Consider the following 71,832-nt stretch of genomic DNA (forward strand, 5'->3'; position numbering starts at 1 on the left):
GGTGTCAAAACCTGCCGATCTCGGGTAGGGGTCCCCGAACTATGCGCCTGAGTGTCGAAGGTAACGGGAGGCAGGGGACACGATGTTTTCCCGGGTTTGGGCCCTCTTAATGGAGGCAATACCCTACTTCCTGCTTGATTGACTTTGATGAGTATAGGGGTTACAAGAGTTGATCTACCTCGAGATCGTAATGGCTAAACCCTAGATGGCTAGCCTGTATGATTTGTGACAGCCTCTACGGACTAAACCCTCTGGTTTATATAGACACCGGAGGGGCCTAGGGTTCGTACAGAGTCGGTTTACAGAGAAAGGAAACTTCATATCCGATCGCCAAGATTGCCATCCACGCAAAGGAGAGTCCCATCCGGACACGGGGGAAGGCCTTCTATCTTGTATCTTCACGGCCCATCAGTCTGGCCCATGTCACATAGCCCGGACGCCCGGGGACCCCCTTATCTAGGACTCCCTCAGTAGCGTGTGAACCAGGCTTCAATGGCGATGTGTCCGGCACGCAGATTGTCTTCGGCATTGCAAGGCAGGTTCCTCCTTCTAATACTCCAAAGCAGTTGAACAAAAGAATTATATCTGGCTCTGTATAACAGTGACAACCCTGAGCCACAAGAGCAAAATACTTGAACAAAATAAGTCATGTGCACTGACAGCCTTTTCGGCGAGATGTTACGTTTGGCTTTATTTGGAACTGTTTTGTGGCCTCCCGCTTCGCGTTTCGAGGCGCAGCCTCTATTGACACGTCTTGTCAAAGCAGAGATCGTGTCCCCTCATCGCAGGATTCTCATCAATACAGGTTTGGGTAATCCAACCGTGCCATTCGCACGACCTCTTGGGAATAGGCGAGTTTTAAGGCTTGAGGGGGGCGCTTGATATTCACTGCCTTTATATAAGAGGATAAGGACCCATCTTTTTACCCCACGCCTTCTTCTTCCTCAGCCTTCCCATCCTCGAGCTCCAGTGCCCAAGTTCCAATCTTTCGCACCACCACCAACTTCTCTGGCCATGGCCGGACCCGGCTCGCAGGGCAAGTGGATGGCCTCCTCCGTCACGGAGAGGAATGTCAAGGAACTCCGGGAAGCGGGATACTTGGTCGCGAACATCGCGCATCGGCTCCCTGCTAAAAAGCATATCATCCCTACTCCGGAGCCCAACGAGAGGGTGGTGTTTATCCCCCACTTTCTCCGCGGACTAGGGTTTCCCCTCCATCCTTTCGTCTACGGCCTCATGTTCTATTATGGGCTAGATTTCCACGATCTAGCTCCAAACTCCTTTCTCCATATTTCGGCGTTCATCGTCGTGTGCGAGGTGCTCCTCCGCATTCCCCCCCCCCCCACTTCGGCCTATGGATTAAGGTCTTCAATGTGAAGCCGAAAGTGGTCGACGGGCAGCACGCGGACTGCGGCGGCGCCATGGTGAGCAAGCTCCCCAACGTCACCTGGCCAAAGGGGGCTTTTGTGGATACCGTGATGGGATGGCAACAGGAGTGGTTCTACATCACGGAACCCCGCGACACCACATGGGCCGCCACTGTTGTGTTTAAATCCGGACCTCCAATGCGGCTTGCATCGAGGATTAACAAATGCCTGGATTGGTCATCGTCCGACGAAGTGATGATGCTGCAGAAGCGCATCAAGAATATGATGGAGAAGAACACGAGTCTTGCTGATGTGATCCAGGTGATGCTTTTTCGCCGGATTCTCCCCAGCCAGCGCTGGCCTCTCCCCATGTGGGAGTTTGATCTGGCTGCCCCTCGGACCCTGCAGAGATTCTTCGGCACGACGCACAAAGATATCTAGAAACTGCTTTTCAAGGCCCAGAAGTCGTGGTCGAAGACGACTGAAGATACTGGCCTCGACTGTGCTCATCCGGCCACTCCAGTAGGTTTTATGATTTCCGAACATAACTTCAATCTGTAAACCCAAGGGGTATGCTGAGTTTTCCGTTCTTCTCTCAGGGCTGGACATAGAAGGCAGAGCAGATCCGATGTCCTGTGATATGTCTCCAACGTACCTATAAATTTTTATTGTTCCATGCTATTATATTATCTGTTTTGGATATTTACTGGGCTTTAATATCTTCTTTTATATAAATTTTGGGACTAACCTATTAACCGGAGTTCCAGTGCCAGTTTCTTTTTTTTGCCAATTTTAGAGTTTCGCGGAAAAGGAATACCAAACAGACTCCAAACGAAATGAAACCTTCGCGGTGATCTTTCTTGGACCGAAAGCAATCCAGAAGACTTGGAGTCAAAGTATGGAACTCCAGGAGGCGGCCACGAGGCAGGAGGGCGCGCCCAGAAGGGTAGGCGCGCCCCCACCCTCGTGGGCCCCTCGTAGCTCCACCGATGTACTTCTTTCGCCTATATATACTCTTATACCCTAGATCGAACAAGGAGAGCCACGAAACCACTTTTCCACCACCGCAACCTTCTGTACCCGTGATATCCCATCTTGGGGCCTTTTCCGACGATCTGCCGGAGGGGGAATCGATCTCGGAGGGCTTCTACATCAACACCATTGCCTCTCCGATGAACTGTGAGTAGTTTACCACAGACCTTCGGGTCCATATTTATTAGCTAGATGGCTTCTTCTCTCTCTTTGATTCTCAACAAAAAGTTCTCCTCGATGTTCTTGGAGATCTATTCGATGTAATACTCTTTTGCGGTGTGTTTGCCGAGATCCGATGAATTGTGGATTTATGAAAAAGATTATCTATGAATATTATTTGGTTCTTCTCTGAAATCTTATATGCATGATTTGATATCTTTGCAAGTCTCTTCGAATTATCGGTTTAGTTTGGCCTACTAGATTGATCTTTCTTGCAATGGGAGAAGTGCTTAGCTTTGGGTTCAATCTTGCGGTGTCCTTTCCCAGTGACAGTAGGGGCAGCAAGGCACGTATTGTATTGTTGCCATCGAGGATAAAAAGATGGGGTTTATATCATATTGCTTGAGTTTATCCCTCTACATCATGTCATCTTGCTTAATGCGTTACTCTGTTCTTATGAACTTAATACTCTAGATGCATGCTGGATAGCGGTCGATGTGTGGAGTAATAGTAGTAGATGCAGAATCGTTTCGATCTACTTGACAGGACGTGATGCCTATATTCATGATCATTGCCTTAGATATCTTCATAACTATGCGCTTTTCTATCAATTGCTCGGCAGTAATTTGTTCACCCACCGTAATACATGCTATCTTGAGAGAAGCCACTAGTGAAACCTATGGCCCCCGGGTCTCTTTCTTATTATATTGCATCTCTTTTATTTACATCGCATCTCGTTTACTATTTTGCAATCTTTACTTTCCAATCTATACAACAAAAATACCAAAAATATTTACTTTACTATCTTTATTAGATCTCACTTTTGCGAGTGACCGTGAAGGGATTGACAACCCCTTTATCGCGTTGGTTGCAAGGTTCTTGATTGTTTGTGCAGGTACTAGGTGACTTGTGCGTTGTCTCCTACTGGATTGATACCTTGGTTCTCAAAACTGAGGGAAATACTTACGCTGCTTTGCTGCATCACCCTTTCCTCTTCAAGGGAAAACCAACGCATGCTCAAGAGGTAGCAAGAAGGATTTCTGGCACCGTTGCCGGGGAGATCTACGCCAAGTCAAGACATACCAAGTACCCATCATAAACTCTTCTCCCTCGCATTACATTATTTGCCATTCGCCTCTCGTTTTCCTCTCCCCCACTTCTAAAACAATTTTCGAAAACCTTTGCCTTTTCTTCGCCCTTCTTCCGTTCGGTCTTGTGTTACCATGTGCTTTCTTTTTGCTTGCATATTCGCTTGCTAAAAGTTTATGGATCCTCATCCACTTGCTAATCTTTTTAAGATATCCATTTATGATGAACCAATTCCTAGTGAGTTTTGTGCACTAGATTATCTTTATGAAGTTTTGCTTGAAATTCGTGAATCTGAAAATTGTGATGAAGAAATTTATGAAGTGATTCACGATAGCACCTTGAATAAAAATCATGATTGCAACGGTTTTACTATAAATTATATTGATGTCAATTATGTTAATGATATGCAAAACCCTAAGCTTGGGGATGCTAATTTTGCTATGTCTACTACTTGTTGCAATGATCATGATTGGGGTGATTCTTCGGATGATCTTGAAAATTTATTTAAGCCCCATGATGAATATGAGATTGATAATAATGTCTACAATAATATTGAAAGTGGATTTGGAAGAATGTCGACTTTAGATCCCACATATTTGGATAATGTTCAATCTTTATGAAGTTTTTGATAAAAGTGGGTTCGGAGAGGTCATGACTTTATTTTATGATAACCCCACTATTTCGGAAGAGTGTCAACTTTGCATGCATGTGGATCATGAAGAGAAAATTTTATGTGATAGTTATATTTTTGAATTTGATTATGATCCTTCATGTAATTATTATGAGAGGGGAAAATATGGTTTTATAAATTTTCATGTTACAAAATTACCTCTCGTTATATTGAGATTGTTGTTGTTTCTTTCCTCTTCCTTGCATATGCTAGTTTTTGCTTGCTATGATAATTTGTTTTCCTATAAGATGCCTATGCATAGGAAGTATGTTATACTTAGATGTGTTTTTCACATGCTATATGATGCTCTCTTTGTGCTTCAATTCTTGTCTTTCATGTGAGCATCATCGAAATTATCAATGCCTAGCTAGGGGCGTTAAATGACAGCGCTTGTTGGGAGGCAACCCAATTTTATTTTTGTTCTTTGCTTTTTGTTCCCGTAGTAATAAATAATTCATCTAGCTTCTGTTATGATTGTATTTTTTGTGTTTTAATTAGTGTTTGTGCCAAGTAGAACCAATAGGATCTTCTTGGGTGATGGTTGTTTGATCTTGCTGAAAAAGACAGAAACTTTGTGCTCAGGAAAATAATTCTTAAAATTCACCAGAACGAGATAAAATACCAATTCTTTTTGCATAAGATTAATATACAAATTATTCAGGTTGTCCTAGTTTTTCATAATTTTCTAAGTTCCATAAGTATTCAAACAAATCAGATTGCTACACTGTTTTGTTTTTGACAGACTGTGTTTTTCGTGTGTGGTTTGCTTATTTTGATGAATCTATGAGTAGTATTGGGGGGTATGAACCATAGGGAAGTTGGAATACAGTACGTTTAACACCAATATAAATAAATAATGAGTTCATTACAGTACCATAAAGTGGTGGTTTATTTTCTTATACTAACGGAGCTCATGAGATTTTCTGTTGAAGTTTTGTGTTGTGAAGTTTTCAAGCTTTTGGGTAAAGATTTGATGGATTTTGAAATAAGGAGTGGCAAGAGCCTAAGCTTGGGGATGCCCAAGGCGCCCCAAGGTAAAATTCAGGGACAACCGAAACCTAAGCTTGGGGATGCCCCGGAAGACATCCCCTCTTTCGTCTTCGTCTATCGGTAACTTTACTTGAGGCTATATTTTTATTCACCACATGATATGTGTTTTGCTTGGAGCATCTTGTATGATTTGAGTCTTTAATTTTAAGTTTACCACAATCATCCTTGCTGTACACACCTTTTGGGAGAGACACGCGTGCATCGGAATTTATTAGAATACTCTATGTGCTTCACTTATATCTTTTGAGCTAGATAATTTTGCTCTAGTGCTTCACTTATATCTTTTTAGAGCACGATGGTGGTTTTATTTTATAGAAATTATTGATCTCTCATGCTTCACTTATATTATTTTGAGAGTCTTTTATAACAGCATGGTAATTTGCTTTGGCTATAAAACTAGTCCTAATATGATGGGCATCCAAGATGGGTATAATAAAAAAATTCATATAAAGTGCGTTGAATACTATGAGAAGTTTGATGCTTGATGATTGTTTTGAGACATGAGGATGGTGATATTAGAGTCATGCTAGTAGATAATTGTGAATTTGAGAAATACTTGCGTTGAGGTTTGCAAGTCTCGTAGCATGCACGTATGGTAACCGTTGTGTAACAAATTTGAAGCATGAGGTGTTTCTTTGATTGTCTTCCTTATGAGTGGCAGTCGGGGACGAGCGATGGTCTTTTCCTACCAATCTATCCCCCTAGGAGCATGCGTCTAGTGCTTGGTTTTGATGACTTGTAGATTTTTGCAATAAGTATGTGATTCTTTATGACTAATGTTGAGGCCATGGATTGTACGCACTCTCACCCTTCCACCGTTGCTAGCCTCTCTAGTACCGCGCAACTTTCGCCGGTACCATAAACCCACCATTTACCTTCCTCAAAATAGACACCATACCTACCTATTATGGCATTTCCATAGCCATTCCGAGATATATTGCTAGGCAACTTTCCACCGTTCCGTTTATTATGACACACTCCATCATTGTCATATTGCCTTGCATGATCATGTAGTTGACATCGTATTTGTGGCAAAGCCACCATTCATAATTTTTTTACCTGTCACTCTTGATTCATTGCACATCCTGGTACACCACCGGAGGCACTCATATAGAGTCATATTTTGTTCTAAGTATCGAGTGGTAATCCTTGAGTTGTAAATAAATAGAAGTGTGATGATCATCATTATTAGAGCATTGTCCTGTGTGAGGAAAAAGAAAGAGAGGCCAAAGAAGCCAATGAAAAAAAAGAGGCCAAAGAAGCCAAACAAAAAAAGAGAGAAAAAGAGAGAAGGGACAATGCTACTATCATTTTTCCACACTTGTGCTTCAAAGTAGCACCATGATCTTCATGATAGAGAGTCTCCTATTTTGTCACTTTCATATACTAGTGGGAATTTTTGTTATAGAACTTGGCTTGTATATTCCAATAATGGGCTTCCGCAAAATGCCCTAGGTCTTCGTGAGCAAGCAAGTTGGATGTACACCCACTTAGTTTCTTTTCTTGAGCTTTCCTACATTTATAGCTCTAGTGCATCCGTTGCATGGCAATCCCTACTCACTCACATTGATATCTATTGATGGGCATCTACATAGCCCATTAATACGCCTAGTTGATGTGAGACCATCTTCCACCTTTTTGTATTCTCCACAACCACCATTCTTTTCCACCTATAGTGCTATGTCCATGGCTCACGCTCATGTATTGCGTGAAAGTTGAAAAAGTTTGAGAATACTAAAGTATGAAACAATTGCTTGGCTTGTTATTGGGGTTGTGCATGATCTGAATATTTTGTGTGACGAAGATGGAGCATAGCCAAACTATATGATTTTGTAGGGATGAACTTTCTTTGCCCATGTTATTTTGAGAAGACATGATTACTTTGTTACTATGCTTGAAGTATTATTATGTCAATATTAAACTTTTGTCTTGAATCTTTCGGATCTGAACATTCATGTCACAATAAAGAAAAGTACATTGATAATTATGTTAGGTAGCATTCCACATCAAAAAATTTGTTTTTATCATTTACCTACTCGAGGACAAGCAGGAATTAAGCTTGGGGATGCTTGATACGTCTCCAACGTATCTATAATTTTTGATTGTTCCATGCTATTATATTATCTGTTTTGGATGTTTAATGGGCTTTAATATGCTCTTTTATATTATTTTTGGGACTAACCTATTAACCGAAGGCCCAGTGCAAGTTTCTATATTTTTGCCTATTTTAGAGTTCCGCAAAAAAGGAATACCAAACGAAGTCCAAACAGAATGAAACCTTCGCGATGATCTTTCTTGGACCGAAAGCAATCCAGAAGACTTGGAGTCGAAGTCTGGAACTCCACGAGGCGGCCACGAGGCAGGAGGGCGCGCCCAGGGGGGTAGGCACGCCCCCACCCTCGTGGGCCCCTCGTAGCTCCACCGACGTACTACTTTCGCCTATATATACTCTTATACCCTAGATCGATCAAGGAGAGCCACGAAACCACTTTTCCACCGCCGCAACCTTCTGTACCCGTGATATCCCATCTTGGGGCCTTTTCCGGCGATCTTCCGGAGGGGGAATCGATCACGAAGGGCTTCTACATCAACACCATTGCCTCTCTGATGAAGCGTGAGTAGTTTACCACAAACCTTGGGGTCCATAGTATTTAGCTAGATGGCTTCTTCTCTCTCTTTGATTCTCAATACAAAGTTCTCCTCGGTGTTCTTGGAGATCTATGCGATGTAATACTCTTTTGCGGTGTGTTTGCCGAGATCCGATGAATTGTGGATTTATGAACAAGATTATCTATGAATATTATTTGGTTCTTCTCTGAATTCTTATATGCATGATTTGATATCTTTGCAAGTCTCTTCGAATTATCGGTTTAGTTTGGCCTACTAGATTGATCTTTCTTGCAATGGGAGAAGTGCTTAGCTTTGGGTTCAATCTTGCGGTGTCCTTTCCCAGTGACAGTAGGGGCAGCAAGGCACGTATTGTATTGTTGCCATTGAGGATAAAAAGATGGGGTTTATATCATATTGCTTGAGTTTATCCCTCTACATCATGTCATCTTGCTTAATGCGTTACTCTGTTCTTATGAACTTAATACTCTAGATGCATGCTGGATAGCGGTCGATGTGTGGAGTAATAGTAGTAGATGCAGAATCGTTTCGATCTACTTGACACGGACGTGATGCCTATATTCATGATCATTGCCTTAGATATCTTCATAACTATGCGCTTTTCTATCAATTGCTCGGCAGTAATTTGTTCACCCACCATAATACATGCTATCTTGAGAGAAGCCACTAGTGAAACCTATGGCCCCCGGGTCTCTTTCTTATTATATTGCATCTCTTTTATTTACATCGCATCTCGTTTACTATTTTTGCAATCTTTACTTTCCAATCTATACAACAAAAATACCAAAAATATTTACTTTACTATCTTTATTAGATCTCACTTTTGCGAGTGACCGTGAAGCGATTGACAACCCCTTTATCACGTTGGTTGCAAGGTTCTCGATTGTTTGTGTAGGTACTAGGTGGCTTGTGCGTTGTCTCCTACTGGATTGATACCTTGGTTCTCAAAACTGAGGGAAATACTTACGCTACTTTGTTGCATCACCCTTTCCTCTTCAAGGGAAAACCAACGCATGCTCAAGAGGTAGCATCCTGCTCCGCTACCCGAAGACCCAGCCATTCCTCTGCTAACGAGGATGCTGGTCCCAGCGCCGTACGAGGCACCGGAGAAGAAGGCCAAGAAGAAGGGCAAGGAGGCAAAAAGTGGCCTCCGCCGTAAAGGTACTTCGGACGCGATGTCCGGACATACCAAAGCTCCCTCCTCCCACGAGGGAGATGAAGGCAAAGAGGAGGAGGAGGAAGAAGAGAGCAACTCTCCCCTCAAGGAGGAGAAAAAGAAGAGGGCGGCCTCCGCCGATCTAGAGGCGGAGGTGTCCGAAAGGGGGAAAATATCCCTCTCGGATGGCTCGGACTCGGATGTCGAAGCCAACCCCCTGTGGCGCCCCAGGGCGAAGCCCCAGGCCGAATCGTAACTTTTCAAAGATATTATGCGTATGTCCAGCCTTTTACAAATTGTAGGATAACACACATAGCACACATAGCTCATGTGCTGCTATGTGTATGATTGTAGGCAATGCGACCGAGGTCGAAGCCCTTGAGAGTGCCCTTGCCGAAGCCAAGGAGGAGGCGGAGGCGAGAAAAGCGGCCGCAGACAAAGCGGCTGCGGATTTAAAGGCCGAACAGGTTGCCCGCCGCCAGTATGAGGAGAAGGTGACCGAGGTGGAGCGAGAGCTCAAGGACACCGCCGACAAGTGCGATTTCTTAGAGGAGCAGAATAAGGCCCAGGCAACCGAACTTGCCAAGGCTCTACAGGAGGCCAAAGAGGCGCGGATCAAGTCCCGGGTGGCTCGCGAGGAGATCAAGCAAGCTGAACAAATATCGCTGGTAAGCCTTTTCTTTTACAGAGTATATTTGGCGGTCGAAGATATGCTTTGCTAAATCGACTGTGGAGTGCTCCAGACGCCTTTGCGGATCTCCCAAGGAGTGCTGCCGACGCCGCTTAGTATTTCCGGGCCCAAGACGGGAACACGACGGAGAAGCTCTTCTGGTCACAGTACCTGGCACCGGAGCAGCCAACGCTTTTGAACAACCAGATGATGCACCTGGCGAAGCTGCATAGGATGTCTGGTTTGGCCATGAAGGACATCATAGTCCGACTATGGCCAGCCGGACCCATTCCGAGCAGCTACTTCGGCCTAGTCAAGCGACTCGGCGACGCCTTGCCCCGAGTTGAGGCTATGAAGCGCTCGTCGTGCATAGAAGGTGCACGGATGGCCTTTGTCCGTGTCAAGATGCACTGGGCAAAGATGAAGGTCGCCGTCGTGGCAGTTGAGGGTCCGCTCGGAAGCAAGGACCACCGTAAGACGGAGCGCTATTTTGAAGATGTCCTAGAGGGTGCCCGTTTGATAGAGGGCCAATGCTCGAAGGATATTATGTTCGAGTGAATGTATCCAGTCGTTTGTATTATAAACCAAAGCTTTATAATGTATTTATGCTTTTTGTCTTAAAGTATTTTTCCTCCTGTGCGGCCATTTGTATCCCTGAGAGTTTGCGTGTCGTCGGCTTTAGCCCCCACGTAGATACTACGGGGGTGTTCGGAATAGCACATGACCACACTTGACCCAATGTCTTGGTCCGTAAAGGAGGTGTCGGTGCGGCGAACCAGGCAATCGGACGATGCGGCTTTATCACTCTCACTTAGCCATAGGAGTTTGACAATGGGACTGTAAGATAGCCCCTGGTGTGTATGCGGCTATCCAAACTTGGATACCTAATGTGCATGATTGGAAGAGAGCCAGTCCTTCGTGGAACACGGAAGATATCGCTAGAGATTTAGTAAGTCGCCGAATTGCTGACCAGCTCTCGCCGCATCATGACAGTCAGTTTTCGGCTTTCTCTACTGAGGTGCTTGACTGGATGAACCAGAAACACAATTGCATTAGTTCTCCCTTTATCTTAGCCGAACAAGCGGAACGTAAGCTAGCAAACACAGGAGCGGGGCAACCCAACTATTGACCAAAGACATGATTCGGAGCCGGTGCATATAATCCAGTATTCGGAACGCTGAAGTCTACTCTGAGAGTGTTCGGACTTTCTGTTTTTGAAAATACATATGGCTGAATAGAGCCCCTGGCGATTTAAGTCGTGCTGAGGTGTATATGCCAATCTGACGTAAAGGGGCAAGACAGGTTAAGAAATAAGCCAATACCGAACAAGGTTGGGCGAAACTATTTCCATTATAGTCTGATTGGTACGTCAAAACGTATTTGTAGAGAAGATGCCACAAGCATCAAGGCTATTTTACATGCCAAGGACAAGGGAAAGTTCTATACAGGTCCTAAAAAGGAAAAGATGATCTTGAAGATCCTTTGTACACTCTGCCGCACGTATGCGCCGCCTTTGACCTTGGCGTGTGATCCTTTGATAGGATCAACGATCGAGTATACATAAGGGGCCTGGAAAAGGACCCTAGGTACCATCGAAAAGTGATATGGGTTGTAAAGAACCTGAAAAATAAAAATAAGAAGCAAGAAGGGAAGAATACGAGGGTCCGGATAGGGTCAAGCCGTATCGTGGGCTTTATTTTTAGTATGCCTCCCTCCTTGCCCATGGTATCTTTAGTGCGTAGTTATGTATGCGCGGTACGTATGCCGCTATCAGGTTGGGGCTTTGACGGAGGCTGAATTGCTAATCTAGCTCTGGACGAGCCGGACTGCCATCTTGCAGGGTAGACCGGACTCGTTTGACAGTGTCCGGGGGCTTGACTGCCAATGTAGTATTCGGCTCAATGAGGCCTCCCTGTACTTCGGCTACGAGGGCCGCGGTATGCTCCTCAGTACAGAGGGAGTGCTCCGTATTTCCATTAACTGTAATAACACCGTGGGGTCTAGGCATTTTGAGCTTTAAGTAAGCATAATGTGGGACCCCATTGAAGCGGGCGAAGGCGGTTCTCCCGAGCAGTGCGTGATAACCACTGCAGAAAAGGACGACGTTGAAGATCAAGTCTTCGCTTTGGAAGTTGTCTGGTGAACCAAAGACCACTTCCAATGTTATTGAGCCCGTGCAGCGGGCATCTACACCAGGTATTACTCCTTTAAAGGTGGTTTTAGTGGGCTTGATTCTTGATGGATCGATGCCCATTTTGCGGACAGTGTCCTGATAAAGCAGGTTAAGGCTGTTGCCGCCGTCCATAAGGACTCGTGTAAGATGGCATCCGTCAATGATTGGATCGAGGACCAATGTTGCTGATCCTCCATGGCGGATACTGGTCGGATGGTCTCTACGATCAAAAGTGATCGGACAGGCTGACCATGGGTTAAATTTTGGGGCGACTGGCTCTATGGCATAGACGTCCCTTAATGCGCGCTTGTGCTCCCGCTTGGGGATATGAGTGGCATAGATCATGTTCACTATTTTCACCTCGGGGGGAATTTCTTCTCCCCCCCTGTGTTCATTGGGCGAGGTTCTTCATCGTTGTCCTCGCTGGGAGGCCCTTTCCCCTTATATTCGGTGTTTAGCTTACCAGCTTGTTTAAAGACCCAACAATTTCTGTTGGTATGATTGGCAGGCTTGTCAGGGGTGTCATGAATCTGGCAAGGCCGATCGAGTATTCTCTCCAAACTAGATGGACCATCTTTGTTTCGTTTGAATGGCTTCTTCCGCTTACTGGGTTTAGAGCCACTGAATCCGGCGTTGATCGCCGTATCTTCGGTATCTTCATTGTTGCTTCGACGCTTGTGTTTGTTGCGCCGTGGCTTGCCGTTGCCATCTCTGGCTTCGAGGTGCCAGGGTCGCTGGTGCTGTTACTTCTACGAGCTAGCCAGCTATCTTCTCCCACGCAAAAGCGGGTCATAAGTGCGTTAAGAGCTGCCATAGACTTCGGTTTTTCTTGGCCGAGGTGTCGGGCGAGCCACTCGTCGCGGACGCTGTGTTTGAAGGCCGCGAGGGCTTCGGCGTCCGGACAATCGACAATTTGGTTCTTTTTAATTAAGAATCTGGTCCAGAGTTTTCGGGCTGACTCTCCGGGTTTGCTGGACTATGTGACTAAGGTCATCGGCGTCTGGAGGCCGAACATAGGTACCTTTTTTTTGAGGAACAGTGGACAGTGAGGGCACCCCCTCACTGACTTTTATATTTATGCCAGGAACACAAAGTTACACAAGGGAGTTTACATGGGTATAGAGAAAGGGAGAGACCCTATACACAACAGGTATAGCGAGGGGTACAAGTGCATTGTAACAGCGCACTACACAGAAGGGTCGATTAGGCCGACCACTAGCTCAATAAAAGGCGATAGGGCTTCCTTCACACGATGCTTCATCATTCCAAAATCACTTCGAAATCTCTGGCACCATCCATTCCTCGTGGGGGTGATCCCTCTAAACTGCTTGTTGTTACGCTCTTTCCAGATGCTCCAAGCCGCCACAATGAAGATTTTCATGAACATGGGTTGCGTCCAGACTTCCTTCGCCGCATGTAGCAGCTGCAGCGTGTTGCCACTCGCCGGCCACGAGATCTCCAACTCCCCCCAACACAGCTTACTAAAATCACACTCGAAAAAAAGATGTTCAACCGTTTCCTCCAGGCTGGTTGAGCATAGCAAGCAAGAGTAGTCATCGTATCTGAGCTTCATGCTTTTCCTCTTCAATAAATTACGTGTGTTCAACCTGTCAGCCTGCAGGAGCCATGCAAAGACTTTCCATTTGTTTGTGCACTTGGATTTCCATATCCACTCGAAACCCTTATCCGCCACTTCATCGCGAAAGCAGTGGAGGTATATTTGCTTGACTGAAAGCCTTCAGCACCCCAAACACATCTCCAGGCGTCTCTATTGCCTGACAGTTCCACATTGGCCAGGCTGGTTTGAAGATCACGCAGTTCGCCTCTGGCCTGGATCGAAAGTGGGAGACTGAAGTTTTGTCCAAGGGCAGGCGCCGTCAGAAGTTCACGCACAGACACGTCCTCATTTATCGCAAACGAACACAAACGGGGGTGACTGTCTGATAGAATGGCATCGTGCCACAGGTCCTTCCAGAAGAGGGCCGTGCTACCATCCCCCACTTGCACCGTTGTGACACCACGGTAGATCGGCGTCAGCTGCACTATGTCGCGCCACCAGAACGAGCCACACGGGTCGCTTGCATGCGGTATGGAGTCCACATAGTATGCCGACCAAACCAGATTGACCCACGGCAAATCTACTCGATTGTAGAATTTATGTAGCATCTTTAGGAGCAGGCCCTGGTTTTGAATCTTGAGGTCGATCTCTCCTAGCCCGCCCTTTTTTTTGGGACGGCAAACCATCTCCCATGCAGCCAGGGAGACGGCCTTTGTGCCCTCATCCGAACTTTTTGCCCAGAGGCAATATCTCCGGAGTTTATCAAGATGCTCAAGAACTCTAGGCGGGATCTTGATGGAACACATGGCGTATATCATGAGAGATGTGATCACCGAATTGACCAACGTGAGCTTTGATCCAAGATCCAGCAGTGCGGCCGCCGAAGAGAGCTTACGCTCAACCGAAGCAACGAGGGGCATGAGGTCTGTCACAGTCGGGCGTGTAGTGCCCATGGGCAACCCAAGGTACGTGAACGGCATGGTTCCTATCGCACAGTCGAAGATCTGAGCAAGCCTCGAGGTTCCTTCCGTAGAAGAATTGACAGTGATCAAGGTTGATTTTTGGAAGTTGATGCTCAGGCCCACCGACGCCGCATAGTCCTGCAGGATGCCTTTGATCGCTTCTGCTTGAGAGAGGTTAGCGGGCATCACCAGGATCGTATCGTCGGCATACTGAATGATGGGGTAGTCGCTATCAGGTATAGGGATAGGGAGCTGAAGGGCTCCGGCCCGATACGCGTCGTTAATGGCCGCTTGCAAGAGATCCGCCGCCAATACGAAGATGAGCGGGGAAAGGGGATCACCTTGACGCACACCTCGCAAACAGAAGAATTGCCTACCCGGAGGCCCATTGAGGAGGATCGCAGACTTGGCCGTCGAGAATAGACATTTAATCCATCCGAGCCAACAATCATCGAATCCCATGCATTTCATAATCTCCAACATGGGGGCATGTTCGATAGTATCGAACGCCTTGGCAAAATCAAGCTTCAAAATGGCTACCTCTCTCCCCAAGGACTGACATTGGTGTATGAACTCGAACGCCCACGCCACACAATCCTGTATAGATCTCCCCTTCAGGAAGCTGTACTGGTTACGGTGTATGATCTTGAGGATGACATGCTGTAGACGATTTGCTAGTAGTTTGGTTAATATCTTAAGGCAGCAATTCAAGAGAGTTATCGGGCGATAGTCGTTCGCTGTCTCTGGTGATTGGGTTTTCGGGATGAGAGTAATGAAACCAGTGTTCAAGCTCTCGAGATCAAGGTTACCTGCATGGAAATCAGAGCACAGGCGGTAGAAATCCTCTTTGATAATATGCCAGCATGATTTTATAAAACTGCACCGTCAGGTCCGGGTGCACGGTCTGACGGCAATTCCTTGACAACTTGGTCAATCTCATTGCGTGTGAAAGGACTCGAAAAGGCGTGTAGCCCATCCACTTTCTTGATGATTCTCCGCAGGTCAAAACGCATGTCAGTCTGACTGGATCGCCCCAGTCTTTCTTCGTACGTCTGAAAGAGTACTGCGTCTTTTCCCACATGGTCATGGATAATCGAATCATCAGGCAAACGCAGCGATGCAATGCTGTTCCTTCTGAATCTCTCAGTCGCTACTTTGTGGAAGAACTTGATGTTGCCATCACCAAACTTGAAGTATCTGATGGTACATCGTTTTTTCCAGTACAGCTTCTTGCACTCCAACAGGTGAAGAAGATGCTTTTTCAAAATCCCCCTAAAGTTAGCTTCTGGGATAGACAGCCTCCTTCTCTCTTCTAGCCCATCAATCTCTAACAGGGTTTTGTTACAGTTTTCAATCAGGACGGACAATTTAGAGATCCTCCTACTCCATTGTTTCAGATCGTATCGCAAGTTTTTAAGTTTTTTGCACAGGGTCGCGGCAGCATTCGGGGCATAACAGCGTCTGTTCCACGAGCGATGGACCACATAAAAAAACCAGGCTGCCCGATCCAAAAATCCTCAAAACGAAATATCTTGGATTTTGGAATCTTGGACTGAATGCAGACATAGCAGGGTACATGATCTGATGTGGGCTTCCCAACGGTAACACAACAGTGTTCGGGTATTTAACTGCCCAATCGACCGAAGTGAAGTGCCAGTCGAGTTGTTCGAGCAGGGGGTTATTTTGCATATTACTCCACATGTACGATCGCCCTTTGATTGGTAGTTCTACCAACGGCTGCCTGCGGATGAATTCATTAAAGATCGACATGTCATTAGCGTCCCCCCCCCCCCCCCCCCGATATGATTGTCCGGTGCTCTGATGAAGTTAAAATCACCCATGAGGAGCCAGTCATCACCACGTGGTATATCAATATCGAACAGCCACGAAACAAAAAGCGCCCTATTCGGATCCGTACAAGGACCATACACATTGACCAATGTCCACGAGTCGGCGGATTGAGTAGAAGTAAGTCTGACGCCAAGAGTAAAAGATTCAGAAAACACCGGGACACCAGTGAAAACTGAGGTCATCCACACAGTGATTAAGCCCCCGGACGCACCGGAGGAAGGCACCAAAGCAAACATATCAAACTTTTTAGGGCAGAAAAGTTTAACAAACAATGCATCAAAAGAGGTACGCTTCGTTTCTTGAAGGCAAACTACAGAACAACCACTAACATCGATTGCATTACGAATCGCGAGCTGTTTCTTCTCGGAATTGATCCCTCATACGTTCCAACAAAGGATATTCCACTGTTTATTGGGTGGCATTGAAGCTAGGGGTTCTCCTTCTCCTCCCCACGAACAGGTGCCATGAGTTTCTGAGGGGTGAGCTCATCGGACGGCACTCCACACAGGACATTGCCCACATACTGCAGCTGGTGGATTGGCGTTGGCGGCGGCAAGTCATCGGTGGTGCTAGCCAGCGGGTTCAGAACGAGCTTGACACATGGAGCAGTTGCCTTAGAGGAACAGGCAATTGATGGCGCCCCCTGGGCTTGACCTTGGATTGTGTCTTCCTCACATCAGTGACTTGTGGCACTTTAAAACCATCATACCTCGTGGATCGGCTACTACGGCGCAGCCTAGCCGTGTCAATCGGAGCTTTCTCTCCCAGCAACATGTTCTTTAAGTATTCAGACCCCTTAGCACCAGCACAGAGTTCAGTGTCAGCATGTTCCAAGGACACATTAGTCTGTGATGGGTTGAGACAGTCCTCTTGCATCAGAGTGTCAGATCCAGCACTGATAATAGGGATCTGATGGGCAAACTCCACCCAGGCTTCAGCTGATATAAAGATGGGGCCAGTAAAATGGTAGAGGAGATCATTCAGGTGAAAAAAGTTGTCTCCTGTAGTACACCTTTCCTGAATGATAGCACCAGTGACAGCCAGGAGAAAAGCGCGAGGGTTGAGCGGCAGAGTCCCATGGTTCAGAATCTGGCCAGGTGTGTCAGGTGCAGTGAGGCATCGAGTGAACCTGCCAAAGGAGATCAGCCAGAGGAACTCCAGAAAAGACAGACCTTCATCTATCTGAATCTGCACTGCGTGTGGGCTGCCTGTAGCTCGAACAAACTGCATGCCAGAAGTCTGTCGACCATGGACCAGAGCGTCAGCTGCTTCTTTGATATCAGAATAAACAGTCCATTCATCTTGCGGATCATCAGTGGTATTACTCTCCCGCTCCACCCCATCCATGAGGGAGGGGCCAGTATACTGAAACAAGGCGCGAAGACTGATTCCACTGAAAGGTTGTGGTGCAGCCGGCCACACACCCCAACCGTCTGACTGCATTTGTTGCTAATGTTGAGCCTGCTGCTCCCAAGCAGCGTCGATCTGCTGCTGCATCAATTGTTGGTGCTCCAGTGTCCACTGCTGCGCAGCTGTCAGGTATGGCAGCTCAAAGGGGTGGGGGGAAGCATTCATGGGAAGTGCATCATCTTCATTACCAACAAGGCCAGGTATAGTATCTCTTCCATTAAGCACATAGACAGGACTGACCAAGATCGGCCCATGCCCGGCAAAGTGCCAATCCTCTTTACCACCAGACTATGGGGCAACTACGCAATGTTACTGATGATCACACGAACCAGCACACGCTCCTTGTTCTGCCCAGGCCTGTGCCATAGATCCAGCTTGCCAAAACAGGACACTGCTTTGTTAATGTAGTGGTCAGTCTGGTAGTCCATAGGAAAGGCTAAGAATAAGACCCAGGCCACATACTGGAACGGGCACTGGCGCATGTTTCCACCCTCGTCGTGAGGTACAAAAGAGAAAGTCATATCATCATCAACAGGATCTAACTGGTGCGGGCTTTCTTGAATGAACTGATCTCTGAGAGCAACATCCGCAAACGCCACCATCCCCACCCCAATCGGATAAACACAAGCATCGGGTACTTCAAGATGGAAATCCTCAACCATGATGCGGACAACCTCATTGAGAACTAGCTGTTTCTGATGATCAGGAACCAGGGGTGTGACGGTGACTAGAGCATACCTCTCATGGCTGAGTGGCGGGTCATCCACCACAATCATATTGCACACCAAGCGATGCTCCGGCCCGCGCTCGATCTGCGCCCCCATCGGCACAAACTGGAATGGCCTGACGGGGAAGTTAGCCATGGCAGTGGAGGGTGAGGCGTTCGTCAGAGCCGGAGGAGGCGATGGGCAAAGCAGGGGAATGGCTCTCTGCTCGTTGGCCGGTAGGGGTGGCGGAATAGGGAACTGGTGCTGAGCTTGGAGCGGAATCGCCAGGCCAATCGCGTTGGTGGGGGAGGGCCCATGGTCAGTCACTATACGTTTGGGACGCCAAACTTTTTACCCTTAAGTAGGTGGGATTTACGTCCGCGTGGCAGCGCTGTTGACTGGGGCAGGGGGTGCAGGGAATCAGTGGTGGTGATCGCCTGCCGGTCTAGCTTCTTTCTTTGCCAAAATAATCGTGCAGTATTTTTGGAATCACAGCGCTGTACGACATGACCCAGCAGCTTGCATTTGGAACACCAAAGAAGGCCAGGACACCCAATTCGTTCGTGGGCCAAACTATTGCAGATGGTGCAATTTGGCGATGCTGGGCCCTTTGGCCGGTGGATACAAAAGCAAGCCCGTTCAAAGTTATGGCATGAATCGCAAAGTTTAGCATGGCAATTAGATGACGTGTGACCCTGTGCAAAACAATGGGAACATTGACCCAAAATCTCAAAAATGATCTCCGAGGAAGGCAGATCATTTAATCCAAAGATCTGTCGGATACTGGTCTCCTCATAATTAGCCTGCCTTAAGTCCAAGATCTCCTCCAAAATGTTTGAGGGAATGTTGCACCAATTGCGTGCATTGCGATTCTTGCCAAAAGATTTTTTGGTAAGGAAATTATGATTCTCCAGAGATAGCGGAAATTCCAAGCTACCAAATTGTAAGGTTTCCTTGTTCAGAATTGCACTCGAAGGAAGATCCTCATGAACATGACCAAGACCATGATCATCCCGATGAGTGGATACATCATCAAAAGAACTTAGCAAGTTAGTTGAGATGTGCTTGGAGAAACCAAATTTTGCCAACTCCTGCCGAGATGAATCATCCTTGGCCGCACTTTGCTCGAGAAAGCCAAGATTATGGCGGACAGCCTTGGGTAATCGTGAACCAATTTCCTTGATTTCATGTGACGTGCTCCATCCATATGAACCATTAAAAGGAGCAATCCAAGGCTGTTTAAACAGTCCAAAATGGCACACGAAATCTGGCCAAACTCTATCCCTTAGGGCATAGATAAAGTGACCCACCTTGTTTGAGGCCACAGAAAACCGAAAGCTTTTGTGATCCAATATGAACAACATTGAAACCAGACGCATTCCCTCCAATGCAACATTGGAGTGCCAAACCAACCGAGTCACAAGATAGGGGAAAGGAGGCAGAAGAGAAGGTGACCACCAAGAAAAACTCCTTGGAGGTAGGTGAAGGGGAGAAATGGACCGAAGATTTGAACCGTCGACGAACCTGTTCCTCGACCTTGAGGCCGGGGTTGAAATCCCAATGGAGGAGCCATTCCATGGTGTAGTTGTCTCTAAAGGCATCTTCCAAATCTTCCCAGCTACCAATGGAGTTTTCTGGGAGGCTGTTTAACCAGTGTCGTGCTGGTCCCTTGAGTTTTAGGGTGAGGTACTTGATGGCATGGAGATCGTCACCGCGAGCCATGTGAATGTGGAGAAGAAAATCTTCGATCTATACTGCGGGACCCGTCGTACCATCGTATGATTCAATGTTCATGGGTTTAAACCCTTCTGGGAACGGGTGCTCCATTACCTCATCGGTGAAGCATAAGGGGTGTGCGGCGCCTCTGTATCGGGCGACGTCATGACGCAGTTCGGATGAAGTCCGTATGTGGTTTTCGGCCCGGGTGAGGTTGTGCCTATCGCGCTAGGCCTGATGGCTGTCTTCTCGCGTTGGAGCACGCCCCCTTGATCCATAGATTGATCTGGCTTTGCCTGCTCTATTGTCCAGGTCCTTCCGTAGGTCATAGGTGTACCCTGGAGCCGTTGTTTCTCTACCTCGACGGCGAGGTGGTGCGGGTTGATGTTCGGTGTAAGTGGCCACTTTATCTCGCCCACGTGGTGGCTGGTCTGGTTCATCAGCACGGTCATGTCTTGACGGTATGGGCTCGAGGGCCTCGTCGTCAAATTGTCGTAGTAGCCGACGCTTCGGATAACTCTTTGCTAGGCGTTGAAGGCCATACTCTTCGGCAGCTAGGACCTAAGTCCATCTATCGTTGAGTGTATCTTGCTCGGCTTATAGCCGTTGCTGCTTAATTTTTAGGCTTCTCGCAGTGGCGATTAGTTGGCGCTTAAAGCGCTCCTGCTCGAGTGGTTCCTCTGGCACGATAAACTGTTCGTCGCCGAGGCTCACATCATCCTCGGAGATTGGTAGATAGTTACTATCCTCTGAGTCCTCGTTCCCGACTGGATCGTCCAGATTAACTTGCCCATCTCGCCAATCATCCTGTTCGGATGTTGGCTCGACAGCGGCTTCGGGGTCTTCGGCGTTCTCTGGACTGTTATTGTCTCCGGTGCCGGTATTGTTGTCTTTTTCGCAACGCGATTTTGAGCGGGCCGCTGACGTCAACGCTTTGGAGGTGCCTCCACGGGTTTATCCTCAACCGGATCCTTCCTGCCGTTGTCATCATCCTCTTTGGGTGTGTCCACCATATACACGTCATATGTGGAGGTGGCCGTCCAACGTCCGGTGATCGGCGGGTCTTGGCCTTGTTCGTCTCTGGCATCGTCATCCATGCCGTCGATGTCTTCGGAGGCATAGTCCAGCATGTCGGTTAAATCTTTGACAGTGGCTATGAAGTGGGTGGTGGGTGGGACGTGAAATTACCCGCTCTCAGCCCCTAGTCCGGGCTGGGCGTAATTCGGAAGTGATTCCTCTGTAATGGCGAGGGATCGCATTAAGTCCAGAGCCTCGTTTAAGAGCGAGGTTTGGACGGGGAGGCGAGAGTCAGCGGGGCTGGCTGGGGTAAAAGCCTCCTGGCCATGCCTGCTTCTCGCGGACTTCGAGGGTTCGGATCTAGAGTCCGGGGGCGAGTCCGGCCTTTCAATGATAGGGGGAACCCGGTCTGATTCCAAGCTCGCTGTGGACACAATCGCCTCCGGATCCTCGATAATGCAGTTTGCGGTGAAGAGTCCGGTGGGCTCCAAACTCCCATCTTCGGACCTGGTGCTTTGCTCCGGATCTAAGGCCAGAGCGGTGATCGGGGCCGCTAACCCTTCAAAGATCAAATCTCCTTGGATATCAGTGACATAATCCAGATTTCCGAAACTGGTCTGGTGACCAGGGGCGTAGCTGTCGATCTGTTCGAGGTGGCCAATTGAGTTGGCACGCAGAACGAAGCCACCGAACACAAAGATCTGGCCGGGGAGGAAACCTTCCCCGGAAACGGCATCTATGTTGATGATCGAACGAGCCATCGAACCTTCTCTCGATGACACACTGGAACTCTCAATGAAAGCGCCAATGTCGGTGTCAAAACCGGCCGATCTCGGGTAGGGGGTCCCGAAGTATGCGCCTGAGGATCGAAGTTAACAGGAGGCAGGGGACACGATGTTTACCCAGGTTCGGGCCCTCTTAATGGAGGTAATACCCTACTTCCTGCTTGATTGACTTTGATGAGTATAGGGGTTACAAGAGTTGATCTACCTCGAGACCGTAATGGCTAAACCCTAGACGTCTAGCCTGTATGATTTGTGACAGCCTCTACGGACTAAACCCTTCGGTTTATATAGACACCGGAGGGGCCTAGGGTTTGTACAGAGTCGGTTTACAGAGAAAGGAAACTTCATATCCGATCGCCAAGCTTGCCATCCACGCAAAGGAGAGTCCCATCCGGACACGGGGGGGAGGCCTTCTATCTTGTATCTTCACGGCCCATCAGTCCGGCCCATGTCACATAGCCCAGACGCTCGGGGACCCCCTTATCCAGGACTCCCTCACCTGAGATTTGGTCGTCGGTATCATCATACCTAGTTCAATCTCGTTACTGGCAAGTCTCTTTACTCGTTCCGTAATGCATCATCCCGCAACTAACTCATTAGTCACATTGCTTGCAAGGCTTATAGTGATGTGAATTACCGAGAGGGCCCAGAGATACCTCTCCGATACTCGGAGTGACAAATCCTAATCTTGATCTATGCCAACCCAACAAACACCTTCGGAGACACCTGTAGAGCATCTTTATAATCACTCAGTTATGTTGTGACGTTTGATAGCACAGAAGGTGTTCCTCCCGTATTCGGGAGTTGCATAATCTCATAGTCAGAGGAATATGTATAAGTCATGAAGAAAGCAATAGAAATAAAACTTAACGATCAATATGCTAAGCTAACGGATGGGTCTTGTCCATCACATCATTCTCTAATGATGTGATCTCGTTCATCAAATGACAACACATGCCTATGGTTAGGAAACTTAACCATCTTTGATTAACGAGCTAGTCAAGTAGAGGCATACTAGGGATACTCTGTTTTGTCTATGTATTCACACATGTACTAAGTTTCCTGTTAATACAATTCTAGCATGAATAATAAACATTTATCATGATAAAAGGAAATATAAATAACAACTTTATTATTGCCTCTAGGACATATTTCCTTCACCACAAGTACCAATCTGATGTTTTGAGACAAAGATTGAATACAAGAGATGAACAAGGGTTTGAGATGAGATGGTGCTGGTGAATATGTTGATAAAGATTGGTCCTCCCACGATGAGATGATTGTTGGTGATGTCGATGGCTTCGATTTCCCCCTCCCGGAGGGAAGTTTCCCCGGTGGAATCGCTCTGCCGGAGAGCAAAAGTGCTCATGCCCAGGTTCAGCCTCGAGACAGCGGCGCTTCTTCCGAAACCCTTCTCCTGATTTTTTTAGGGCAAATGGCTTCATATAGCAGAAGATGGGCTCCAGAGGCTTGCCAAGGGCCCCACAAGCTCGGGGGGCGCGCCCAGGGTCCCCTTCTGGTGTTTTTTCTGCTAATATTTTTTATATATTTCAAAATAGTGCTTCGTAAATTTTCAAGTCATTTGGAGTTGTACAGAATAGCTATCCCTGTTGTAGTCCTTTCTGGTCCAGAATTCCAGCTCCCGGCAATCTCCGTCTTCATGTAAAACTTGCAAAATAAGGGAGAAAAGACATAAGAAAAATATCATAAAGTGAAATAATGACCCAAAACATAATAAATAACAGTAGGAAAACATGATGCAAAATGGACGTATCAACTCCCCCAAATTTAGACCTCGCTTGTCCTCAAGCGAAAGCCGAAATCGGTAATCATGACCACATGTTTAGAGACAGACGTGTCCATAAAAACAAAATACGGACATGAAAGCATCATGATCATTATTATAACAATAATATAGCATCATAAAACTTCTCATGAATAAGTGACAATTCGTTCACAAGATAAAGTATGAACCATAAGCTTCATTGAAAACTAACAAACTATGATCTCGGTCACTGAAGCAATTTCACTTTATCATATTATCAAAAAGAGTCTATGCATAGGCAAGTTCACATACTCGACTATCATTTAGTCTTCTATGATTGCTGACACTCACGACATATTTATGGAGCAAAAGTTTCAGTCAGTCACGACAACCATCTCCATCGGTCAAATCTGCTAAATCAACGCGGTGGCGGGCCTCAAACATGACATCTGGACCTCGCTGGTCCTCTTCATTATTTGGAAAATTTGAGACTCCCGCAACGCCTTCATATTCCGAAGAAATCCACTAAGCCGATGTAACTATTAGAAGCACCGTCTCCGATATTACTCTTTGGACTTTAGCACTATGTCTCGGCGACGGTACCTTTCTTCCCACTCTAGTGCGGCTTTGTAACACTTTTTTTAAAGAAATACACTAGAAAGAGCATCTTAGATCTGATAAATATCAAGCAAAACAACCAATACAATGGAAAGACAACTTGACACAGATTGATCAATAGCATTGAGAACCATACTAGCCTGCTTCTTCCTTCGATTAACTGCCGCCTGCCAAAGATTGAAAATTGCACCGAACCAATAATAAACGAAAGGGACACCTGCAAATGCCCTTGCTACACTAGGCTTTAAACACCGCAATAGTCACTGGCCGCTTGAAATGAGATTTAAAAATCGTTGAAACACATAAGTTTGAGCATCGCCTAAAGCAGTACATGCATGAAGTACATTACCACCCGTCTAGAGAGTTGAAGAAACTGAAACAGGCCGCAGAACAACAGGAAGAAGATACCGAAGTCGCCACACCAATAGCCAACCAATTGTTCTCAAAACACACCAATTGTCAAGATCCAAAGAAAGACAACAGATCTGGCGACACAAACCCTCACAAGCCCTTCGTCGGCTCCAGATCGACAGCGGCTCCAGATCAATCGCTGTTGAGGTAGAGAGAGACCTATTCGAAGGCACCATCGCCGCCGCCACCTCGTCGATGTCATCAGAAAAACAACTCCTCTTGCACTGACAAGGCCTTGTAGCACTTGCCACTGCGTGATACTTTGAGTAGTGGATCTAGGTGGAACACCCCCCACCTCGCGAGATAGTTCAAAATAAAAAAATCATGATGCTATTTGGTCAATTAAAATTTGCATGGATTACAGATTTGCATATCATCTGAATTTGCATGAGGCCGTGATCTCCAATATGTCAACGTTATCCAGCTCCCTTGTAAAAGCAGAAACACCCAAACAGCATAGCACGTTCAAACTGGCGCGCGCGCCACACAAACCACACACACTCACGCACTGGAAACTGGAAACACACGGATGAAGGAACAAAGTGATGCCCAGCCGCGCCACAGGCAGCTAGTCATGGCTCATCATGCGGTGGAAATCGTGGAAATCAAGCTCGCCGTCGCCGTCGTCGTCGTAGGCGCGTATCATGGCCTCGCACTCGGCGACGGACGGGTCGTCGCCGAGCTGGCTGAGCACGCGCTGCAGGCCGCGCGGCGTGATCCGGCCGGAGCCCTTGACGGCCTCGAAGGCCTCGAACGCGCGGCGCAGGTCCTCGCGCTCCTCCTCATCCCCGCCCTTGCGCTCCACGATCCTGACGAAGTCCTCGAACCCCAGCATGAGGTCGCCACCGCCGCCGGAGCTGGCCGCGTCCAGCTCCAGCGCGGCTTTTGCGCCGCCGTCGCCCATGGACGCGAAGAACTCGCCCAGCTCCCGGCCCGAGATGCGGCCGTCCATGTCGCGGTCGAAGTGGCGGAAGATCTCCGGCAGCTCCGCCTGGCGGTCGCGCTCGCGGCCGCGGGACGTCCCCGCGGAGGACGACGCCGAGGACGACAGCGACCGCCCGGACCTCGCGCCAGCGCCGGTGGGGGAGTCCGGGGGCGACACGGTGGTGGCCTTGCACTGGCCGCAGGCGAGCAGGCTCAGCTTGAAGCTCCCCATCGGGGACATGCGCTTGGACGACCCTGGCTTGGCGACCTCCATGCTCGCCGTCGGCCCGCGACGCTACCAAGCTGGAAAGCTTTGGAATTCTCTGTGCGAAAGCTAAGCTAGTGAAGTCTGCGTCTGCGCGCGCGTGCGGTGAGAGGGGTGAGGCTTGAGGTGCGGGCCTATATATAAGGGGGAGAAAGGCGAAGCAGTCCAATGCGATGGGCAGCATTTTACGGCCTGCAGCGGCGGAAATTTCACCCGACTTTTGTGGTTCTTCTTGCTTTCTGGCGGAAGGATCGGTCGAACCCATGCCCGCTTGCTGAGTTGCGTTTTACACGTACGGATCGCCAGCCTGTGTGGGAGGAGTCAGGAGTGACATTTTTAGCGTGATTTTACAGATCGCCGTCAGTTTCAAACTGGTTTAAAATTGGCATAGCTAAGCCTTGCAGATACTGAAACATAGGTATACACGTACGTGAGCTTAAGTAAGGAGAGAACATACAAGTAATTCGATCGGATATCCAAAGAAAACATGGATAGCACCGCCTTGAGTAAGCTAGCTATAGGTACGTGTCGTCGTATGCAAGATGCAGCATGGCAGTGGTGAGACTAGCGAGTAGTGATATCGAGTGTCAGATCCAATTCTCTAATCGATCTGCTTCAGGTAACTAGCTCCGTTTCCTATTGCTACCATGACGGCAGAAGCATGGCCGTGCTTTTTCCATTCATTTTGTCCCCTGCTCTTTTTGAGAACCTTCGAAATGCCAATTTTATGAGTTATTAAATACTGAACATTTCGCCCCTAGCTGCTTGTCGTTTCCTTGGCTGCATGCTTTCGGGGCATTTCTAACTAATCTCCTATATCAGGCTGCAAGGGAGGATAAATTCAGTTATCCTCCCTTACAACGCACCTAACCGAAACCCTATATCGAATAGTGAAGGCAAATTTATCCTCCCACGGAAAATCCCATCCAATCTCCCTAACCATACTCCAGCCCGCCGCGGCCGAGTAAAAGTGGTGGCCTCTCTTTCTCCCACCCTCTCGGCGCCTTGCCTCCCGCCGCCACCACCGATGACTGTCCTTCCTGCCGGAATGGATAGCCCGGACCCTTCCCTCGCCTAGTCGGCCACCGCCGCCAGAAACCACCCACGCACCGCCGCCCGCGACGAAGAAAAGTTTGGGGATGAAAAAAACCACCGATTTCAAGCTCCTCCTCCAATCGTGGCAATGGCCTCCGGGGTGGCGACCGCCTCTCCGGCAACGGCCCATCGCCCTCCCGCCGGAACAAAACGAGCTTGAAAGCCGACGGCGGCGGCATCAGCGCTCGCCGAGGCAGCCGCGAAGAAGAAGATGAAGAAGGCCATAGCGGCGCCTCGTCCAAGACCGGCGCCTCGTGCAGCTACTCCAGCGCCCTCTACGACCATTGCTCCGGCGCGGGCGGTGGTCGCAGCCGGCAACAAGGGTCGCGTCCGTCGAGTGCTCGATGAAATGCCTACAGGGTAAACAAAATCATCGACAATGGTGATTATTTGTAGCCGATGGTGATGTAGTTTCTTTGTTTCCTTGTCGTAGTGCGGAGCTGAACACGGCCGAGTTCTAAGCGTCTTTGGAGTCGTCGGCCACAATGGGACTTGATGAGCTCAACTACGACTCCATTTGGCATCATTCGGATGCGGCCCAAGACATGGAGCAAGAGGAGGAGGTGACCGAGGCCGTGGTGGTGCCTGCCATTGGTTGCCTCGATCCGCAACATATACATGCTATGTTTGTGGTGATATTGGATCAAACTTTATGTTTGAAGTGATGCCTTTTGGGTGAACTTTGCGTATTTTAATTTGAAAAACGCGATGATGAAACTATATGTTATGACGGTTATGCTATGCATGTTTTAACTTAAATGTCTTTTTTTTAACTATGCAGGAGAGTGGCATTTATTATATTGAAGAGAGAAAGAAAGTAGAAGACCAAAAGAATTACAAACAAACCAGAGCAGAAAAGCAGTGAAGTCATGGCAAACCAAAACAACCTACCAAATCTTGTCCACCAGACTACCAACAATGAACTAAAGCTAACTAGTGAATTACAAAACGGCCTAGACTAGCTTCTGCCCATTGCCCTGCATCAATTTAAATGTTTTTAAGATATATATATATATATATATATATATATATATATATATATATATATTGTGTAGTGTTTGAAGTTCATACGGCTAGGACACAAAATTTACGTAATTTTGTTTTTACTCCACTAAGTGTAGGGAATCGGCTAGGTGCGGCCATCGTTAATGGAGTAAAATTTTCCTCCACTAATTTTACTCCGCCGGATCCTCCCTTAACTTTTAGGGATCGGCTAAAAATGCCCTTACATCATCTCACATTCTCATTTTGAAGCCAGGTCCAAGATAAGAAGCCGCCCATGCAATTCATTCGCATGCACCACATGGAGTATTTATTTGACGGTACATACATGTTTATTTCTTTATGGAACTGCCCACGCAATGTAACACTATATATAGTGGTATTTTTTTTTTACAAAATTAGGGAGTATTAATATGGATCGGAGTGACTAGTATTTCTTTAATTAGATACATATAGACACATTTTAGTGTGTTTATTCATTCATTTTATTTTGTGAGCATTTTTAATTTTTATGTAGTTTATATTAAAATATTAAAAACGATTAATATTTGTGAATGGATGGAGTACATAATCAATTGAGCCCAACTCCACATCACGCGCAGAACCCTGGCAATGAAATGGACAAAGACGTGCGTTATGCCACCTGAACCACTGGCTAAGAAAGAGCCGGCCGGCGAGCGGATTTCAGCAGCTCGGCGCCGGAGGAAGCTTCCTGCCGGCTTCTCCTTGGGCATAAAAAGATGGGAGGCGGATGGAGCTCAGCATGCACGCCCGCAACTGCATGAGAGGATCAGTTAGTTTACTGATCCACCAGCCCTGTTATCCTGTCTCACCGAGCCTTTCTGTTTGCGCCAGGGAACAATTAAGGTTTTAAAATGTGTCACTGCTCACTCACAGTGATTTCTGATGTGCTAGTGGTGCTGGGAAAAAGTAGTGCTGGAATTAAGTCAGCTTCCATTGTTCGGAGACGAGATAAAACACGCACAAAACGGCGTCCGGGGGACAATGCCGGTGTAGTGCAAGGAGGGGTAGGGGCGTCACCTACCTACGTCTCGGGTGGCAAAGCGTTTCGGGCGACCGATGGAATCGATGTTGACTTGTTTAGGCGAGTATACCCAACAGGAGCAAAGAAGCTGCCCTTTTGGGCCCTTCTCGGCTCTCTTTCATCTCTAAAGCAAACCCTCAAACCCTCAAACCCCTACTCTCTTCATATCACAATGTACTAGTGCGCTTGCGCTTTGTGAGATCTAAATTTGACCCTACATTTAACCAACGAGACCGACTGCGACGGAAGCAAAAATTATATACCACTGAATTCATAAACCGACTGCGGCGGGAGCAAAAATATGAATCCAATGGTATATTTTTTGCTTCCGCCACAGTCGGTCTCGTTGATTAAATATATGGTCAAATTTAGATCTCGAAAAACACGACACATCACATTGTGAAATGAAGAGAGTACTATACTCCCTCCTTTCCGGTTTACAGGGCTTATCTCAAAATTTTAGTTTTTCCATTTTATAAGGCTCAATTTGGTTGTTTCCCATCACATGTTCAGATTTCAAGGTGCATTAAATCATTGCATGCAAGTATTAAGAGAAAATTGACCAATGCATGTAATTTATGCATGCATGCATTGCAATTAATGCATTGGTAAACATACTTTTTTGAGGAAAACAAGAACATTAATTGGGTGTTTTTGCAAACTACAAAAAGTATTTCACCACTCACCATCTACCTTGGTTGGTGAGATTTTTGGATTGAGTCTTATAAACCGGAAAGGAGGGAGTAGCACCTAAGCCTTGATAGCACTGATATTTTTCCGCGGATGGCCCATTGATGGCGAACTGAAACTGTCCAGTCGCTGGTTGGTCAGACGCGGGATCACACTAAATTACTCCTATATGGATTCAGATTGAATTGAGACGCCGCGCATGCACCGGCGCGTGCTTTGGTAAGTTTCGACGCGCAGCCTTGGGAGCTTGCCCTGTCACCCGGTTTGATGCTTGCGCTGAGCGTGCTGTTGCCCAGCCTAATAAAGGCCAAAGGGAGCTGCGTGTGATTTGCTTCTCGCTGGTCCAGAAAGTGGAGCCTGCTTCGATTCCATGGAATTTGCGGGCTACGAAGAGGAGAGGATGACGACCGGGCGATCGATTATAACGAGCCATTTTGTGTTTTGTGCTGACTACGGGACGTGCACTTCTCTTCAGCACTTCACAAGTGAATTGGTTCTGGCTTGTGGACCGTTAGGGAATCTCCTAACCCGTAAATTTGCCCATGCATCCGTCTGCGAATAGGGGATCAGTCTGCACAGACACGGGAGCAGACCATTCAACGCTATCAGCATATATTTAAAACCTTATTTCAATAGACCAGATAAAATTCATGCAAATCCGACCGAACTCATCAAAGTTCGGATATAAAATAGCACAAATCATCCATACATAGCATGCAAATAAGTCTAATACAACAATAGTTCAAATTGAACAATATTAACCAGATGTTCAACAAGTTTTTCATGAACGGATTGAAGGAAATATGCCCTAGAGGCAATAATAAAGTTATTACTTATTTTCTTATATCATGATAAATGTTTATTATTCATGCTAGAATTGTATTAACCGGAAACATAATACTTGTGTGAATATATAGACAAACAGAGTGTCACTAGTATGCCTCTACTTGACTAGCTCGTTGATCAAAGATGGTTATGTTTCCTAGCCATAGACATGAGTTGTCATTTGATTAACGGGATCACATCATTAGGAGAATGATGTGATTGACTTGACCCATTCCGTTAGCTTAGCACTCGATCGTTTAGTATGTTGCTATTGCTTTCTTCATGACTTATACATGTTCCTATGACTATGAGATTATGCAACTCCCGTTTACCGGAGGAACACTTTGTGTGCTACCAAACGTCACAACGTAACTGGGTGATTATAAAGGTGCTCTACAGGTGTCTCCGAAGGTACTTGTTGGGTTGGCGTATTTCGAGATTAGGATTTGTCACTCCGATTGTCGGAGAGGTATCTCTGGGCCCTCTCGGTAATGCACATCACTTAAGCCTTGCAAGCATTGCAAATAATGAGTTAGTTGTGGGATGATGTATTACGGAACGAGTAAAGAGACTTGCCGGTAACGAGATTGAACTAGGTATTGAGATACCGACGATCGAATCTCGGGCAAGTAACATACCGATGACAAAGGGAACAACGTATGTTGTTATGCGGTCTAACCGATAAAGGTCTTCGTAGAATATGTGGGAGCCAATATGAGCATCCAGGTTCCGCTATTGGTTATTGACCGGAGACGTGTCTCGGTCATGTCTACATAGTTCTCGAACCCGTAGGGTCCGCACGCTTAACGTTTCGATGACAGTTATATTATGAGTTTATATGTTTTGATGTAGCGAAGGTTGTTTGGAGTCCCGGATGTGATCACGGACATGACGAGAAGTCTCGAAATGGTCGAGACATGAAGATTGATATATTGGAAGCCTATATTTGGATATTGGAAGTGTTCCGGGTGAAATCGGGATTTTACCGGAGTACCGAGGGGTTACCGACCACCCCCCCCCGGGGCTTAATGGGCCATAGTGGGCCTTTGTGGAGAAGAGGAGAGGCGGCCAGGGCAGGGCCGCGCGCCCCTCCCCCCTAGTCCGAATAGGACAAGGAGAGGGGGGCGCCCCCCCCCCCTTCCTTCCTCTCCTCCACCTCTTTCCCCTCCACTCCTAATCCAACTAGGAAAAGGGAGGGAGTCCTACTCCTGGTAGGAGTAGGACTCTACCTGGCGCACCCCTCCTGGCCGGCCGCACCTCCCCCCCTTGCTCCTTTATATACGGGGGCAGGGGGCACCCTAGAGACACAACAATTGATCGTTTGATCTTTTAGCCGTGTGCGGTGCCCCCCTCCACCATAGTCCACCTCGATAATACTGTAGCGGTGCTTAGGCGAAGCCCTGCGTCGGTAGAACATCATCATCATCACTACGCTGTCGTGCTGATGAAACTCTCCCTCAGCACTCGGCTGGATCGGAGTTTGAGGGAAGTCATCGGGCTGAACGTGTGCTGAACTCGGAGGTGCCGCGCGTTCAGTACTTGATCGGTCGGATCGTGAAGACGTACGACTACATCAACCACGTTGTGCTAACGCTTCCGCTTTCGGTCTACGAGGGTACGTGGACAACACTCTCTCCTCTCATTGCTATGGATCACCATGATCTTGCATGTGCGTAGGAATTTTTTCGAAATTACTACGTTCCCCAACAGTGGCATCCGAGCCAGGTTTTATGCGTAGATGTCATATGCACAAGTAGAACACAAGTGAGTTGTGGGCGATATAAGTCATACGGCTTACCAGCATGTCATACTTTGGTTCGGCGGTATTGTTGGATGAAGCGGCCCGGACCGACATTACGCGTACGCTTACGCAAGACTGGTTCTACCGACGTGCTTTGCACACAGGTGGCTGGCAGGTGTCCGTTTCTCCAACTTTAGTTGAACCGAGTGTGGCTACGCCCGGTCCTTGCGAAGGTTAAAACAACACCAACTTGACAAACTATCGTTGTGGTTTTGATGCGTAGGTAAGAACGGTTCTTGCTAAGTCCATAGCAACCACGTAAAATTTGCAACAAGAAAGTAGAGGACGTCTAACTTGTTTTTGCAGGGCATGTTGTGATGTGATATGGTCAAGACATGATGCTAAATTTTATTTTATGAGATGATCATGTTTTGTAACCGAGTTATCGGCAACTGGTAGGAGCCATATGGTTGTCGCTTTATTGTATGCAATGCAATCGCCCTGTAATGCTTTACTTTATCACTAAGCGGTAGCGATAGTCGTAGAAGCATAAGATTGGCGAGACGACAACGATGCTACGATGAAGATCAAGGTGTCGCGCCGGTGACGATGGTGATCATGACGGTGCTTCGGAGATGGAGATCACAAGCACAAGATGATGATGGCCATATCATATCACTTATATTGATTGCATGTGATGTTTATCTTTTATGCATCTTATCTTGCTTTGATTGACGGTAGCATTATAAGATGATCCCTCACTAAATTATCAAAGTATAAGTGTTCTCCCTGAGTATGCACCGTTGCGAAAGTTCTTCGTGCTGAGACACCACGTGATGATCGGGTGTGATAGGCTCTACGTTCAAATACAACGGGTGCAAAACAGTTGCACACGCGGAATACTCAGGTTAAGCTTGACGAGCCTAGCATATAACAGATATGGCCTCGGAACACGGAGACCGAAAGGTCGAGCATGAATCATATAGTAGATATGATCAACATAGTGATGTTCACCGTTGAAACTACTCCATCTCACGTGATGATCGGACATGGTTTAGTTGATATGGATCACGTGATCACTTAGAGGATTAGAGGGATGTCTATCTAAGTGGGAGTTCTTAAGTAATATGATTAATTGAACTTAAATTTATCATGAACTTAGTACCTGATAGTATCTTGCTTGTCTATGTTGATTGTAGATAGATGGCCCGTGCTGTTGTTCCGTTGAATTTTAATGCGTTCCCTGAGAAAGCAAAGTTGAAAGATGATGGTAGCAATTACACGGACTGGGTCCGTAACTTGAGGATTATCCTCATTGCTGCACAGAAGAATTACGTCCTGGAAGCACCGCTGGGTGCCAGGCCTGCTGCTGATGCAACTGACGACGTTAAGAACGTCTGGCAGAGCAAAGCTGATCACTAGTCGATAGTTCAATATGCCATGCTTTACGGCTTAGAACCGGGACTTCAACAACGTTTTGAACGTCATGGAGCATATGAGATGTTCCAGGAGTTGAAGTTAATATTTCAAGCAAATGCCCGGATTGAGAGATATGAAGTCTCCAATAAGTTCTACAGCTGCAAGATGGAGGAGAATAGTTCTGTCAGTGAGCATATACTCAAGATGTCTGGGTACTGCAATCACTTGATTCAACTGGGAGTTAATCTTCCGGATGATAGCGTCATTGACAGAATTCTCCAATCACTGCACCAAGCTACAAGAGCTTCGTGATGAACTATAACATGCAAGGGATGGATAAGACGATTCCCGAGCTCTTCGCAATGCTAAAGGCTGCGGAGGTAGAAATCAAAAAGGAGCATCAAGTGTTGATGGTCAATAAGACCACCAGTTTCAAGAAAAAGGGCAAAGGGAAGAAGAAGGGGAACTTCAAGAAGAACAGCAAGCAAGTTGCTGTTCAGGAGAAGAAACCCAAGTCTGGACCTAAGCCTGAGACTGAGTGCTTCTACTGCAAGCAGACTGGTCACTGGAAGCGGAACTGCCCCAAGTATTTGGCGGATAAGAAGGATGGCAAGGTGAACAAAGGTATATGTGATATACATGTTATTGATGTGTACCTTACTAATGCTCGCAGTAGCACCTGGGTATTTGATACTGGTTCTGTTGCTAATATTTGCAACTCGAAACAGGGGCTACGGATTAAGCGAAGATTGGCTAAGGACGAGGTGACGATGCGCGTGGGAAATGGTTCCAAAGTCGATGTGATCGCGGTCGGCACGCTACCTCTACATCTACCTTCGGGATTAGTTTTAGACCTAAATAATTGTTATTTGGTGCCAGCGTTAAGCATGAACATTATATCTGGATCTTGTTTGATGCGAGACGGTTATTCATTTAAATCAGAGAATAATGGTTGTTCTATTTATATGAGTAATATCTTTTATGGTCATGCACCCTTGAAGAGTGGTCTATTTTTGTTGAATCTCGATAGTAGTGATACACATATTCATAATATTGAAGCCAAAAGATGCAGAGTTGATAATGATAGTGCAACTTATTTGTGGCACTGCCGTTTAGGTCATATCGGTGTAAAGCGCATGAAGAAACTCCATACTGATGGACTTTTGGAACCACTTGATTATGAATCACTTGGTACTTGCGAACCGTGCCTCATGGGCAAGATGACTAAAACGCCGTTCTCCGGAACTATGGAGAGAGCAACAGATTTGTTGGAAATCATACATACAGATGTATGTGGTCCGATGAATGTTGAGGCTCGTGGCGGATATCGTTATTTTCTCACCTTCACAGATGATTTAAGCAGATATGGGTATATCTACTTAATGAAACATAAGTCTGAAACATTTGAAAAGTTCAAAGAATTTCAGAGTGAAGTTGAAAATCATCGTAACAAGAAAATAAAGTTTCTACGATCTGATCGTGGAGGAGAATATTTGAGTTATGAGTTTGGTCTTCATTTGAAACAATGCGGAATAGTTTCGCAACTCACGCCACCCGGAACACCACAGCGTAATGGTGTGTCCGAACGTCGTAATCGTACTCTACTAGATATGGTGCGATCTATGATGTCTCTTACTGATTTACCGCTATGTTTTGGGGTTATGCTTTAGAGACGGACGCATTCACGTTAAATAGGGCACCATCAAAATCCGTTGAGACGACGCCTTATGAACTGTGGTTTGGCAAGAAACCAAAGTTGTCGTTTCTTAAAGTTTGGGGCTGCGATGCTTATGTGAAAAAACTTCAACCTGATAAGCTCGAACCCAAATCGGAGAAATGTGTCTTCATAGGATACCCAAAGGAGACTGTTGGGTACACCTTCTATCACAGATCCGAAGGCAAGACTTTTGTTGCTAAATTCGGAATCTTTCTGGAGAAGGAGTTTCTCTCGAAAGAAGTGAGTGGGAGGAAAGTAGAACTTGATGAGGTAATTGTACCTGCTCCCTTATTGGAAAGTAGTTCATCGCAGAAACCGGTTTCTGCGACGCCTACACCAATTAGTGAGGAAGTTAATGATGATGATCATGGAACTTCAGATCAAGTTGTTACTGAACCTCGTAGGTCAACCAGAGTAAGATCCGCACCAGAGTGGTACGGTAATCCTGTTCTGGAGGTTATGCTACTAGACCATGACGAACCTACGAACTATGAAGAATCGATGGTGAGCCCAGATTCCGCGAAATGGCTTGAGGCCATGAAATCTGAGATGGGATCCATGTATGAGAACAAAGTGTGGACTTTGGTTGACTTGCCCGATGATCGGCAAGCAATTGAGAATAAATGGATCTTCAAGAAGAAGACTGACGCTGACGGTAATGTTACTGTCTATAAAGCTCGACTTGTTGCAAAAGGTTTTCGACAAGTTCAAGGGATTGACTACGATGAGACCTTCTCACCCGTAGCGATGCTTAAGTCTGTCCGAATCATGTTAGCAATTGCCGCATTTTATGATTATGAAATTTGGCAAATGGATGTCAAAACTGCATTCCTGAATGGATTTCTAGAAGAAGAGTTGTATATGATGCAACCAGAAGGTTTTGTCGATCCAAAGGGAGCTAACAAAGTGTGCAAACTCCAGCGATCCATTTATGGACTGGTGCAAGCCTCTCGGAGTTGGAATAAACGCTTTGATAGTGTGATCAAAGCATTTGGTTTTGTACAGACTTTTGGAGAAGCCTGTATTTACAAGAAAGTGAGTGGGAGCTCTGTAGCATTTCTAATATTATATGTGGATGACATATTGCTGATTGGAAATGATATAGAATTTTTGAATAGCATAAAGGGATACTTGAATAAGAGTTTTTCAATGAAAGACCTCGGTGAAGCTGCGTATATATTGGGCATCAAGATCTATAGAGATAGATCAAGACACTTAATTGGACTTTCACAAAGCACATACCTTGACAAAGTTTTGAAGAAGTTCAAAATGGATCAAGCAAAGAAAGGGTTCTTGCCTGTGTTACAAGGTGTGAAGTTGAGTAAGACTCAATGCCCGACCACTGCAGAAGATAGAGAGAAAATGAAAGATGTTCCCTATGCTTCAGCCATAGGCTCTATCATGTATGCAATGTTGTGTACCAGACCTGATGTGTGCCTTGCTATAAGTCTACCAGGGGAGGTACCAAAGTAATCCAGGAGTGGATCACTGGACAGCGGTCAAGAACATCCTGAAATACCTGAAAAGGACTAAGGATATGTTTCTCGTTTATGGAGGTGACAAAGAGCTCATCGTAAATGGTTACGTTGATGCAAGCTTTGACACTGATCCGGACGATTCTAAATCGCAAACCGGATACGTGTTTACATTAAACGGTGGAGCTGTCAGTTGGTGCAGTTCTAAACAAAGTGTCGTGGCGGGATCTACGTGTGAAGCGGAGTACATAGCTGCTTCGGAAGCAGCAAATGAAGGAGTCTGGATGAAGGAGTTCATATCCGATCTAGGTGTCATACCTAGTGCATCGGGTCCAATGAAAATCTTTTGTGACAATACTGGTGCAATTGCCTTGGCGAAGGAATCCAGATTTCACAAGAGAACCAAGCACATCAAGAGACGCTTCAATTCCATCCGGGATTTAGTCCAGGTGGGAGACATAGAAATTTGCAAGATACATACGGATTTGAATGTTGCACACCCGTTGACTAAGCCTCTTCCACGAGCAAAACATGATCAGCACCAAGGCTCCATGGGTGTTAGAATCATTACTGTGTAATCTAGATTATTGACTCTAGTGCAAGTGGGAGACTGAAGGAAATATGCCCTAGAGGCAATAATAAAGTTATTATTTATTTCCTTATATCATGATAAATGTTTATTATTCATGCTAGAATTGTATTAACCGGAAACATAATACTTGTGTGAATACATAGACAAACAGAGTGTCACTAGTATGCCTCTACTTGACTAGCTCGTTGATCAAAGATGGTTATGTTTCCTAGCCATAGACATGAGTTGTCATTTGATTAACGGGATCACATCATTAGGAGAATGATGTGATTGACTTGACCCATTCCGTTAGCTTAGCACTCGATCGTTTAGTATGTTGCTATTGCTTTCTTCATGACTTATACATGTTCCTATGACTATGAGATTATGCAACTCCCGTTTACCGGAGGAACACTTTGTGTGCTACCAAACGTCACAACGTAACTGGGTGATTATAAAGGTGCTCTACAGGTGTCTCCGAAGGTACTTGTTGGGTTGGCGTATTTCGAGATTAGGATTTGTCACTCCGATTGTCGGAGAGGTATCTCTGGGCCCTCTCGGTAATGCACATCACTTAAGCCTTGCAAGCATTGCAACTAATGAGTTAGTTGTGGGATGATGTATTACGGAACGAGTAAAGAGACTTGCCGGTAATGAGATTGAACTAGGTATTGAGATACCGACGATCGAATCTCGGGCAAGTAACATACCGATGACAAAGGGAACAATGTATGTTGTTATGCGGTCTGACCGATAAAGATCTTCGTAGAATATGTGGGAGCCAATATGAGCATCTAGGTTCCGCTATTGGTTATTGACCGGAGATGTGTCTCGGTCATGTCTACATAGTTCTCGAACCCGTAGGGTCTGCACGCTTAACGTTTCGATGACAGTTATATTATGAGTTTATATGTTTTGATGTACCGAAGGTTGTCCGGAGTCCCGGATGTGATCACGGACATGACGAGGAGTCTCCAAATGGTCGAGACATGAAGATTGATATATTGGAAGCCTATATTTGGATATCGGAAGTGTTCCGGGTGAAATCGGGAGTTTACCAGAGTACCGAGGGGTTACCGGAACCCCCCCGGGGCTTAATGGGCCATAGTGGGCCTTCGTGGAGAAGAGGAGAGGCGGCCAGGGCAGGGCCGCGTGCCCTCTCCCCCTAGTCTGAATAGAACAAGGAGAGGGGGGCGGCGCCCCCCCCCCCTCCTTCCTCTCCTCCACCTCTTTCCCCTCCACTCCTAATCCAACTAGGAAAAGGGAGGGAGTCCGACTCCCGGTGGGAGTAGGACTCCACCTGGCACGCCCCTCCTGGCCGGCCGCACCTCCCCCCCTTGCTCCTTTATATACGGGGGCAGGGGGCACCCTAGAGACACAATAATTGATCGTTTGATCTTTTAGCCGTGTGCGGTGCCCCCTCCACCATAGTCCACCTCGATAATACTGTAGCGGTGCTTAGGCGAAGCCCTGTGTCGGTAGAACATCATCATCATCACCACGCCGTCGTGCTGACAAAACTTCTCCCTCAACACTCGGCTGGATCGGAGTTCGAGGGACGTCATCGGGCTGAACGTGGGCTGAACTCGGAGGTGCCGTGCGTTCGGTACTTGATCGGTCGGATCGTGAAGACGTACGACTACATCAACCACGTTGTGCTAACGCTTCCGCTTTCGGTCTACGAGGGTACGTGGACAACACTCTCCCCTCTCGTTGCTATGCATCACCATGATCTTGCGTGTGCGTAGGAAATTTTTTGAAATTACTACGTTCCCCAACACGGATCATGTCATCCCGCACATATAGTCCGTGCAGCTTCATCCAATAGCGTATGTCGTCCCGCACATACTATTCCTCTATCTTGTGGTACATCATGGTAGCGCGTACGGGCTACACAATGTCTAGAGCAACATTGAGTGAATGAATGATTCAATCAACAAGTTGAGCAAGAAGAAGCAAAACTTACAATCTCCTCTGCTGTCACGCGCAATGGTCACCTTGCCTTCAGCCTAGCATCATCGATACGATAACAATCTCACATTGCGTTGTTGGATGATGTGCATGTCGTAGGGTGCAATGCGCTTTCGCACATGAAACGAATCATGCACATGCTGCCAGAAGAGCCCCCTTCTGTGTCTGCCTACAAAATCCGCAGATACGGCCACCCACGCATCGCACAACAGCTCATCCTCTGTGGTCGAGTACCTCACCATCCTTCATACTCTAAAAAATAACACGACGTTCAAAAATTAGCTCAATGACATTTGACCGAACACATGTCAGGTGTGGTGTCTGCCATGGACATCCTGGACAGGGGAGGAGTGTACCTAGCTACGGACTAGTCCTGGGTGGATGATGCCGCCGTAAAAGGCAAGCGGGCGCGTTGGTGCTAGTTGCGGATGTCCGACAATGCCTGTGTGCGGCCGGAGAAGTACCGTGGCGGCGGCGGAGGAGAAGGGTGAGGATACAAAGTAAGGGGGAAGACATATTGGAAAAGAATGGGACTGGGAGGGAGGAATTTAATGGGTCGGGGTGTCGGAGTCCAACGTGGCTGTTGTCCAGACTCATGCATAAACGCTCTAAATTTACGAGAAAAAGTGCATCCGGACCACTAGGCGGACCGATACAGGCCCGTGTTGTATGGCAGAACACATTCGAACAATGCGGTCCATACGTATACGGTCGGTTTGAGGTTCGGTGTTGGAGATGCCATCAGTCTTCCATTCAATCTGTGAAGAGCTAATGCACAATTGACTAAACTGAAATGAACATGGGCAGCAATAGAGCCCCTCTCATTGAAAAAAATAAGTTATATTATGGTTTCTTCAAAGAGAAAAGTGCATATTTCAACATTGAACTTATGCCCAGTTTAATCTACAACCTTGAACTCCAAATTCGCCTACAATACAATCCTAAACTCTCAAAAACGGACATGTCTCAACCTTCTTTTGTCAAACCAGCTCTGTGATCTGTTTTGACTGGTTTTAAAGAATTGACCGCCTATTCGGCGTGCAGTCAGCCACAACATCATCGGGACTAACCCTTGTATTTTTAATCTCTTTGACAAAAACATTTGAAACTTTCATAGAATGATCAGCATGGCAGTGTTCATTTTGAGAATTGTTCAGTATTTTCTGGGCACTTTCATCTTTTGGTCTAAATTTGATTAAACAAATGGACATGAATATGTATTTTTCTTATATTTCTGTTCAATTTGGCAAAATAAATAAATCAAAATGACCAGCACGGTAGTATTCGTTTTCTAGAATTGTTTGAATTTTTTAAACACTTACATTTTTGGTCAAATTTTGACCGAAAATGGTCCTGAATATGTAATTTCCTTCTATTTTTTATTCTTTTTGGCAAAAAAATCAAACTGTTTCAGACTAACCAGCGTGGTAGTGTTCATTTGTGATAATTTTTCATTTTTCTGAGCACTTCCATCTTTTAGTCAAAATTTTGGCGATGTGGCAGCTGACTAGGCGGTCAACTCTTCAAAACCAATCAAAACCAACCACGAAACTGGTTTGATGGACACAAGGTTGAAAATTGTTTGCTTTTGAGAGTTTAGGGTTGTAATGTAGATTGTTTTGGAGTTCGAGGTTCTAAATTAAACTAGGGCATGAGTTGAGGGTTTGAAATATGTACTTCTCTCTTCCCCAAACCATCATCTCCATCACTGCTCTTTGCATCTTGGCGTTCATCATAGTCATCTAGGAAGAAATTTCATATGTTTAAACTCCCATGAGCTGTAACTTGATTTTTTACATTCAACCAAGAGGAAGAGGTTATTGAAGGCAGAATGGACCTAAAAAATTACACCACAAAATTCTGCAAAAATAATAATAATGGGAAACCAGATCACACTTAAATGTCTCTTGATCTAAATGGTGTTGATAGATTTTCAATGATTGATAGAAACCTTTCTCACAAGCAAATTTTTAGTGGATGAGCCGAAACATCGACGTTTTGTTTGGCATGAAGACAAACAAGGCTGCAATATTGATGGCTCTAATGCGATTTTTTACCAAAAGTATTGGGAGGTAGTAAGATGGATTTGTCTTCTATGATGGCAATTTCGACATTAATAGATCGAATTATGGATTTGTAACTCTTGTGCCTAAAGTCAAAAGGATGCAAACACAATTATAAGCCTACTTGCCTTCTGAACGTAATTTTTAAGATAATTACCAAAGTGTAGATTACCATGTTCATTAAAGTTATTTGGCTTGTAATAAGAGACTCATAGACAGCTTCCCTAAAATGCATAAATATCTTGAAGGAGTTTTCATTTTAGATGAAACTTTAAGTGATCTCCATAAAGGGAAAAAGACTCTGATAAAGTTTTTGATGAAAGTTAAACTTTATTCTTACTACCGATATTGGAGTGATAAATTCTGTTCTAAGTGGAGGTGTGGAACGAGGGGTTGAAAAAAGCGGTAAGCATAAGCGAGACATTTAGCCTTTGCCTAGTGCCTAGGTGGCGCCTAAGCGTCCTAGTCACAACCTAGGCCCTCATAAAGTTGTTCCTATCATCTTATATTTGTGGTATTATATGTGTATCAATATTAACTTAAGGCACATAAATAAGTTAACTACCAGCTAATGCCATTGAAATATATCCCATTTGGCATATCAGTGCAATATGGCATGATTTCTCGCTCGGGTAGACAATTGCTTGCTTTCCCTCCCTATACTTCCACTTATGACCTACCTGAGGTGTTTGGCCATCGCCTAGTGTTCAAGCGTGCCTAAACACCTCCTAAGCAGTTTGAAAATTAATGTTTAGAACATGACCGAGAAAGATAGGGGTTAGGTTAGAACAATGTCGAGCTACGAGAGATCTATGTGTAGTTTTCATTATCCTATAAAGCAAAGATAAACTAATTTGGTTGTTATCTGAGTTCATACTGAAATATTTCTACTCTATAGTGAAAAATGTAGGTTATGGCCCTTACAAGTTCTTGTGAAAAAATCCTCCTCAGGGTTTGGTAGTGAATTTTAGTTGTTTGTTTTGGTTCTCTATGTCAGCCGGTTTTCTTCTAGTTTTTTACCACCGGTTTATTTTATTTTTTTATTTTCGTTTTTGTTTCTCTTTTAACTTAAGGCTTTTATTTTTCTAAAATGTTCACAACTTTAAAAACGTTCATTTTGTATTATATTATTATTTTGGAATAAACATTCACAAATTTGAAAAATTATTCACCTTTTCATTATAAATGCTCACAATATTATAACACATTTCTCTAATTTTAAAAGTTGTTCCCGAATCCTTCAAACAAGCTCACACATTTGTATAAAAATATTCCAACAACTTCCCAATTTTTTTAATGTTTTAAAAGAAAATCCGGCTAAGAACCGGAGTAAACCAAAGGAAACATAAGAATGATTTTCGTTAAACCCAAAAGAGTACATCTGGTACATAATAAACAGCGAGAAGCAGATAACTGGGCCACCAGCCCATAACAGTGCCCCGTGCGACAGACCCCCTATATGTCGCATGGAGCGTTATATAGGTGGTTCTTTGGATTATCACTCTTTTTTGTTTTATCAAGTGTATTTCAGTTTTTTCGAGTCGATATACTCATGTTAGTTATAAAAATAAATTTGAAAACAACAATATCAAACTCCTCTAGAATGCAAGAACAAGCAAAAAAGTCCACCCTAGACATCAGCCTATTAGCATCGCACCCACGGCAGACCACGAGACTAATTTCTAACCTTCTGCTATCAAGAGACTATAGAACAAAATTGGCGACCCTTGCTGAATACAGCCACACCGAATGATTACTGTATGTAAAATAGGGTCTAGCATATTTTACATGTACACGTATTTGTATACGTATATAATTATATTATGATCATCTATATAAAAAGACGTGAGGCTAGATGTTAACCATCCACGCAAAACCCTAAACCTACCTCTTCCACTTGGTATCAGCCAGGTCGGGCCGCCGCCGCTCGATCCCATCTACCGCGTCGCCGCCGCCGCTTGCTAGCTAGCTTCCGCGTAGCCGCCGCTGCTTGCTAGCTAGCTACGCACATACGTAGGATCCATCAAGCTTGCTAGCTAGCCACGCACATACGCAAGATCCATCAACCTGCTTGCTAGCTAGCCACAAGGCCGCCGCGCGAACACTACGCGTCGCCCGATCCATCCGCCGCCGCCGCCGCGCACCGCCCTTCCGCGCTGCCGCCGCCGCGCGCTGTCCTCCTCCGCGCCGCCGCGATGTCCTCCGCCGCCCTTTCGGTCTCCAACAGTGTCGGCACCATCACCTCGCCAGCGGCTGCCACCGTTCCCGCCGCCCTCGCCGTTCCGGCAATCTCCGTTCGCCTTGGCCGCCACAACTTCATGCTGTGGGGAGGCATCGCCGGCACCGTCTTAGCCGGCGCCAACCTCCATGGCTACCTGGACGGCACCCGACAAGACCATCACCGTCGGGACTGGCGACGCCGCGACGACCGCCGCTAATCCGGCGTATCATCATTGGTGGACTCAGGATCAGAAGGTCAAGGGCCTCCTTCTTACCTCCATGGAGGAGGACATCGCCTGTCAGCTCATCAGCTGCGAGACGGCGCAGGCGGTATGGACGGCCGTCGGTGCCATGTACGGCGCGCAGAGTCGTGCCAACGTCCGTCACATCCGGCGTCAACTCCAGACGCTGCGGAAGGAGGAGATGTCCGCGGCTGAGTACATGCACAAGATGAAGGCCCTTGCCGACACCATGGCTGCCGCCGGCTCTCCGATTCGTGATGACGAGCTCATTGATCACATCCTCACCGGACTCGGCTCCGCCTACAACTCCATCGCCGCCTCCCTGGGTGTGAGTAACGCACCAATGCCCTACTCCAGCTTCTACTCGCTCGTCTTGTCGTTCGAAGCGTTGCAGGCTCAGCAGAGTGCGTCGGAGGGGTGGACTCCCTCCGCCAACGCCGTGACTCGCTCGGGCCCCTACGGCCAGGGCGGGCGTGCTCCCTACTCGTAGCCCTACCCCTCCCAGGGTGGGGGTCGCTCGGCCGACGGCAACGGCCAGCCCGGGCACGGCCGCCAAGGCGGCAACGGCGGACCCAACGGTGGTCGCGACCGCAACCCCTCCTACACTAGCAATGGTCGGCAAAGTGGTGGGGGTAACGGCGGCAACAACGGAGGTGGTGGCCGTCGCCACAATCGGTGGCGCCCCCGGTGTCAAATTTGCAAAAACTGGGGGCATGAGGCCGATGAGTGTCGCAAGCGCTATGACCAGGACCACAACGCTCGCTCCGCCAACTCGGCCTCCACCAACATCGTCGACTATCCTTGGGTACTGGACACCGGGGCTACGGATCACCTTACGAGTGATCTGGAACGCCTCCTGGTTCACGAGCGCTATGGTGGCAAGGACCAGGTTCAGGTGGCCAATGGTGCAGGTTTGTCTATTTCACACATTGATCATTCCCGTTTACCCGGTTCATCTCTTAAACTGCGCAACATCCTTCATGTTCCACACATCAGAGAGCATCTCCTTTCTGTCTACCGTCTTGTTTGTGATAATGACGTGTTTGTTGAGTTTCACAATCGTCTTTTCTTTGTTAAGGACAAAGCAACCAGGCGCGTCATTCTTCAAGGTAGCAGTCGTGGGGGGGTCTACCCGATTCCTTTTGCTCGTGTGTCGTCCTCGTCATCTTGCCATGCTTCATCCAGTGTTCGCGTTTCGTCGTCGCAATGGCATCAATGTCTAGGTCATCCTACAAATAATGTGGTCACCTCCATTGTTCGGAGCCATGACCTTCCTTGCTCTCGTTCAAATAATTCACCATTAGTGTGTGATGCATGTCAGCGTGCTAAGAGTCATCAACTACCGCATTCTACGTCTTATCATGTCACTACTGTACCTTTTGAATTAATTCATTCTGATGTTTGGGGTCCGGCTATTGCGTCTTCAGGAGGGTACAAGTATTATGTTAGTTTTGTTGATGACTACACGCGCTTCACTTGGATTTATTTGCTTAAACATAAGTCGGATGTTGAGCAAGTCTTTTATAACTTTCAGGCTCATGTCGAACGCCTTTTGGATTGCAAAATCAAGGCTGTTCAGTCCGACTGGGTGGTGAATACCACAAGCTTCATCGCTACTTTCAACACACGGGCATCTCCCACCGTGTTTTGTGTCCACATACGTCTCAGCAGAACGATATTCCCGAGCGCAAACACCGTCACTTGGTCGAGACCGGCCTCGCCTTACTGGCGCATTCGTCTATCCCACTCCGATTTTGGGATGAGGCCTTTCTTATGGCATGCTATCTCATCAACCATATGCCCACTCCGGTTCTCAACAAGGACACGCCCCTGTCCCGTCTATTTCATGTTGAGCCCAACTATTCCTCTCTTAGGACTTTTGGGTGTGCTTGCTGGCCTAGTCTCCGCAAGTATAATGCTCACAAGCTGGAGTTCCGCTCCAAGATGTGTGTTTTCCTTGGTTATAGTCCTCTGCATAAGGGCTACAAGTGTGTTGATCGCACCTCGGGTAGGATCTACATTTCTCGTGATGTTGTTTTCGACGAATCAGTTTTCCCTTACTCCAGCCCGGGTGTCTCGGTTGATATTGCTTCTATTGAGCACACCCTCACTTTTCCATCTAATGAACCGGTTTCAGATGTCCATGTGCGGAAATACGACCTGTCATATTTGTCACCTGACCTGTTTTCTGCAGATGCCGCTCTAATTTCTTCCCAGGAAACCGTCGCCGCACCTGCATCCGCCGGCATGATCGACGTGCATGGCCCGACTGGGTCGCCCGCTGCGTCTCCCGAGGCTGCCTCGACGGCCTCGCCCGCTGGCGCGGCTGTGGACCCGTCAACCTCGCCCGCTGACACGACCGCGGGCCCGACTGGGTCGCCCGTTGCGTCTCCCGTCTCGCCCGGGTCGGCCCAGCCCGCCTCGCCTGCCTCGGGCGTCGCCGGGTCGCCAGCCGCATCCTCTGGGCTGCCGTCCCCGCCTGGCTTCCCCTCGTCGTCTGGTTCGGCCCAGCCCGACGCGTCTCCCCGGCCCGTGTCGCATGTTGCTGAAAATGGTTCAGCCGCGACACCACTGGTCGGGTTCCCGTCGTCGCCGCCACCATCTACCGACGATGCAGCTCCCGGGCACACTATGGTCACTCGTCACCATGATCGTACGCGCAAGGCCAAGACATACACGGATGGCACGGTGCGGTACGACACTCGTCGGCGTGCATTCTTTGCTGCACCCACTTCTCATCGTGATGCTCTTGGTGAACCGGCTTGGCGTGCCGCCATGTCTGCGGAATTTGCTGCCCTTTGTCACACGAACACATGGGTGTTGGTGCCTCGGCCTCCCGGTGTTAATGTTGTGAGCTGCAAATGGATCTTTAAGACCAAGCATCATCCGGATGGCTCTGTTGACAAGCACAAAGCTCGCCTTGTTGCTCGTGGTTTTACTCAATAGCAAGGGATCGACTATGGAGATACTTTCAGCCCCGTTGTGAAGCCTGCCACGGTTCGTCTGGTCCTCTCTCTCGCTGTCTCCCGCGGGTGGAGTCTTCGACAGATTGATGTGTGAGTAATGCCTTTCTCCATGGTTTTCTGGCCGAAGATGTCTACATGCAGCAGCCCCCTGGTTTTGAGGATGCTCGTTATCCCTCTCATGTCTGCAAACTCCAGAGGTCCATCTACGGGCTCAAACAGTCGCCGCGTGCCTGGTATGCTCGGTTGAGTCAGCGGCTCTCACAGCTTGGTTTTGTTCCCTCCAAGGCAGATGCGTCTCTGTTCATCTTTTCACATGGTGCTATTCAGATATACATGCTGGTGTATGTTGATGATATTGTGATTGCTGGTTCTACACCTACTGCGGTGGATCGCCTTGTGCAGTCCTTGTCTGCGAGTTTTCCAATCAAAGACTTGGGCCGGTTGGAGTACTTCCTTGGTTTGGAAGCGTCCTTTCATTCAGGGGGCATGACATTGACGCAGAAGAAGTATGCACTTGATCTCCTTCATCGCGTCAACATGGAGAACTGCAAGTCCACTTCCACTCCACTTGCTACATCCGAGAGCCTTTCGCGTCACAGTGGTGCATTACTGAGTACTGACGACTCTTTCAGGTATCGCAGTGTAGTTGGAGCACTTCAGTATCTGACACTCACTCGTCCAGATATCTTCTTTGCCGTGAACAAAGTGTGCCAGTTCCTGTCTCAGCTTACGGAGGTTCATTGGGAAGCAGTTAAGCGTATTCTGAGGTATGTCAAAGGTACGCTAGACACGGGACTACGGATTCGTAAGTCCTGATTTACTGGAATCAGTATATTCACCGATGCAGACTGGGCAGGCTGTGTTGATGACAAGCGTTCTACAGGTGGCTTTGCTATATTTGTTGGACCCAATCTTATATCTTGGAGTTCCAAGAAGCAGCCTACGGTCTCGAGGTCTAGCACCGAGGCAGAGTATAAGGCATTGGCCAATGGCGCGGCTGAAGCCATTTGGATAGACACAGTTCTCACAGAACTTGGAGTCACACGGCAGCGCACACCCATATTGTGGTGTTATAACTTAGGGGCAACTTACCTGACGGCGAATCCAGTGTTTCATGCTCGGACCGAACACATTGAGATTGATTTCCATTTCGTGAGGGAACGAGTAGCTGTTGGTAAACTGGAAGTCGGGTTTATCTCAACTGATGATCAGCTAGCGGATGTATTTACTAAACCCGCTACTCAACAGATGCTAGACCGCTTTAGAACCAATCTGAATCTTGTATGCAGTTCAGATTGAGGGGGCATGTAAAATAGGGTCTAGCATATTTTACATGTACACGTATTTGTATACGTATGTAATTGTATTATGATCATCTATATAAAGAGACGTGAGGCTGGATGTTAACCACCCACGCAAAACCCTAAACCTACCTCTTCCACTCTGTAGTCTCTCTCAGTAAAAAAAAGGAGAGAATGATTCATGTATTATTTCTTCATATTCTGTTTATTTATACTTTGTGTACCCCTTCCTATCCTGTCAAATTTGTGTGATGTGTGCGCCACCAGCCTTGTCCGTTCCCGTTTCATCTTGCTGCTTGGACGGTCGGCAGCTCGACGTTTCCTCCCCAGCTCCGCACCCGCTCCTCTGCCAGCATAGCCTGCATCATCACCACCCAAACTTAGTGCATCAGAAATCCAAGATCTAGATGCAACTACGATCGAGTTACTTTTCAATTGTTGGAACCAAGTATGTGCCAAACGTGTTGAATTGCTGTTACCTCTTTCTGCCATTTGGTTCTGAAGAGGATCACAAACAGGATGACGGTCTGCAGAACCGTGCCGATGAGCATCCCCACCCAAATCCCCTGCACGTACACAGAATCAGTAACCCCATTTCACCTGAAAAGAAAAATCAGAACACATCGAATCTAGAGTCTGGACTGCTGTCCGTCTTTGCCCCACACCGTTGCGTTAAGCTTGAGCTTGAAGCCGAAGACCGCTGCAAGGGGCAGGCCGATGAGGTAGTAGCAGCCGATGTTGACCCAGGCGACCAAGGACTGCCACCCAGCTCCAATGGCCACCCCTAAAACCACCAACGATGATCACACACGTCACATCATCGATTAGCTGTCAACACATTTACTTTCCAGATAACGTTCTTGATGATGATTGATGAGTGAGTATGCCTACCTGATAGCACCGGCTGGATGCTGTTGAGGCCTATGGTGGCAGCCAGAAGGTACCCCAGCTTCGCGGCCTCCTTGACGACCTGCTCGTCGTCGGTGAAAAGCCTCGGCAGCTGCTTCCTGGCCACGAGGGTGACGAGCGTGAAGACGAGCCCGACGGCGGCTGACGTGGTCACCGCCACGACGACCGAGAACTTGGCCGCTTTCGGGTGCTTGGCGCCAAGTTCGTTGGCCACGCGAACGCTGGCCAAACAAAAAACGAGAAACAGGATGGGTGTGGGTCATTTTCTCTTGGAAATGTCTGGGAAACCGGAAAATGGCAGTGAGGAATTAGAAGGGGGGAAGGAGAACGGAGCAGAGCAACTGCGTACCTCACTGCGGCATTGAAACCCACGGATACCATCAGTGTCCAGATGTTGTAGTTCATGCTGTTGCAACAGAATTCGACATTTTAGGAGAAGTCTCAGAACAAGCACTGTCAGTCAGAGATTACTGGTGCACTGACCATATGGAAACGGCCCCGACTTGAATCTCTGGGTTCTTCAAGCAACCCACTAGAATGATTACCGCCGTGTAGTACCACATCTCTAAGCTGCAGCACAGAAATCACTCCCATCCCACTCAGAAGAAAACACAAGTGCTGATCGTCGGTGAAGAAACACAGCAAGAAAATACGAACCAGAGCATAACCGCGGACGCGAGGGAGAGCCTGACGAAGCCGCCGAGGCTGGCGAAGGCCTTGCGCGAGAACCCCGTCCACGCCTCCGGGAAGGAGCCGCCGACGACGTACAGGAACTGCGCCGCGTTGATGAGCCACCAGGAGGCGTTGCCGACCATGGCGGCGCCCAGGAGGCCGCGGCCGAGCCTGGCCACCACGACCCAGTTGAGCAGCGCGTGCAGGCCGACGGCGGCGCCGGAGATGAGCGTCATGACCCACACCCGGCTCTGCGCCTGGTAGAACTTCTGCATGGGGAAGTTGACGGCGTAGGCCAAGAGCTGCGGCACGCACCAGCGCGCGTACCGCCCCGCCACGGCGGAGATCTCCGGGGACTGCCGGAGCAGGCGGAGGATGGGGTCCGTGAACATGTAGACCGGGAGCAGGGCGACGGCCGTGGCGAGGCAGATGATCCAGGACCGCTGCATGTAGACGCCCAGCGTGTGGAGCTGCCCGGCCCCCACCGCCTGCCCGCACAGCGTCTCCAGGGCGCTCCCCATGCCCAGCTGCGACGCGACAACAGTTGTCAAACCACATGATTCAAGCTAGTTTAATAAGGGAATCAAAATATGAAGGGAAATTGTTGGGTAGCTGCCTACAAGGAGCCCGAAGCCGAGGCCTTCGATGACGCCGATGACGATGGAGACGGCGGCGAGCTCGACCTTGCCGATGTGGCCGACGAAGGCGACGGTGACGAAGCCGATGAGGAACTGGAAGACGCCGGTGAGGATCACCGGCCCAGCGATCTGCCACAGGGTCTTATACTCGTCCGGCAAGGTCTTGCGGCCGGCCACCGCCACCGCCTCCGCCGCCGGTGCCACCATCTGCTCTAAAGGTGCTGGCAGCAAGCACGTATGCTGAACCCCTCACGCCTTTTTTCAGCTTTGTACAGCCGTACGGGTCAAGGTTGGGTTCCCCCCACGTTTCAGCTGGTGCTGACCTGACAGGGGTCTAACTTGCCGTGCGCGCTCGAGGTCGCGCGGCGTGGACTCCGCATGCCGATGCAGCGCCGCAGCCGTCGTGGATATGGGCGGCGTCATGGCGAGAGTCCAACACTGAGCACCAAGCTCCACGTACGTGCGTGCTACTAACTGTCTAGGCTTTGCTGAGTATGACTTGTGAGCGGGATGATGCGCTTCGGGTGCTTGGGTCAGACGCACAGTTCAATGTTTGCGGCTAGGCAGGAATTGCAAATGTCATATGGGAGAAGAAACCGTAGCTTTGTCAGCATCCTGAGCTCTCGGCAACTCAACATTTGCTTTGCTTCTCTGTTCTGTACTTGCTTTCAGAAGAAGGGAAGAGACTAGCATGATGCTCGCCGTGTGGTACAGTCAAGTAGCTCGCTCACGCCTATCCACAGCAGTACTAGTGCCACTGATAAATACTAGTAGAATAAAGCTGAGATGACACGACAACGAAAAGTACTACTAGTACTGTTTGGCTTCAGCTGTAAACGGTGCGTGCAAGTGCTAGACAGAATCTCACTTGGATAAGCCTTAGCTTCAGCATTCTTTTTTTTTGGAAAAAGGAAAGGCCCCAGTCTCTCTCTATGCACTTTTTACTTTTTTTTAGAAAAGGAGGATGACCTCCGTCTTCTGCATCTGAGACGATGCATGAAACCATTTTATTAATTATTCGCAAAGACTTAGACCATCTTCAGTCACGTACCTCTAATACGACCCCTCAAATGCCCGCGGACGTGCCCGGTCAGTGGCCGGGTGTGTCCGTTTTGAGCCCTATTTAATCATCCGCGTAGCCACAATCCTTGTTTTCTTTCTCACATGTCCAGTCACTTGCACGTGATTGCTAGAGATGAAGAAAGAGAAAGAAAAGAATTACTAAAGAAAAGAAAAAGGTGGTCCGGGGTGGGACCGCGTCCTTGTGGCGGATTGCCCGGGCGTGTCCGTGAGCCCTCATATCCTCCCCATATTTGAGATGGATATGAGGGTTCGCGGACAGCCCGGACATATAGGGAAGATATGAGCTCCGGTTGGGTCACTTTTTTCCTTCTCTCCCATGTCCGGACACTGACCGGGCGCGTCCGCGGGCATATGAGAGATGGTTTGAGGGATCCGATTGTGGATGCTCTTACAAAATAAGTAAGTGTAAAGTCACCATCTTGGCAACATCTATCGCTACTCCTATCCATTAGATGAAGGAGTGCCGAAAACCTGAGCCGAATACCAAACAGACTTCGCATCAAAGCCGAACATCTAAAGCCGGAGGCCCCAACCAAGTCACAATGCCGGGTCTGAGGTACACACAAGCCTATCCATCTTTAGAACAAAAACTGACGCATCGACCTTGTCAGGCCTGCCATCGACGTCAGACAGCGCCGTCCTCCTGCGTAAGTCCGTCAACCTGCATCGGACACCGAGACTCCACTGCAACACGCCGCCGATATCCGCCGTCATCGATGCAGAGGATGAAACCCCGCTTCGCCTCTGGCCCCTTTGTCTGTGCATCATCAATAGAAACTGCAAGATGGAATAACTCTTATGGCAGAGGAGCTAGACTGAAGAAAGCACATGAGATAAGAGCATCTACAGCTGGGCGCCCCAAACCCGCCTCATACGTCCGGGCGGGCCGCCCGATCACTGACCAGTCATGATTTGTCGACCCAGATGGCCCCCTCGAACGGGCCTCGTGATAGGGGAACGTTGCATGAAAATCAAAAAAATTATTGCGAAACACCCAAGATCTAATCTAGGAGATGCATAGCTACGAGAGGAGAGTGTATCTACATACCCGTGTAGATCGAAAGCATTACCGTCATAACGCGGTTGATGTAGTCGTACTCTTCATGATCCAATCACGATCTGATCCGATCTAGTGCTGAATGGACGTGTTGGGGAACGTAGCATGCAATTTCAAAAAAAATCCTACGATCACGCAAGATCTATCTAGAAGATGCATAGCAACGAGAGGGGGAGAGTGTGTCCACGTACCCTCGTAGACCGAAAGCGGAAGCGTTAGGTTAACGGGGTTGATATAGTCGAACGTCTTCACGATCCAACCGATCTAGTACCGAACGTACGCAACCTCCGAGTTCAGCACATGTAAAGCTCGATGACGTCCCTCGAACTCTTGATCCAGCAGAAGGTCGAGGGAGAGTTCCGTCAGCACGACGGCGTGGTGACGGTGATGGTGATGTGATACGCGTAGGGCTTCACCTAAGCACTGCGACGTTATGACCAGAGGAGTAAACTGTGGAGGGAGAGGCCGCACACGGCTTGAAAGAATTGGTGTGTCTCCAAGGGGTGCCCTGCCCACATATATAAAGGAGGGAGAGGGAGGAGGCCGGCCCTAGGGGGCGCGCCATAAGGGGGGAGTCCTACTAGGACTCCTAGTCCTAGTAGGATTCGGCCCCCCTCTTTTCCTTCTCATGGAGGTGGAAAGGGGGAAGGAGAGGGAGTAGGAGAAGGAAAGGGGGGTGGCGCCCCCTTCCCTAAACCAATTCGGCCTCCTCCCTTGTGGGGGGCGCACCAGCCCCTTGTGAGCTGGTTAGCATTCCTCCTATGGCCCATATGGTCCATATCTTTCCCCGGGGGGTTCCGGTAACCCCTCCGGTACTCCGGTGTGTATCCGATACACTCCGGAACCCTTCCGGTGTCCGAATACTATCTTCGAATATATCAATCTTTACCTCCCGACCATTTCGAGACTCCTCGTCATGTCCGTGATCTTATCCGGGACTCCGAACAAACTTCGATCACCAAAACACATAACTCATAATACAAATCGTCATCGAACGTTAAGCGTGCGGACCCTACGGGTTCAAGAACTATGTAGACATGACCGAGACACATCTCCGGTCAATAACCAATAGCAGAACCTGGATGCTCATATTGGTTCCTACATATTCTATGAAGATCTTTATCGGTCAACCCGTAATAACATACGTTATTCCCTTTGTCATCGGTATGTTACTTGCCCGAGATTCGATCGTCGGTATCATCATACCTAGTTCAATCTTGTTACCGGCAAGTCTCTTTACTCGTTCCGTAATACATCATCCCGTAACTAACTCATTAGTCACATTGCTTGCAAGGCTTATAGTAATGTGCATTACCGAGAGGGCCCAGAGATACCTCTCCGATACTCGGAGTGACAAATCCTAATCTCGATCTATGCCAACCCAACAAACACCTTCGGAGACACCTGTAGAGGATCTTTATAATCACCCAATTACGTTGTGACGTTTGATAGCACACAAGGTGCTCCTCCGGTATTCGGGAGTTGCATAATCTCATTGTCAGAGGAATATGTATAAGTCATGAAGAAAGCAATAGCAATAAAACTGAACTATCATTATGCTAAGCTAACGGCTATGGTGAGTTGCGAGCCATGGCTATGCTGACGGCTGAGGTGATCTGGTTACGGTGGTTACTTGAGGACTTTGGTGTGTCTGCTACTACCTCGACTCCCTTATTGTCAGACAGTACTAGTGCTATCAGTATTGCGCGTGACCCGGTGAAGCATGAGCTCACCAAGCACATCGGTGTGGATGCCCGCTTTGTGCGTGCTGCTGTGCAGGATCAGACTCTCGCTCTTCACTATGTGCCCTCTGAGTTACAGTTGGCGGACTTCTTCACGAAGGCACAGACTCAAGCGCAGCATAGTTTTCTTCTCTCCAAACTCAGTGTTGTTGATCCACCATGAGTTTGAGGGGGGTGTTAGATGTGTATAGTCTCTCTTGCACTTTACCATACACAAGTATATGTACTGGCCCTTGGCCCTCCTGTGAATCGTCACCAGTGATGATCATGTCATTAACATGGTATCAGATGCTTAGGTTCCTCTCCACTCCCGCACACTCGCAGCTCCGTGCCTAGCTCCCCCGTCGCCGGCCTCCCTCTACCTCGTCGCCGGCGCCGGCCACCTCCTCCCTCGCCCAAGGCTCTCTCCCTCCCCGCCGCCACGCCGTCTCGCCCCGGCCTGCGCTGCCCCGAGCTCGGCCGCGGCCTGCCGTCGCTGTCCCGCGCCACCCCGAGCGCGGCCGCGGCCTGCCTTTGCCGCCTCGCGCCGCTCTGCGCCTTCCCGTGCTCGGCCGCGGCCGGTAGCCACCTCCCCGTGCCCGGCAGCCACCTCCCCGCGCCTCCCCGCGCCCGGCCGCGACCTCCCCGCGCCCTGCCGCCCCTAGCCGCCTCCTGCTGCAGCCGGTGCTGCCCAGGGCCGGCCCCTCCCACGCTCGCCCTCCCTCCCTGCTTCCTCCATCGGGGCTGGATCGAGCCAGCGCGAGCCTGATCCCGATCTGGATCGGGGTCTCCTGTAGCAGTTGACAAAAAAAAGAGCTCCTCATGTCTTCTTCGGGCTATGTCGCCGTTCCTCGGTGCTCGGTGATCTTCGATGGCACCAACTATGCCGAGTTTGCGGGCTTTATGCGTATCCACATGCGCGGTCTCCTTCTGTGGGGTGTTCTCTCTGGCGAGGTCCCTTGTCCGCCTTGCCCTGTTGCTCCAGTGGCTCCTACCCCGCCAGCACCGCCGGTTCCTGCTGCTGATGCTTCTCAGGCTGATTGTGATGCCGCCAAGGCTCTCGATGTTACTGCAGTTGATGCCTATGATCAGCAGATGTCAACATATTCGGATGCCCTTTCTGCCTATCGTGATGATCTGTCTGCTTACACTCAGTGGTGCAATGATGATGCTCGTGCTGCTGCTGTTCTTACTGCGAGTGTCCTTCCTCAGTTCGCCTCAGAGTTCATGGGACTTGGCACAGTTGCAGCGATGTGGTCTTATCTCTGTCAGCGCTATCAGCCCTCTGGTGATGCTCTCTACCTATCTGTGGTGCGTCAGGAGCATGCACTCCAACAAGGTGATTCCTCTGTTGATGAGTTCTATTCACAGTGCTCTGCCATCTAGCGTCAGCTTGACTCTCTTCGGACCGTCGTTTGTGGAACTTGTCGTTGCTGTCAGACTACACGGTCCGATTTGGAGTTTCAGCGGGTTCACGAGTTCTTATCTCGTCTTCGCTCTGAGTTCGAGCCTCGCCGTGCTCACCTGCTCGCTCGTGGTCGTGTTCCTATCTCGGAGGTACTTGCTGAGCTTCGTGCTGAAGAGACCCGCCTACGCTCTGCTGGGTTACTTGTGGTTCCATCAGTGTTGGCCGCCCGAGCTCCTATGCCACCTGCTCGCCTCACCGCTCCACCGCTCCTGCCTACTCCTTCAGGGGGGTGGGTCGTCCTTCTTATGCTGAGAGGGGCCGGTCGCGCCGTGACACCTTCTGTGGCTACTGCTCTCGGCCAGGTCACCCAGAGTCTGATTGCCGTGAGAAGAAGCGAGACCAGAGGCGCTCCTCTTCCAGTGGGACTCCTGGATCCTCCTCGACCCCGTCACTCACTGACCAGGACATTATGAGGCTCAAGCGTCTCTTAGCTTCCTCAGGCTCTTCGTCGACCGGTTTCCGCTGCTGCTGTGACTGCAGCCACTGCTCCACCACCGCAGGCATCTACACAGTCAGGTACATCTTCGTGGGTTCTGGATTCTGGAGCCTCTTTTCATATGTCTTCTGATTCTTCCGTGCTGTCTTCTCTCCGACCTCTTGATTCGCCTGTTAATGTTCTTACCGCTGATGGCACACCTCTTCCTGTTGCTAGCCGTGGTCTTCTTTCCACTCCATCTTTTTCTGTTCCTAGTGTTTCACATGTTCCTCGCCTCACCATGAATCTTTTTTCCGCTGCCCAACTTACTGATTCTGGTTGTCGTGTCATTCTTGATACCGACTCTTGCTCCATTCAGGATCGTCGCACCAAGGCTTTGGTTGGTGCTGGCCCCCGGCGCCGTGAGTCAGAGGGCCTTTGGGAGGTTGACTGGCTTTGTGTTCCTTCCGCTGCCACCACTTCAGCCAGCTCCCATGCTCTTGCTGCCTCTTCGTCTGCGTCCTTCCAGCAGTGGCATCATCGCCTTGGTCACATATGTGGCTCTCGCTTGTCTTCTTTAGTTCGTCAGGGCCTCTTAGGGTCTGTATCTGGAGATGTTTCTTTACATTGTAATGGCTGCAGACTTGGCAAACAGACCCAGTTACCTTATCCTACCAGTGAGTCGGTATCTCAGCGTCCTTTTGACTTAGTTCATTCTGATGTATGGGGTCCTGCTCCCTTTGATTCGAAAGGTGGTCACCGCTACTATATCTTGTTTATTGATGATTTCTCTCGCTACACTTGGCTCTACTTTATGAAATCTCGTAGCGAGGTTCTCTCTATATACAAACGTTTTGCTGCCATGGTTCACACCCAGTTTTCCACGCCCATTCGTATTTTTCGTGCTGACTCCGCTGGTGAGTTTATCTCCCAGCTGTTGCGTGGTTTTCTTGCGGAACAGGGTACTCTTGCCCAGTTCTCATGTCCTGGTGCACATGCTCAGAATGGCGTTGCCGAACGTAAGCATCGTCATCTACTTGAGACGACTCGTGCTCTGATGATTGCCGCTTCTCTCCCACCCCATTTTTGGGCTGAGGCTGTTTCTGCATCCACCTATCTCATCAACATACAGCCATCGACTGCTCTGCAGGGTGGTGTTTCTATGGAGTGTCTCACTGGTCGCTCTCCTGACTACTCAGCTCTTCGTATGTTTGGATGTGTGTGCTATGTCCTTCTTGCCCCGCGAGAACGCACCAAACTGACTGCTCAGTCGGTTGAGTGTGTTTTTCTTGGCTACAGTGATGAGCACAAGGGCTATCGCTGCTGGGATCCTGTTGGTCGTCGTTTGCGCATCTCGCGTGATGTGACCTTTGACGAGTCTCGCTCTTACTACCCACGTCCTTCTACCTCGAGCTTCTCTGTGGATGATTTCTTTTCTTCTTCTCCCTGATACACCCTGCTATGTGCCTCCTCATGTTTTTCCTCCTCCGCCTGCACCTCTCCTTCCTTCTCCTTCACCACCGACACCATCTTTCCCATCCTCCTCCTCCTCCAACTCTCCACCATCATCTCCAGTCCGTCGCCCTCTCTCACCATTTCCTCTTCACTATACTCGTCGCCCTCATTCTGAGGATGTTTCCCCTGATGCGCCTTCCACCTCTGGTGCACCTTCTTTCACGCCTCCCCCGGTTCATAACCTCCGTGCTCGGCCTCGCCCCCCGCCTGATCGCTACTCTCCTGATCGGTACGGTCTCTCCGTTATTGCTGAGCCCACTTCCTATCGGACTGCCATGACTCAGCCTGAATGGCAGCTTGCGATGGCCGAAGAGCTTGCTGCCCTTGAGCGCTCTGGCACATGGGATCTGGTTTCCCTCCCTTCCGGTGTCCGTCCCATCACCTGCAAGTGGGTCTACAAGATTAAGACTCGCTCTGATGGTCCTCTTGAGCGCTACAAAGCACGCCTTGTGGCCCGTGGTTTTCAGCAGGAGCAGGGACGCGATTATGATGAGACATTCGCTCCTGTGGCACACATGACCACTATTCGCACTCTTTTTGCTGTTGCTTCTGTTCGTCATTGGTCTATCTCTCAACTTGATGTTCAGAACGCTTTTCTTAATGGCGAGTTGCGTGAGGAGGTTTATATGCAGCCACCACCGGGGTACTATGCTCCTGATGGTTTGGTCTGTCGACTTTGCCGCTCCCTCTATGGTCTTAAACAGGCCCCTCGCGCCTGGTTTGAGCGCTTCGCCTCTGTGGTGACTGCCGCTGGCTTCTTGCCCGGTGATCATGATCCCGCGTTGTTTGTTCACACGTCTCCTCGTGGTCGGACTCTGCTCCTTCTCTATGTTGATGACATGATCATCACTGGTGACGACTCTGACTACATAGCCTTTGTTAAGGCTCGCCTTCGCGACCAGTTTCTCATGACTGATCTTGGTCCACTTCGCTATTTTCTTGGGATTGAGATCTCCTCGACCTCTGATGGCTTCTACATCTCTCAAGAAAAATATATTCAGGATCTTCTTGCTCGCGCTGCTCTCGGTGATGAGCGCACAGTTGTGACTCCTATGAAACTCAACGTTCAGCTTTGTGCTTCTGATGGTGACCCTCTTCCTAACCCCACTCGCTATCGTCACCTTGTTGGCAGTCTTGTCTATCTTGTTGTTACGCGTCCTGATATCTCCTATCCTATTCATATCCTGAGTCAGTTCGTTTCAGCCCCCACCTCTGTCCACTATAGTCATCTCCTCAGTGTTCTACGATATCTTCGTGGCACGCTCTCTCAGCGCCTTTTCTTTCCCCGCTCCAGCTCTCTTGAGCTCCAGGCCTACTCTGATGCTACCTGGGCTAGTGATCCCTCTGATCGACGCTCGCTGTCTGCTTATTGTGTCTTTCTTGGTGGCTCTCTTATTGCCTGGAAGACAAAGGTGGCTCTCTTATTGCCTGGAAGACAAAGAAACAGACTGCCGTTTCTCGCTCGAGTACAGAGGCTGAGTTGCGAGCCATGACTATGATGACGGCTGAGGTGATCTGGTTACGGTGGTTACTTGAGGACTTTGGTGTGTCTGCTACTACCTCGACTCCCTTATTGCCAGACAGTATCAGTATTGCGCGTGACCCGATGAAGCATGAGCTCACCAAGCACATCGGTGCGTATGCCCACTTTGTGCGTGCTGCTGTGCAGGATCAGACTCTCGCTCTTCACTATGTGCCCTTTGAGTTACAGTTGACGGACTTCTTCACGAAGGCACAGACTCAAGCGCAGCATAGTTTTCTTCTCTGCAAACTCAGTGTTGTTGATCCACAGGGATGTAGTTTACACTACAAAGAGAGAATGCAGACTATGACAAATTCAAGCAATCAAACGGCATGCAAAACGTGACCCCGGGATTTCGAAAAAATGTGAAAAGCATGTAAATAACCAATAAACCAAACAGCCGCCGGCGTTCTGCCTGTGCGTTTTGCGAAAAAGAAAATACAAACAGGGAAATTTGTATGCCCCGTGAGAGTCCACATGCATGGAAGAGCACGAGGAGAATTTGAAGCCAAAGAACTGAAGTAGTCTGCTGCTATGTACACGCACACGCACACACACAAAACGGCATACTAGTCGTGCGGGCCAGCTTCACGTCTCTTGCAGCCTTCTCTAGGCCAGGACGCACCCCAAAATTTTGCCGCGCTACCGGCCGATGCTAAAGCTAAAATACTGGGCCACGAAGAAAAAGACGTAGAAAAGGTAAAATCAAACTAACACACGCAAGCTAGAACGGTGCAGTGGCAATGTCTCTCTTGATGGAGCGTCCGTGGGGACGGCAACCCGTGCCGCCGCCAGCGCGCGGCGTCGAATCCTCCGACGAGCCGAGCTCGACGTCGTCGTCCGACGAGTCCGTCGTGGAGGAGCCCATCTTCCGCACGCCCCGCACTGGCTTGAGCCCTTCCGTGAAGATCCTGATGGCTTCCTCGGTCGTCCTTGTCCTCACCACGTACAGCGCCGCCTCCTGCAATTTCAGTTAATATATGTCAATTAACTAACTCAAGCTGCTCCGTCTCTTTTCCTATAAAACTTCGATCTATTCATTCTATTCATACATCTCGTGACAGACAAAAATAACAAAACACATCTATGTCCATAGACCACCTAGAGACCATGAGACCGAGCCTATGTACGTACGTGCATATGTACAAGTTACATGGGTGATGCATATGCGAGTACAGAAGGAATGTACATACGTACAGGCAATGTAAACGAGCGAGAATAAATTGTGGTGCGCAACGTCCTTGTCACGACTGTTCCCTGTTGTGACGGACGCTCGACACCTCGACACACAAGCTTCATGGGAACAGAGACCGACCCAAGCGCATGAACAGCGCATGCCGCAAGCAATAGCAATCGCACTTGCGTATATAAGCACCTTCGTTCACGGTTCATCAATTATCTTTTCATCGTAGTACTATTTGTTTTGTGATTCTTTGTGCATTGTTTGGGTGACTGCGACCCCTCCAAGTTTACAAAGTCGTACATATTATATATGCTGGGATACAATTTTTTTTTTGTAGAGAACATTGTAAATTTATATGTTCACTTCAGCCAGGAAAAAAGTATATTAAAAAAAACAGGAAAATAGTACATGCGGGAATAGAATTTTTTTTTCCTTAACTTAGCAGGAGGGTTCTTTGCACAAACAGGATCCCTTGAATGGATGGATCCAGTACATACGTTTATCAAGAATCCTGTTTAAGGCCAGTTCTTTTCATACGAAACTTATCTCTTTTTTTTTGCGGGAACATACGAAACTTATCGTCCGGGGTGTTGTAGAGATGAGTGGAAACCGGATGGAATCGACTTTACAGGTAGCTGAGGTAGGTCACTAATCACCACAGAGAAACGGTAGAGTTACACGTGCAAAAGATGGCCGAGTTGAATAATTTGCCTTTCAGCTCTAGAAGACTAGAACCATGAGAAACCTACCATTGAACACAGCAAATTTGTAAATTGACATAAAAAATATTTTCAGATTTCAGTGTCAACTTTAATTTTCAACTTCTTATTTCTCTTTTTAATTGACAAATTAGTAGGCACACTGTCCCAATTGAGGGAGTTTTTTCAAAGACAAAATCTTCAGTAAAATATACTCCCTCCGTCCCATAATGTAAGATGTTTTTTCGACACTAGTCCCTCCGTCGGTAAAAAATCTGTAGTGTCGAAAAACGTCTTACATTATGGGAGAGAGGGAATATATTACAAATCTATAGACTGTTATAGTGCAATCCAGTTCTACAACTATCTGTATATCCTATACTAGAATATTGCTTTCATTTTTATTCTACGGAGGGTATATAGACATGTGTTAGTACATCCTTACAAGTTGCGAAGAAGGCACATAGTACAAAAAACTAAGTTTATTTTATTATAGCAAGGAAGAATGGAGGGAGAACACATGATACTTTTTGGGCTAGCGCTACTTGAATTTTCTTTAAGCAAAAAATAGCGCTAGTGGTGATGGATCGGATTTCAGACATGGGAGGGAAAAACAGCTGCCTGGTTTGGAACAGACATATACGTATATACAACCGCAAAAAAAAAGATATATACGTACCCTTGCGTACTTGAGCTGCTCGAGGGTGAGCGTCTTTGGCTCCGCCTCCATGGACGGCATCCTCCCCGACGCCGCCACACCTTGCACCTGCACCTGCACCGTCCCCATCTCCGTCGCCGTGTGTGTATATATGCCCCTAGACAGCTTCTACCGTATGCTATGCACCACAAATACACAACGCGTACGTGTCTCACTGCTGCTCTTCCTTGTAAGTGGGATGTGGGCGCGAGTGCGTTTCGATTATCAGCTGCAAGAATTTGCTGTGGACGAGATGGCCGGGAGGGGGCACGGCCGGGGCATATATACGAGCCGGCTCTGGTCCTGGACAATCGTGTCGTGAATTGACGGGCACACGTGGCTCGAATGGAGTGGCAGTACGAAGACACGTGGCAGCGGGGCGACCGAGCGATGGGTCCGCGCGTCCGTTCCGGTGGTGGCTCCCGGCCGCGGCCAATGGGAGCTTGCCATGACGGGCACACACGGATACGTATCGCCGATCAATCATGAATTCATGATCCAGGACGGTTGCGGATCGCGTGGGTCGATCTCCCACGTGCTTGGGCACCGGCCTGCTGCGACCCTGCACGTGGCTCCACAAAGAAACACGTCAACTTCGTCGCATTTCCCGACCGCTAGAATTGTGCACATAGATCAGCTCCGACCTCCGAGGTTTCAGGATGTTCGAGAAGGGGAGAGCAAAACCGACTCGTACGTCGAATCATATTCATACGTGTGTACGTACGTGCTCAGTGCTTCTTTTTGCGGGTTACGTGCTCAGTTCATGCAGGCTGCACCAAGGCCGGCATGGCTGGCATGCATGCACGAAACGTGCGTGCTTACTTTCATCACGGATGTACACGTACCAAAGCAGCTACTGCGAACGCGCCCGAAGCCCGCCCATGACACCAGAGACCAGAGGGACCGGCGCGGCGGCGAAGAGAGGAGCGACCAAACCAAGAGAAGAAGGGAGCAACATCTTTTCTCGGCGGCTGCGTGCACGTGGTGGTGGGGACGCCTGCTTGTAATTTGTGAGCGGGAGTGCATCCACGACACCGGGGAGGTGGAGCCCGCGCGCGGCCTCCTCCCGCCACGTCCACCTGCGCAGCCCGCTCGCTTTCACAGCGCCACCACCTCTGTACCCAACACAAGCGAAGCGACCGAGGAGATAGAACTTAGTTAATGCCGCCATGGTTTGTTAATTCCACCGATTAGTTATAATCCGGTGGACGCTGCGCTGGCGAGCTCCCAGCTACCGGTCTCTGTCGTCGCGGTGCCGTGCGTGTGTCTGTGAAATACCGTGAATGATTGGGAAGGTAATTCCTTCATTTAAAAAAATGACAAGGTAAATTGTTAATAGTGTGTTTTTTTACTAGACAAATTTTACAATCTATTCATAAATCATGGCACTAGCGATGGCTACAAGCACTGAAGCAAGCCGAAGGCGCGACGCCATCATTGCCCCTCACTCACCGGACCTGCACAAACCTTGTTGTAGTAGACATTCAGCAAGTCGTCGTGCTAAGGCCCCAAAGGACCAGCACAATAGAGCAGCAACCATCGCCGATAGAAAGTTGTAGATCAGAAAGATCAAATCTGTAACCACACGAACGAAGAAGGACAAAAACATGATCCAAATAGATCCATCGAAGACCAGCACCGACCGAATCCCGCGAGATCTGCCGGAGACACACCTCCACACATCCTCCGAGACGCTATTCGCACCATTGGAACAGAGATAGAACGTGGGAGACATTATTCGTACCGAGGAACAAAAACATGGATCAACCCAAAGCCACCTTTCTGACGATCTATGTCGCTACACTTACTAGCTTGATGATGTGCCCTAACCACGCATCATCACACACCATCTAATCTGATGGCCTCATCAAGCCTCCCCACGATGAGCCAAGAGCACCAACCGGTCTAGCAGACTCTCAGCGCGCACCGCATGCGCACGCTTCAGAATCCGGCGCCATCATAATGCCAGTTAGGGCCATCACACTGCTCGCATCCATCAACACATGTCCAACGTCGACCCTGTTGCGCCACGCCACCGGGACCCGCCGTCGCCGACGCGCTAAATGTCACGCCGCAGCACCTCCTGATCCGGATCGTCGCCAACGCCAACCCAACAGTCTCCACCAACCAACTATCTCTCAAGGTGGCGCCTTCAAGAAGGGATCGACTTTGAATCATCGCTGCCCACCGTAGTTACGGTTTTCACCCGGAAGACGAATGTTGTGGTGGAAGTAGAAACCGATCTGGCGAACGTCTCCATGGAGAAAATACGGCGCCCACGGGCGTCGCCGCCCTTGTGGCCAACCTGTGTCGGCTAGGGATTTCTCTCAATCTGAATCCCCACCTCCAGCTCCAACCGCATCGAGGATCGGCAAGTCTCACGACCCACATCCTTGCGGAGGAGCACATCGCTTCCTCCTAGTCCATCATCCCCGACGGAGGATTGGTTGCCTTTATCTATAAAGCAGAGTGAAAGCCTATTTTATAAAACAGGAATGTTAACACCAGGTCTATCATGATTAGGTAAACAATGAGCAACCCTATTTTGTGAAAAAAAAAAGTAATTTAGGAACAAACTCATGACTTTCAAGTAGAAGCTCGTGTAAAAATATTCAACAACATAGAATAACTTTGACACTTATAACTACCCTAAACCCTAAAATACATCATTCTATGTTCAACGATACAAAATAGAACTGAGAAAACACACAGAGACTGCAAACACACTGTTTTTCATTTAAATTTCAGTTCAATGTTCAATATTACTTGTCTTGTTTACGCATTGCACACACAAAGGAACTGCACACACAGACAATTAGTGGTTGTTCTTGTTCACTACTTGTCCACCAACCAACGGAATTCCATTATACACACGATTATTCATTATATGCATAAATTCAGCAATGAATACATTATAAAGCAAAAAAATAACAAGCAGCTCGCAGCTAGCAGCCAGCGGCCAGCCGGTGGTCATGCAGGCAAGGGCAGGGGAGTAGCTGGGGCTGGGAGCAGCCTTGCACGCGGCGGCGAACTGCGGTCAGGCAGGGGCGGGGGGAGTAGCAGGGTGTGCCGCGACAAATGAAGGTGGCTTCTCTGACCTACGAAGAAAAGTCAGGTAAACTACACTAACCTGACTCCCCTTCCCTCTAGGTCCATGCTCATTTCAATTTTAAAAACTGGTTTTTAATTTTCAAAAGATCAATTTCAATTCATGACATACCAATTTTAATCATAAGTCATTTGTCGTGCGGTGCAGCCCAGCAAGTCATTTTGTGTACTCCATTCATTCCAATGAATAAGGCGTGCACACATCCCCAAATTCAACTTTGATCATAAAGTAGACCAACAAAATATGAATTATATTTTATATGATAGAATTCACACCGTTGTTTGTATTAAAAATGAGTTTTTAATGGTAGAATTTTTATGTCACAAATACGTATAATCTAATTTACGATTAAAGTTAGATTTTAAAAACATGCGCCCCTTATTTATTGGAATGGAGGGAGTGTTGCTCATCAGTCGTCATGTATTTTTTTTGAGACAACCAATCGTCATATTTAATGACCTGCGCGGAAGACAACGCACAAACACGCATGATTTGGGCCGGCCCGTGTGCGCGGCGCCAGGTTCCCCTGTCCTTTTCCCTTATGAGTCGTCTCTTTCCTTTTCTTTTTTCATTTTTTAATCCCAAAAATATGTCCAGGATATCACGAATTTGGAAACTGTTTCCAGATTTCAAAAAACGTTCATTTTTTTATTTTTTTCTAAAATTTAAAAAATACCTGCGAATTAAAATATCTTCATGAATTTTAAAAATCTTCGTTTTTCCTGAATTTAAAAAATGCTTGTAAATTTCAAAAACTATACTCAAATTATTAAAAAAGACACGACTTAAAATATGTTTTGGAATTTTTAAAATTATACACAGATTTCAAAAAAGGTCCGTTGAGTCAACAAAAACTGATCACAAATTTTAAAAATGTTCGCAAATGTAAAAAATGTACCCAAAAACTAAAAACATTCTAGTATTTCAAAATATGTTGACGGATTTGTAAAATATTTTAAGATTTAAAAGAATGTTATCAATTTGAAAATATTGCCGTATTTCCATAATATTCATGATTCAAAAAATATTTGTAAATTTGAAAACAAATTCAAAATTTCCAAAAGAATTCAAGATTTGAAAAAAAATCGCAATTTTCAAGAAACTTCAGGAATTTTAGAAAAGATCACGGATGAGGGAAAAGTTCACAAATTTCTAAAAAATCCAGAAGTTTGAAAAATAGTTCATAGATTTGAAAAAAAAAGGTGAAAAAAATTAGTTGCATTGGTTGACATACAGAGCAAAAAAACAGTCCCATGAGGCCTTGCCTGCCTGGGCCCAAAACTTCAGATAACCTCTTCGTGCTGCTGTTGGCAAGTAAAGCTAGGACTGCTTTCTCCACTTCCTCTATGTAGATAGTTGAGGCTGCCTGAAGGCATTGCTTTGGTTTGGTTGTTGTAACACTAGTAGCTCAGAACCTCAGAGACTGTTTTTCTGTTCTTTTCTTTTCTGTACAAACTTCTTAACAAAAAATATAAAAATTATGATGTGAGAAGAAATACTCACAGTTTCGCCTATACAAAAAGGTAACTGCAAAGAAAAAAAAGTAAATGATAAAAGAAAAATAAACGAAAATTCGCACAGGCTTCAAGAGCGACGCGATATGGGCCGGCCCATTAATGGTTGCTGCAATCCCGGTTTTGGGAAGTTACCGGCGAGACGTTTGGTTCGCAGAAAAGCCGAGGCTTCCGATTCCAATGCTTCCCGAAACCGTACAGTTGTGTTTGGTAAACCCGCAATGTCTTTCGTAACCGTGGTTTCCGATACAAGACTTCGCGAAACTAAAAATGCCCAGATCAAAGCTAATTGGAAAACAGGAGCACATGTGCGCCAACCAAACAAAGCGGGTTTTCTATAAAACTAATCGGACATCGGAGCTTCCTGATACGATAAAATGAATACGTTACTGGGGCCGAACCAAACGCGTCTTAGAGGTTCCCACAGTCGGGTTTTCCCGTTTTTGAGAACCTTCTAGGAGGTTTCAGAACCGGTTTTTTCTTTCTATTTATTTTTCCTTTTCTGTTTTTCTCTCTCTTTTTTTTAAATTTTCTTCTTATTTTCTTTTTCCAATCGTTTGTTTATATGTTCTTGTTTTTCAAAAAATGTTCGCGTTTCCAAAAATCATTCATGTTTTCAAAAAATGTTCACGTTTGCAAATATTGTTCTCTTTTTTTAAAGTCCCAAATATAAATAAATGTTCCTGTTTTCAATTTTATTCAGGGGAGTTTAAAAAATGTCCACGTCTTTAAAATTTGGTTAATAGTTTTAAAAATGTTTTGGTTTTAAAAAATATTCATATATCCAAAACATGTTCATATTTTTCGAAATGTTTGAGCTTATTCTGAATTCGTTCACAGAATTTGAAAAGTGTACGGGTTTCGTTTAAACATTCATTTAAAAAAACTTATTTTTTATAAACATGAACAGAAAATGTTCGTGTTTTCAAAATTTGTTTGCAAATTTCAAAAAACGTCCGTGTTTCCCAAAATTGTTCGGGATATTTAAAAAATGTTCACGTGTTGTAACATCTGTTCACAAATTGAAACAATGTTCGGAATTTCCGGAAATATTCCTGTTAAGATTTATTCATAAACACCCAAAATGTTCATATTTTTTAAAAAAATCACAAATTTGAAAAACTGTTCGCAAATTTATAAAATTGTCCACATTTTCAAAAACACTAGATCCCATCTTAATAAGGTTCGGAAAACATTATTTTAAAAAAATCAGAAAAAGAGTTGGAAGCATAGTCTGTTCCACCTTTTTTCACTTTGCAAGAGGCACAGTTGTGCCTCTCGCGCAAGCAAACCTATGCCTCCATGATAACAAAACTGTGCCTCTCGTGGAAGCAAAAAAAACTTGTTTTTACCTTTTCAAGAGGCACAGTTGTCTCTCTCGCAGAAGAACACATGTGCCTCTACAAGAAGCAAATCCGTACCTCTTGGGTAACAAAAAAAATATTTCCCTCCTTTCCAATAGGTACAGTTATGCCTCTCGCGAAAAGCAAACATGTGCCTTCACGAGAAGCAAATTGCGCCTTGCGGAAGCAAAAAAATGCGTTTTTCCCTTTCCGAGATGCACTGTGCCTCTCGCAGAAGAAACATGTGCCTCCATGAAAAGAAAATCTACGTTTCTGACGGAAGCAAAAAATGTGTTTTTTTTTTCATTTTCGATGTGCATCTCGCGGAAGCAAATCTGCGCCTCCATGGGAGGCAAATCCTTGCCTCTCAGAAAAGCAAAAAAACACGTTTTGTACACATTTTTCTTTCTGAAATTTTTCCTCGAAAAACTTGGGAAAACAGGGCAGTAACCGAAAAGTAGGAAAAAACCCAGGAAAAAACCATCTAAAACATAAAAACACATACAGAAAAATAAAAAGTACAAAATCTCAAGGGAGCGTCCAGCACGGGACACGTGACGGGGGCTGAGAGTGTGCTACTTGGCGCGCTTGCAAGGGGTAGCCCTTGGTTAGTTGCTCCCGATAAGGATTATTGTGCAAACGAGCGAACCCCCTCCATTCCCATAATTCTGAATGGGCCGGCCCACCAAGCACACAAAAGGGAATTTCCCTCCCGGGTTTTAATGCTTCCTAGGCCGGTTTTCGGAAGCTTCTGAAAGCTTTCTCACTGGGTTTTTTGTTTTCCTTTTCTTTTTCTTTCTTTTTTATCCCTTTCTTCTGGCTTTGTTTTTCATTTTTTTCATTCCTTTCCTCTTTGCTCTTTTTCTTTCTCATTTTTTATTTGCGCAAACTTTTTCTAATTTGAAAACTAACTTTAACTTTGTGTTTTTCTTAAATTTGTGACAATTTTTTCAAAATCTCTGAACATTTTCCAAATCCACTAAATTCTTTTCAAAATCATGTTTTTTTCAATTTTGTGAACTTTGTTTTCCAAAATCAATATTTTTTAGAAAATTAGTAATTTCTTTACTAGAATACATTTTTTTTTTCAAATTCATGAACTTCTCAAACCCTGACTTTTTTTCAAAATCTACATATTTTTTTCTAATTCTTGAACATTATTTCTACAATATCATGAACTTTTTTCTAATCTATGAATAGTTTTCAAATTCGTGAATTTTTCAAACTTATGAAAAAAACTCAAAATTGTGATTTTTTTATCAAATCAGTGAACTTTTTTAAAATTCATGAACATTTTTTAAAGCCAACTGATTAGCGGTCAAGTTTCCCACAAAACCTGATTTGCGCTCAACGACAGACTACGTTAATTGGTTATCGAACGAAGGAAATCCGGCCGAGCGAGTTGCTTCGCTTTTGTTGGGCGGCCCAGAAAGGCAAGGCCCTGGGTGCCCAGGTTGTGACTCGACCCATGATCGGTCTATATCGTTGCAGTGTCGTGTGTGTGTGTATGAAATACTATGGATGATTGGGAAGGTCGTGCACTATTATTTTCGTTAAAAAGGGAAGGTAATTGTTAAGAGTGTGTTTTTTCAATGAAATTATTGAGTTTTATTCCATGGTAACAGTTTTTTTTGCGGGGACCATGTTAACATGTTTCCGTCTGCTAATACATTATGCTATTTGGCACAACCAAACATCAGTGCTAACACTAGTTCTACAATGATGAGCTAAACAATGAGCAACTTTTTTTTAACAAAGTAATTTCTGGGGAATAAACTCATGACTTTCAAGTAGAAGCTTGATTTCAATTAGCAGATGACCTTAGCAGGACCGGTCCATCGAGGTACTAGCGAGAGCTCCAATAAGAGCGACACAGTCTGCTTGGATGATCATGGGGTGATCCGTCATTGCAAGTTGAGAGTAATGCCCTCCAAAAATATGTGTATCTCCAATTTGAGGGCATCATTGCAATAAAACAAGTGCATCAAAAAGGGACCCATCAACAAACGAAGACATCCATCCCATGGTTGGCCGAGGCCAAGGATCCAACGCCAATGTTACCTTTGTCAAAGTAGGTCGAGCCCATTCAATGATTGTCTTACCCTTCAGTGCCTCCTTCATGGCCTGATGTCTTAATTGTAGAACCACTTTGAGATAGCTACAAAGGAATTCCTTCCAGATGCGCACCAGTGGTATTTGCTTGCCGTATACCTTATCATTCTTGAGGTTCCAAATTTGATAGACGAGGAGAAATATCATGGATCATACCAATTCCATTTTGTTCAAAGAACATGAAATAACCACTTCAACACTGAGATAACAACCTCTTTCTTGCGAGGGATCGACCACTCCCCCCCCCATTGCATCTGAAAGCTTCCCAACATTCAGGCTAGTGGCCAAAGCAAGGGCAGTATCTTCTTCTTCGACACCACACAACGGGCATGTAGCATGTACTATCAAATGGCGACATTTCGTACACTGGTTAGTCCCTATTTGGAGCACATTACACAACGAACCAAGTTCCTCGACAAATACTTCCTCCAAGTGAATCATGCCATGCGACTAGTCAGAGAAGACACCATTGGGATGAAGTATTTCTTCATGATGGGGTTGCACCCGAACATCACGAAAGCTAGTCTGAAACCCCATGTCTTGAATCCATGCTCCAGTTTGCTAATACCATGGTCAAAGTGTTTGGAGCGGAGTACTTGAGAGAACCAACTGACAAAGACACCGCATGACTCATGGAACTGCCGTAAGCTAGTGGTTGGCCAGGTATGCTTCAATTCCTCGATTGCATGCACTGGCAATGGAAGAATTGTCCCATATTCTCTATAAGGGCAATATCAGGCCTATTGCAAAAAAGCCCGCGATCATTCTTGAAGTAGCTGCATCATAAGACTTTTGGATTTGTCACTCTTTCTTTGGGATTCTCGGGTCTCACAATGACATCACTGTGCTGCAGCGGTCTCCATTGTTTGCAAGGTTGTGTGTGTGGGACAAGCTCTTTCATGCAACTACACGATCAATGGTCATGAGTACAACATGGGCTATTATCTTTGTGATAATATTTATCCTTCATGGGCGACCTTCGTCAAGACCATATCTGATCAAATGGGTGAGAAAAGAACTCACTTTGCCCAAAGACAAGAAATGTGCTAGAAAGGATGACGAGAGGGCATTTGAAGTGCTCCAAGCCCGTTTTGCAGTTGTTCCTGGACCCGCATATGGGATCCAGAGGCGTTATGGAAGGTGATGGCAACTTGTGTGATTATACCCAACATGATTGTGGAGGATGAGGGTGACGGAGTTCGCCTCGGTCAGGAATTTAAGCATGTGGGTGATTCTATACAATTTTCAGAGCAGAACCTGTTATCCAAATGCATCAACAGATTCTTCATCGAGCAACTCATGAGCAACTTTAGATCTGGTTGAGCAGAAAACTAAAAAATATGTCTGAATAAGTTGAACTCAAATTGAAACTATTTTATTGAAAAGCTTCACACGATGGCATTCCAAACTTGTCAGATAAGAATGTTTGCACATTCTTACTCGGATTAGAATCATATGGCAAGATCGCAAATAACCCCAATTAATATTTAGATCCTAAAGCTAAAGAACGACATGATATAATCATGTTTTGACAACCTTTATCCTGATTTCACGGGTTAGGAGGTTGGTGTTCATGTCACATTATCACTAGTTCACTACAAAGACATGGTTTAAAACAGACTTTGCCATTATGTCTGCACTATATTCTGTGCGGATCATAATAGTATTTGCACTACTTGTCAAAGTGTTTACACATGACGAAGAAATCACGAGAACGTGAGAGAAAACTGGTGTGTTGGGGACTTTCTAGAAGCTAGTTTTGTACACAGCCGCTACGCGCGTCATCTTGCAAACACGCGTCACGATCGAGCCGCGAAGGCCTCGCTCGCCGCCATGACGGCGACAAACCC

At 47.2% G+C, this 71,832-nt stretch overlaps 4 protein-coding genes across 4 annotated transcripts in view; all 4 read right to left on the reverse strand.

The window, feature by feature from the left end:
* Window positions 1-25,161: 25,161 nt before the first annotated feature.
* On the reverse strand, window positions 25,162-26,072 carry LOC123169766 (probable calcium-binding protein CML41). The gene has a single exon (XM_044587636.1). The coding sequence runs from the start codon at window positions 25,990-25,992 to the stop codon at window positions 25,363-25,365; it is 630 nt and encodes a 209-aa protein (XP_044443571.1). The 5' UTR covers window positions 25,993-26,072; the 3' UTR covers window positions 25,162-25,362.
* Window positions 26,073-48,510: 22,438 nt separating this feature from the next.
* Window positions 48,511-51,266, reverse strand: LOC123165619 (protein DETOXIFICATION 33). Its single transcript, XM_044583311.1, has 8 exons — window positions 50,528-51,266; window positions 49,893-50,434; window positions 49,719-49,805; window positions 49,585-49,641; window positions 49,218-49,456; window positions 48,992-49,110; window positions 48,806-48,892; window positions 48,511-48,685 (listed from the first exon to the last, which is right to left on the reverse strand). Exons 1-8 carry the CDS (start codon window positions 50,750-50,752, stop codon window positions 48,611-48,613), a joined length of 1,431 nt encoding a protein of 476 aa, XP_044439246.1. The 5' UTR covers window positions 50,753-51,266; the 3' UTR covers window positions 48,511-48,610.
* An 8,327-nt stretch (window positions 51,267-59,593) lies between these two features.
* LOC123168633 (uncharacterized) lies at window positions 59,594-62,147 on the reverse strand. Its single transcript, XM_044586513.1, has 2 exons — window positions 61,887-62,147; window positions 59,594-60,287 (listed from the first exon to the last, which is right to left on the reverse strand). The coding sequence occupies exons 1-2, from the start codon at window positions 61,992-61,994 to the stop codon at window positions 60,051-60,053; spliced, it is 345 nt and encodes a 114-aa protein (XP_044442448.1). The 5' UTR covers window positions 61,995-62,147; the 3' UTR covers window positions 59,594-60,050.
* Window positions 62,148-71,741: 9,594 nt separating this feature from the next.
* LOC123167097 (uncharacterized) overlaps window positions 71,742-71,832 on the reverse strand; it is a 562-nt gene continuing 471 nt past the window's right edge. Inside the window, exon 1 of the mRNA XM_044584930.1 lies at window positions 71,742-71,832. This exon is cut by the window's right edge and continues 471 nt beyond it. Coding sequence (XP_044440865.1) covers window positions 71,782-71,832 — 51 coding nt within the window. The 3' untranslated portion in view covers window positions 71,742-71,781.

Source organism: Triticum aestivum, chromosome 7D (genome assembly GCF_018294505.1).
Source record: "Triticum aestivum cultivar Chinese Spring chromosome 7D, IWGSC CS RefSeq v2.1, whole genome shotgun sequence".
NCBI classification, from domain to species: Eukaryota; Viridiplantae; Streptophyta; class Magnoliopsida; order Poales; family Poaceae; genus Triticum; species Triticum aestivum.

Bases quoted from the DNA above. Each gene is read 5' to 3' on its own strand.
- LOC123168633 (XM_044586513.1), bottom strand. From the start codon at position 61,994: ATGGGGACGGTGCAGGTGCAGGTGCAAGGTGTGGCGGCGTCGGGGAGG. The intron at 60,288-61,886 runs GTACGTATATAT...CTGAAATTGCAG, and splicing joins AGCAGCTCAAGTACGCAAGG to GAGGCGGCGCTGTACGTGGT.
- LOC123165619 (XM_044583311.1), bottom strand. From the start codon at position 50,752: ATGGTGGCACCGGCGGCGGAGGCGGTGGCGGTGGCCGGCCGCAAGACC. The intron at 50,435-50,527 runs GTAGGCAGCTAC...GTCGCGTCGCAG, and splicing joins GCCTCGGCTTCGGGCTCCTT to CTGGGCATGGGGAGCGCCCT. The intron at 49,806-49,892 runs GTTCGTATTTTC...TCTGTGCTGCAG, and splicing joins GCGTCCGCGGTTATGCTCTG to CTTAGAGATGTGGTACTACA.
- LOC123169766 (XM_044587636.1), bottom strand. From the start codon at position 25,992: ATGGAGGTCGCCAAGCCAGGGTCGTCCAAGCGCATGTCCCCGATGGGG.